At 40.7% G+C, this 72089-nt stretch overlaps 4 long non-coding RNA genes across 5 annotated transcripts; 1 reads left to right on the top strand and 3 right to left on the bottom strand.

Moving 5' to 3' along the window:
- Positions 1 to 23127: 23127 nt before the first annotated feature.
- On the bottom strand, positions 23128 to 34488 carry LOC122179847. Of its 2 annotated transcripts, XR_006178850.1 has the most exons (6): positions 33085 to 34488; positions 32457 to 32537; positions 30805 to 30959; positions 29160 to 29318; positions 28535 to 28687; positions 23128 to 23574 (listed from the first exon to the last, which is right to left on the bottom strand). It is a non-coding gene; the product is annotated as an uncharacterized LOC122179847 (long non-coding RNA). The 2 variants fall into 2 exon arrangements; XR_006178851.1 differs by lacking the exons at positions 30805 to 30959; positions 32457 to 32537.
- On the top strand, positions 25261 to 38067 carry LOC122179846. Its single transcript, XR_006178849.1, has 11 exons — positions 25261 to 25322; positions 25560 to 25771; positions 26000 to 26204; positions 26607 to 26664; positions 26817 to 26868; positions 27181 to 27431; positions 29384 to 29471; positions 30186 to 30359; positions 30440 to 30590; positions 33761 to 35117; positions 37205 to 38067. It is a non-coding gene; the product is annotated as an uncharacterized LOC122179846 (long non-coding RNA).
- A 4923-nt stretch (positions 38068 to 42990) lies between these two features.
- LOC122179848 lies at positions 42991 to 54400 on the bottom strand. Its single transcript, XR_006178852.1, has 5 exons — positions 54316 to 54400; positions 51587 to 51689; positions 46368 to 46507; positions 45939 to 46067; positions 42991 to 43217 (listed from the first exon to the last, which is right to left on the bottom strand). It is a non-coding gene; the product is annotated as an uncharacterized LOC122179848 (long non-coding RNA).
- Positions 54401 to 57626: 3226 nt separating this feature from the next.
- On the bottom strand, positions 57627 to 67053 carry LOC122179849. The gene is made up of 3 exons (XR_006178853.1): positions 67010 to 67053; positions 63775 to 63913; positions 57627 to 57731 (listed from the first exon to the last, which is right to left on the bottom strand). It is a non-coding gene; the product is annotated as an uncharacterized LOC122179849 (long non-coding RNA).
- Between the last annotated feature and the right edge of the window lie 5036 nt (positions 67054 to 72089).

The raw sequence follows: 72089 nt of genomic DNA, 5'->3' as shown, positions 1-72089 counted from the left end.
AGGGGGCAGTCAGCTGCAGTTAAGTTTATACTACAGTAATTACTTAATCTTGATATCTTTTGTCTAAGGACAGAAGTTCATGGGGGGAAAAACCAACAGTTTTTGAGATGGTCTGAAGAATTTTTACTTAACTGTATTAGAGAAGAAGCTCTAGGGAGTTCCCTGGAGTTACAGTGACTTGACAACAGTTTAAGTGCAGACGGAATATGATGCACTGTGTTTCAACTCTTAAAATTAGACAGTAAGTGCAGAATTCCATTTAACAGGAAAGCTGCAACATTCTGTCTTTTGATACGTACTTTCTGTGCCATGTTCATCCTGCCTTGTTGTGGCTCTTGGCTAATCCCAAGGGGAGCATCTACAAGCCTCCGATCCCATCTCTCTTGGTACAAACTAGACCTACCAGAAAGCAGCTCAGCACGGCCAAATTATGCCTCCACAGACATTTATCTCTCTCGCTAGCGGTATGAAAAAATCCTAACGCAACCAGTTACATGTGCATGGCTGGATAGGCTGTCTGCAGGGCTCAATAGGTGCAGGATGTAGTGTAGTGCAGTGGATAGACCCTTGAGGCGGGGACCTGCTAAGCCCAGGAAGGTGAAGAGCAGCACAACATAGCACCATGAAGATGTTACTGCTGTAGAGACTCCACTTCCATGTCCATGTCCATGATGCAGAGAACCAGGCCAGACTTTTCCATCTCTATTATGGCTGAGTCAACCTGTTGAAAAGAAAATATGTATGAATTTGCTTCTTGCAAACAGTCTCTTGCTAATAGAAAACAATGTGTGATGTCTTTGGCTCTAGAGAAGTGCCAGGCACGATTAATATTGTTCAACAGAGCATCTGGCTTGCCTCTGATGAATAAGAAAGGTCAGAGACTAGAGATTGATGTTGCAAGCTAATTGCTGAAATTATTTGTCTGGCTTGTGTTAGATGCTTGGCTCCTGCTATACAAGTCAGAAGTGCAGAGTGCACTCAGTGCAGTATTTTAAGTACTTACAGTACAAGAAACTATTCACTGATCATCTCATTAGAGGCTTAGCTGTTTACATCTGGATAGGTTTTCATCTTTGATCTCATAAGAAAAATGAATGGAAGTTTAGGACATGTTTATTTGCTTTTGTAAAGACCTGGATCCAAGCAAAACACACTTATATATGAGAAATAACAATGAGAAGTTCTAAATAAAAAAGACCTTTGACCATCTCAAGATATCAAAAGAGAGATGTCCATGGTTAAAGAATTCAAGAATGCTGACTCCCGGCTTCCATTTAACTCCCATTGCAAACCTAATTTCTATGCTACTAAACTAAACAATATACTTCTACCTGTGGACTCATGAGTTAGCTATATGCTCATTGTTTGGGTTGTGTTTTTTTTTTATTATCTTTTTCCTTCTAATCTTTCAAAGATCTACAAGCAGTGTAGCCTCAACATTTCACGAGCAGAGAAATGTCTGCTTCTGTCTATTGATGAGCAAGAGAAGAATGCTCCAAAAAATAGTCAGTCTGTTCAGTTGTTCCGCCAGATCACTGGATGGGCCTATAGTCCAGAAGTAGGGCCTCACTGGTACCATCTATTGCTTACCAAATAAATGGCCTTCTTTTTCTTTCACTCATCACTGCTGGAGTGGCATTCTGGGAGATGAATCATAGAATCACAGAATCGTTAGAGTTGGAAGGGACCTCTGAAGGCCATCTGGTCCAACTCCTCTGCAATGAACACGAACACCACAGCTAGATCAGGCTGCCCAGGGCCTTATCCAGCCTCTCCTTGAAAGTCTCCAGGGACAGGGCATCAACCACATCACCAGGTAACCTGTTCCAGTGCCTCATCACCTTCACTGTGATTTTTTCCTTGTATCTAAGCATATCAGTTGCAATTAAACGATTGACAAAGTCCTACCACTCTTCCTGGCCTCTTATTTTGGGAGGACTTCTGTGTAAGAGCTCTGGCAAAGGATTTTGCAAGTATATAGTGGAGAAATGTGATTGTGATGGGAGCTGAACAAAAGGAAGTTTTCTCACTCAAACCATTGGTAATAGCAGCAGAACTGAGATGTCTTCACTGAAAACTCCTTTACTAAGCCAGGAAACAAAAATTAAACCTTTAGATGGGGGCCTCAGGAAGAGAATTTAGAATACAACAGAATACTGAATAGTCTGCCTTATCAGGATTCACAGCTCTGGAACTGCTGTGTCCAAGTACTGCAAAACTATAGGGAAATTCAGAAGATAGGGAAGGGAAAATGATTCTCATAAGGAATGCGTGCCTACAGGAAATTCACAGCATCAACTGGCAACAGAATCAAGGGACAGTTGCCAAAGGAACTGAGTGAAATAGATGACTTTATTTATTCTGAATTGTTTCCCTGAAGTTAATGATATCTGTGCTTTGCCATTAATGAAGATCTCTTTCTTCAAAGTGTTTTCATGCTTGCAAGCAATGAACTCCTGCCTGAAGGTGCTTGGAAAACTTTGTGGGTTGGAAGTGAGACAATGCTGTACACTAGTTTTGAAGGAGGAGACACGGCCTCGTCGCTAGCAGGAGCTCTAGCTGGATATCCAGCAGTTATATGTGATGGCAACATCCCAAGTAGATGGAGCAGAAAACAGTCAAAAGAAAGTAAATTACTGGATTCATATGGGAAGGCTGAATTTCTGAGCTCATCAGCTTCTTCACTTGAATTTTCTCGGCATCTTAATCTTAAATGAAGCCTTGCTGCTTTTGTTAGAAACAACATTCAGTTCTTGCCATGCTCTCATCAGTGGTCATTGCTATTCTGAGATCATTAGGAAGAAGTGCAAGCATGGTAAGGAATGTAAAAGAGCTTTGTGGGGAAAAGATGCTGCTGAATAAATCAATACTGGGATGAATACAATTCTGAGACAGAATATTATTCAGCAGAATGGTTTATCACCAAAAAGTGGCGTGCTGCATTTGTACTAAGATTTTCTAAAGAAAAGTGCATCTGCAGACAGCTGACTGATGAGTTCACATTATAAAAGCCTGTTCAGGAGTTCATCCACTGAAAGGGCATTTATGGGCTTTACTTTCTCACGGTCCTCCTCTGGAAAGAGTTACTCTGCTTGTAGGACTTGCAGAGCCCATGCATATCCTCCCATTGTTTCAAGTTAAGAGAACATCAGCTGTTTTTTCTATTGTGAACAGGGGCAATGACGGAGGGCTAATTGGTTCTGTTTGGTTAAGTGTCTGTTTTATGAGGCCAGACTATTGCATGCACCCATGCTGGACAATGGGACAACAGTCTGAATCTGTGATCTCAGTTAGACAATGAGCATTTAGGTCTCTTCTGAGGGATTTAGTAAAAAAAAAAATCCTTGTTTATTTTTCCACACAATTAAAAAAATAATAATAATTAGGTAATTCGTAATGGATAATGTTAATCCATAGTTTGAAAGGAATTTCTGGCTGATGAAAATTCCTTTGCATCTTCAGTACAAACTGAGTTACTAAAAGCTTGCTGTCAGTCTGAGGATGAAAGTTTACAACAGAATTTTTTAGGGGTGTGAGGTATTTTAATTTGTCAGTGTTAGATACAGGCAGGGATACATACAGGCCATTGCTAGCAAATCAAAATTGCAGTCTTGCTAAAGAAAATTCATATATCTCTACCACTTGATGACATTGTTGTGTCCAAACACCTTGCTATTTTAATGAAGAAAACTGAAGTAGCCCAATGGTCATTATAGTCTGTACAAAAACCTACTCAGGGTAATATTGCCCATGGAAAAGAGAGAGTAGGAAGGTGGCTCAGGTCACCTCTGAGCTCCTGAGGTGGATGATTCTGAGGAAAGTCTTGCTCTTAATGAAAAGCCTTAGAAAGAATAACATAATTGTTTCAGAACAGTAAAAACAGAGGATACTTTACCAATACGCTGCCATGAGACAATCTTATTGGTTAATAGAAATTTTGTTTAGCTTGAAAGAGAAGAGGTCAGCAATCTACACAGCTGGGTGCTTGAAGACAGTGGTTTTTCATTTTTGCAAATGTAGGTCTCTGGGAGAATACATGCTCTTTTTGTTGTTGTTGTTCTGCAGGGGTAAAATTAAAAAAAAAAAACTTGGAAAAATGTTAGAAAACAAAGGACAGGGTTGGAGGATTATTTTACATAACACATTTCGTAAAGGCCGTTTTGTGGGAAGGAACTTAGTGCATCATGGCTCATTATGCAAGCTTCCTCTAATATATTACTTTTTTCTCCTCCTGTGCAGTACACAAATATGCTCATTTATTCACCAGAGAATTCACAATATTTGTCATGTAGTTTATCACTTCTGTTCACAAGTGCTTGTATCCCTCGTGGAAATGAAATGAACCTTAAAATCAGCTGAATATGTTCACTGGTAAATACATTGTTTTTTACCAGGTTCTTTCAATTCCTTGTGCCATGCTGTGCATAAGCATTTAAGTTGTTGCTAGGTATTTGGCTAAATCCAAAACAAGCTGGAAGTTTTGAGAGAAGATGGTTGTTTAGCTCTACTCGCAGTTGACATTAGAAAAAGAACTACATAAGTACAATAAGTGGTTTCATTTTACTAAATTCGACATGTGGCTATTTGATGAAAAATTGCATAGCAATTGTACACAAATACAGTGCAATGTGAAACACTGCTGCTTTCCAGAAATGCAGGACCCTTCTCTTCGCAAACTTGCATATGAACTCAAGCATAGATTTCTGCAGATTAACTGTAAGGATTCTCCATCCTTACGATTTTTGAAAGGGAAAAGTGGACAGCTGGTGCCTACTAACCAAATCATCTGAAAGCCATGCATCCATAATGCATGCAACCAGAGAAGCTAAGTATCTTTCTTCATAGAGAATCTGGGGATGAACAAAATGCACTGTGAGAAGATTATGAAGTACAAAGTAAGTATGAAAAAGTTCGTTGGCAGTATGGAAGATGACAGTAGGTAGAGGGAGGCAGAGAAGAGCTTGATTTTTATTTCAATTTGTAGCTTGAATTTACACCAAATCTAGTTCTACAAAAGCAACAGCATTGTTTAAAAGACACTATTTCCCTAAAGATCTCTGTCTTCTTCTCTTTGTAAATAACCTCTGTAAAAGCTTAAAAACATCAGATCAAAGGAAAAAAGTCTGGATTTAAAACTTGAGCCATGCAGATTGCACTGAGGCTTGATTTAGAATCAGCTTAAAAACGAACCGTATCGCTGCCGAAGTTTAATGTCTTTGGAGAAGAGAGTGCTTACAGCAATTAGGACAGTTGCTGAGATGACTGTTTTGGAGATTCCCAGAAGATATTAAAAAATATTAAAGAAGAAACAATAATCAGCATTTCAAAAGTGTGTGAATAGGATTGTATTAGGCACTCTAAATGCAATGGAAACAGTGTTACGTGAAGCCTAAATCACAGGAAAATCCTACCACAAGAATCTAAAAGCGGTGCTTGCAACTAGTCGTAATAACAAGTTATGCATGGGGATCTTCGACTTTCTTAAAGAATTTATCCATACAACCACTGCACCACATAATAATTTAAACAGTGGCTCACTCCAGACACTGCTATTTTGGAAAAAAAAAAAAAAAAAAAAGAGCGCATCAAACTGCTATGGATCACATTAATGTGGCAAAACAGAACTTTATCTATCAGCGGGGGGGTGGCTCAGCAATGGAAAACCAGTGATGCTTACTGGATTTATGTCAATATGTCCAGCTACCTAAAAGGCATCAGAGAGATGAGGGAAGGCAACCATCCCAGCAGTTGGGTGATCTATATAAAAAGATAGAATGCAGTTACAAGCCTGGAGGCCTTCTGCGTAATTGCACAAGTTACAGAATATGGAAAACATCCTAAAAAGAATGCCACAAAATCCACAGAAGATTGCTACATCTCACTTTCCATTTGGGAAAAGCAGGGACAGCAACAAAACAGAACTTCTTAGTGGACGATGAATAGATAATATTTACTTTTTTTGGCAGGTTATAGCCTCTAACATTACTCATCTGTTCCAAAGTAGTTAGGCTCCAGGTAGTCTAAACTGCGTATTTGCCATAAAACTATGTCCTGCTACCCCTTTAGACCATAGCAGAATTTGAAGTGTTGCCCATTTACAGACCATGTTGACAGAATTAGTGCATTATTTGGAGATGTATTGGAAAAAATATTTTTTTCCAGTGTTGCAGAAGTTTCAAACAGAAATGGTATTGCTTAGCAAATGTCACATTAACCACTGGCACATTCTAATAGGTTCCTCACTGAAAGTCAACCTAATTAGGTTGGAATGTCTAATTTGAAAAATGGTTCCCATGGGTGGCTTACAGATGGCTGATGGCTTCGACCCAACTTCATTCATTACATATATGTGAAAGCTAGTGTAAATAAACTATTCCAAATAGAGATGGCATAACTTGTTATTGGCTAAACAGAAAACCAAAAGCTAAAAATTATATTCAAAAAGTTCTTTGTGAACACAGAGTGCTGCAGGAACTAGCAAGCTTATCAAAGATCTCTGCGTTGCCTATAGTATCAAGTGTTATGTTCGCAGAGAGACCAGACAAACAAATTGGCAAGATATGTCAATATAGTGCAGACTGAAAAGGGTCCTGTGAGAAATTAATCTACAAATCTTTAATGTATCACATTTTATGTATTTTATCTACAGTAGTGCAGCTCTTCACATCTCTACTATAAGAAATACATTGTTAAAACTTGTTGAAAATAGAAAGAAATAAAAGGAATTCCTGTGGGTTTTTTTTTTTTTTTTAATCTAACTGCACACTTTCCCAAATGCAACTCAAAGCCCCATTCAGCAGTATAATTACATGTGTACCCATGTCATTCAGATTGCCCACACACTCCCTGTACTCACCAGAGTTCATCTGAAGCTTTTTAGGTGCTGAAGTGCTCCACTGTATCAATCATAAGTTAGACTTCATTTTTTTTGAGGTGAAGGATGAAGATCTAGCTGTTCCTCTTGGAATCAACAGGAGTTTGTAAGAAAGAAGATGTGGAGAACTTTGTTCCTCTCTTCTTCAGGCCACCAGACCTGATGCATCAAAAGTAGTCCAGATAGTGAGGTGCAACGTGGCAGGCAGCTTCTTCATCATTGCTAGCATCCTCAGATCACTGGCTTTGTATGCACACATTGAAAAGACATGCATGAAAGTGTCATGCATTGAATCAAATCCTTGTACGAAGGAAATGTCACGTCGCAAGAGAGGCTTTCTTCTTTTCCTTCATTCTTCTAAGGAAAACAGATAAAACCGTTTTGACCGAAGGGGATAGAACATAGATATTACAGATAGTTCTGAATTGTTTGCGTGCTGTGTACATTTGTGGAACATTCTTCATGTTGTACAAATATAGCTGCCATTGCATGTGCATCAAAAAGGGAAAAAAGCACAACCTCTGAAGAGATAATTAGTATTTCATTACTGAAAATAGGGTTATTTCTTGATTTTTTTTTCCCTTTCCTGGAGAAGCACATCAGATTGTTCTAGGAGGGATGCCTTATCTGTGACCCTCTGTGCATGCAAGGCACTCACCAGGGCGGAGTATCCTTTCATCAAAGCGTGGGCAGATGATTCTCAAACTGCAGAGATTTTGTACCACAGTAAAACATGTCATATTGAAGGAGTATGTATCATGCATCTATTCTTTCACTAGAGAATACAATCTCTATTGAATAGCAGTGGTAACATTATTTAAAACTCTGTGCAAGAGGAAAAACTCCTAAATACCTTGAATGTTGGCTCATCAAAGACTTGAAATTCATTATATTGCCCCAGTCCTAATCTTGCTGGTACTTTTTAGTCTTTTCCATAACTAGTGTATTGATTAAAGATAAACGTGAGATACAAAGAAATAAAATAGCATCATAAATAGGATCTTGCCAGCTCTGACATCCAAGTGCACTTTTTGTCTTTATATTTGCAGTCTGTCATTTCACTAGTCATGGCTCTCTACCTTTATGCTTTAGCTTCCTCCTGTGTCACTTCCATACCCAGTTATCTCCTGCCTCACCGTTGTCCCTGAGCTGTCCCATTTGTATCAAAGCGTTGTGGAAACAGTAGCCAGAACTAACAAGCCTGCCTGAGAGCGTGACAGGCGATATTTACCTGATAGCAAAACACTGTTTTAAAGTTGCATTTAAGGAGAAGAATTCTTAATAGACTTGTTTTCGCCATTCTTGTGAGTCGAAAGCAATGTTGGTGTTCTGCTGGCTTCTGCTGTGTCATTTCACTATGCAGTAATCTCTCCAAGTTGGCTAATTTGAAATCGCTGCACGCTTTGCAATTTCAGGATAATTTGATCTAAATAGCAGTTTCATGTAAATGTTTTGGCAGTAACAAAAATATCCTCAGCATTTCCACTTGCAGATTCAAACCCCAGTAAAGACTTTACACGCTGGCAATAAAAGAGTTTGATAGGCAGTTTAAAAATCATTAGTTCTCTGCTCTGAAATGGATATTTTCCCATTGAAAGATTTGAAAACAAACCGACTTCCAACAGGTTATGCCTATCTGAACGTGATACCGGCCGCATCTATGTGATGCCTCTTTTCTCCTGTGGGCAAAAGCTGCCCAAGGAAGTTCACAGAGACAGAGCCCTTGTTTGCTTCACCCCACAGCTGTGGGGTAAACACGCAGTACAATATCTGAAGTGTTGAATAATTGGAGGAAGAGAACGATAACAATAGCCGAAGTGCTCTGAAGAGGTTTTCTGGATGCTTGATTACGTACACACTGGATACCCACTCCTCTCTACTTGAATAATGCATGGGAAGCAAGAGTTGTTTACTTTAAAATATCAAAATGAGAAATGACCATGTTCTGAGAATAAAACCTGTGTTTCAACTCTGCCATTGCTAGCAAAGCCCAGTGGGAGGGATAGGATTGCCAAAGCCAGAGAGGCCTCCCTTTCCTTGTTATCATTTAACAAAATCTGAAGGCATCTTCCCTTGCAGAGAGCAGGAAATAATTCCCATGCTGCTCCAAGGCCACGCAGAGGTCATGGTGCCCATTTTGCTTGTAGTGTTAAACAGCACTGTGCTTCAGGATCCCTCTGGAGTTGCACTGAGTCACTCAACACCAGGCAAGGGAAACCAGAGAGCACATGTGGGTCCCTTCCAACACAGGATGTTCTCTAATTAAATGTAGAGTGGAGTGTTTCTGACCTATCAGCAGATGGAAATACAGTCCTCGTTAGCCACCCCCTCTCTCCAGCAGCCATGTCTGTTTTCTGCTATTGGGGAGGTTGCCTACAGGCTCATTTCAGGAGCATAAGGCAGTACACCAGAAGTTCCAGCCAAAGTGTTCCTGTTAATTGGTAATTGTTTTGGACACCTGAATATGAAAATTGTGAATCGAGGTTGTATTTCCAGCCTCTGCTCCATGCCTGCTTGAAATTAGTGGCCCAAAGTTTTATGGTGATAAATGACAGCATCCCATTGAGAAAGACTAGCATACATGTTGTCTGCATGTTAATAAATGTAACCAGGCTTCTCTTAAAAACAAGAACAGGGCACATGACATTTATGTAACGCACTGTTCAAATATCAACATCTGGGAGACAGATTATATCTGCCACTCCTGCCCTGGGACAAGGCAGTCTGGAGGTGTCAATAGCTGAGAGGTCTTTGCCTTATACTACAGATCTCAGCAGCAACATTCTCAAAGGCTTTTGTGCTTTCTCTAGGGTTCATCTTTATTCTCCATATAAGGAAGCAAATATTTTGAGATGTCAAGTGTGATTTTTGCTAATCAAAGGATATTTAATCACTTAAACAATTTATAACATTTAAAGAATGCACATCTCAGATTTATCTCGCACGCATCTTATTTTTCTATTCAAAGTTGATTGTTATGCATATTCTGAGGATTTAAATATTGCTTGAGCAACTTTTATACAGTATTATAAACAGTGAAAGGACTTTGGAATAGATCTGGCTACAACCTTAGGGCAAACCTCCCAAACTAATACAAGCCAGTAGGTCAGTACTGATATGGAAGAATTGCATTTCTTCATGGTAGCTTACTGCAATCAATGTGGTTTTCCTTTTTTGGATCCAGTTTCGTACTTTGAACTGCCGGGAGCTTTGGATCTTTTACCCTCCTCCATTTTCTCCCTTGCTTGTACAGAAGAAACATATGGCATATCAGATACCAAATGGCCAGTGTCACGTTGTTTGCTTTACTAAGTACAACTACAGCTAGAGTTATCAGCTAAACACCCTGCTCATTTCAACTCCCTTACCATCCACCCTTTGCAGAGATCCTGTCTTATGTTTGCAGGTTTGCAGTCTTTTCCCAGCTTGTTCTCTCCAGGTGTGCAGTAGCAACATTCTCAGTGCAAGAGAGATAGGAATTGGGTTGTGACACTAAGCTGAAGTCCCCAGCAGCCTTAAGCTCATCCATAGCCACTTCCACCCAGGTTTCTCATCCTTGCCTGGCTTTTAAGCATCAAGCAAAAAATGTGCTCTAGGACAGGTTTCACCTCACAAAGGATAAACAGAAAGGATGGGCACATCACTGCATTTCAGGGAGAACTGAACTGGTGGAAAAAAAACAGAAATTTCCAAAGCCTACTATATTGGTTTTTTTTTTTTTGCATCTTTGGCTTAACTCACACTGGGTCATATTCTTTGCCATTTTAAACTCTCTTGATCCATGCTTTTAATACAGCTGTTAGAGTCAACTGAGAAAGATAGACTTGTCCGAGCATGTTCAGAGGGCCACAAAAATGATCCAAGAGTTGGAACAGCTCTCCTATGAAGACAGGCTGAGAGAGCTGGGGCTCTTCAGCCTGCAGAAGAGAAGGCTCTGAGGTGACCTGATAGCCCAACTTTCAAAATCTAAAGGTTTGCTACAGGAAAGAAGGGGACAGGCTTTTGAGCAGAGTCTGTTGTGAACAAGGGGAAATGGTTTATAGGTTAAAGAGGGGAGGTTTAGGTTAAATATAAGGAAAAAATCTTTTACAGTGAGGGTGGTGAGGCACAGGTACAGGTTGCCAAGAGATACAATGGATGCCCCATCAGTGGAGACTTTCAAGGTGAGGCTGGATCCGGCCCTGGGCAGCCTGATTGAGCTGTGGATGTCCCTGTTCACTGAAGGAGAGTTGGACTAGGTGACTTTTGAAGATCCCTTCCAACTCTTAAGGATTCTATGATTCTATTCTATGATTCAAAGATGTTAGGAAATCATCTCTCCCACTGCCACATTACCAAGAATGTTCCAATGAAATCATAATCCTTTTGATCTTAGTTATTTGGGAGCTCTTCTACAGCTTGTATCTCAGCAAAAAACCTAGCAATCTGTTTGCGTTTACTGGAGGAAAAGAGATGTTGCCCTGCCAAAATAATTACATTGGTCAGTTAGGGAATAACAAGTGAGAACAGATGAAATATTTAGATATAAATAGTCTGTTTTCATGTGCTGTGATTGTCGCTAATAAGGCAAGAGCGTGTGGTTTGTGGTTTGGGGACAGGATGAGGAACCGTGACATCTGGGTTCCTTTCCTAGGCTTACCGCAGTGAATTGAAGGAGTCATCAAGCCTTTTTATACCTCACCGGTTGGAAGTGGATAACAACACTCTGGAGGCTAATTCTTTAAAGCTGTAGTTTACAGATGTGCAGAAGGGAAGAGCAGTGTGAGTGCTATGCAGAAAATCTGTCCATTTATAACTTTAGATATCCAGAGAGTCTCTCAAGAAACTTGTCTAGTCTTGACTTGGGGAATCGGATGAATTCATAGCAATGACAGAAAAATGAGAGAAAAATTAGAAACATGATAATTGTTTTTGAGCGAAATTCCATCTGAAAGTACTTGATCTTAAATTTTGTGATAAGTTTTGTGGGTTTTACATTCTTTCCCCCCCCCCCCCCCACACACACACATTTCAATTTACCATTTGCTTTAAAAGGTGATGAACATGAATTCGCATTCTTTGCTATATGAGGAACAGAACAAGCAGTGTAAATTTTAGTTGATTCTGGTTTACATCACCATTATATCTTTCACATTAATTTCCCTAAAAAGGCATCCTAACGCTCACCACACACACGCATCTCTCTGCATCAATGTATGTGGAGTCATTTAAATAACTGTATGGTGAGACAAAGCAGCTTGAACAACCGAAGATTTAGCAACAAAAATTCTTTTCCTATGGCATAAATCTCACTAGTAGTAATTTCAACTTGAAATGCAAAGCATAGCATTACAGTATTTGAGCACAAAGGCCAGATTTTCCTGGTTGCCATTTAGACCCATGATCGCACAAACACAGCGGGAGAAACCTAAAATGATTTTGTTTCCTAGCGATACTAATTCCATCGCTGCAGAAAATGTAATTATATTTATATTGACATTATAATGGTAACTTTGCAGGACAGATTCCGATCTGTCTGTTAGGCCACATAGAAACAAAGCACCAGCAGAGACCTCAGGAATTTCTGTTGCTCTGTGGTGGTGGGGCTGGCAGCCTAGCTAGTAATTTCAGCAGTAAAAAGAAAGTTCATTATGTGAAAAATTCACTTAAAATTTAATTTTGTTTTAACTATAAAATCTCTCAATTTTATTTTGGTCATAGCATCCTCAAATGAGCTCCATCTGGAGTTTGCAATTTGCAGCCTGAGGTTTTGTCCTTAGTATGTATAAAAACTGGTCAACATTGCTTTTACCATTCTTGAGCCAACCATTTATACTCCACTGTAATTCATGCGTGTTCTGCATGGCATTTTTTATGTGATCCACTGAAAACATTTTACATTGAAAAAAACTCAAATATGAGTATTAAGAAAAGAACAGTTTCCTACGTACAAAATTTTTAAAGCAAATAATTCTGTGTATATGTTCAGGGTATTATCTTCAATGTTTTCTTCAGCTCCTGAATTGAAGCAGTTTTCACTGCCTAAAATAATAACCTGAAGATATTTGAGTTTTTGGTTAAGATTGTTTCAGTGAACCTCAGTCTGGAAATTTGGACAATCCTCCCAATTCCTCCCCCCCCCCCCCCCCCTTTTTTTTTTTCTTTTATCAATCAGTACTGAAAAAGAAAGAAAAAATGGAAGAAAGAATGAACTGATTTTTTACTCTTAATGTTAGATCGGTACAGCTCCAGGAGTGAAAGAAAGGATATAGAAGTGAAGCGATGAGCAGTAGAAGTATTTAAGTTCTGTATAATACTTCCTATCAAACAAGTTCTCACAAAACCATAAACTAAAATCTGTCAGTGGGAGATTAAGATAGAGGAAAGTGCACATAACCTCAGAAACAATAAGTGCAGGTTTTTTAGAGGTTGAGCTTAAGGTTGGTTGGTCCTTTGCAGTTTTCTTTTGCTTAGGAGGGCTTTGCAGAGGGTAAACAGCAAAAAAACGCTCAGGCTGAAAATAAAGGGTAAGAAGTTGTAAGAGCTACTGATAAGAAGTAGCTTGTGGACTCTGTTTGGAACACTGGCGGTATTAATTGTCATTAAAAATATCAGAGAGAGGTAAGGAACGTCACCAGAAAACAACGAAACCAACACCCAGAAATAAATATATGAAATGCAACCTTTTAAACTAAGTGATTCCTCAGGGGAAAAACAATCAAACAATTTTAGATTTTGTATTTGGGTGTCAGCACTACACTCTGAATTGAGTACAGGCTTATTAATTCCTTCAAGAATAAACCCATAATAGTACGCAGTAGATGCAGAATAGATGGCCAAGTGGAGACCACAGTATCCCTTGAGGAAGAACAGATTATTTTCTTGCCTCCTGAAATCTGTGGCATCCATTGTAAATGTAGGCAGTACTTTTGGCTGTAAAATACTTCACCGATGGTAGTTCAAATGGTGCTTTTTATTTATTTTAACTGCTCAGGATCTCAACAGAAAATTTTGCAGTAAGTATGTGTGTTAACACATTGTCCCTCCTCATTCCCTGGTTTGTTTTGCCCAGCAGGAAGACAGTGACTACAGCACATTTCACTGACACAGATCAGGGGCACCAGAACTATTTGTTGTTCTTGTTATCGCCTCATCCCCCTCTCCGGTGGTGTACAACCTCTGTTCTTCTCTAGCAGGCTGCACTTGGGCCATGCTCTACACACATGCATGATACAGTGCAGATTGAAGAGAAGTATATTGTACAAAAGACAAAAGGATACTTATTATCAACGTAATAATAAAAAGGCCAACATTATGATTTTATTTTTTTTTCAGTGGAAAACGGCCATTTCATTGTAATAAACATTGTAACTATCTCTAGTGTGGTGTACACTAACATGTAGTCAGAGCACATTAACACATTACACGCTTAAGCATTTGTAAAAGCCAGCAACAAATATGTATGGATATGTATATTTGTGTGTATATGAAAGAAAAATTGTTACATGCTGCAAGAAATTTGCATGAGGTTCTTCATTTACTTCTGCTGTCTGATGGAAGAAGCCTTCCCTGTGCACGGTACATGTTATTAATGTGAAATGGCAAAAAACAGTTTCGGTGAGATGTGTTCTGCTCTCTGCAACTTTTGGCCCGGTGTTGCATTTCAGGGAAGCCAAACTAAATACAAAGTCCAGTTCAAGTGATTCACTTTTCAACATGGAGATGATACACATTCACACAGCAGTTTGAGGCTGTTGGGATTGCATACTGTATATTCAGACTAGAGTCTGACATCACCCGACTTGTGGATTTACTTCCTTGTTTATCAATATCAGTTGCCTCAATATTAAGAGAGAAGCCCTGCATGAATTGAAATTCAGGGATGGTGGAATTGCAGCCATTCACTGTTGATTAATTTAATGCACAGTGCCATTTTTAGATATTTACCTATCCTGACCATGTTAACTTAGTATGTTATGGGACAGGTGCCACACTATCCCACTGTTTTCATGAGACTCTTTATCCGTGTGAGATATTGCTAATTCTAAAGTTAAGGACATAGTTCTCTGGCATGAACTGGGGGCTTTTTCTTGTATAGTTCATTAGGAAAATAGCTCCAGATAGGAAGTTATTTGCAAGCTGGAACAGAACTAAGTTAAACAATTAAAAGATAAAAAGATCTAACAAGCCTTAAAATTTTGAAGATTGACTTTTGTTGACAAAGTTTTTCCCAGGCAGTCAGAATGTCTGTTTTATTTCAATGGTTTAAGAGGAAGAAGAAAAAATTGTTGTGGTCAAATGAATTTAATCTTCTCTGCAATTTTCTTTCACATTCTTCTACTAAGATAAACAAACAAACAAACAAACAAAAAAACAACAAGACACAGGTATGATATCTGTAATAAGGATACCAGCTTGAATTAGTCACTGCTCCGCTGCCCCTGTTAAGCTAAGAAAGTTAGCTAAGGTAAACTCATTTTTCCTAATTTAACCATGTGAAAGAGAGGCACCTCTTTTAACATACTATCCCACATCCCTCCTCTTTTAACGAGGTGAGAAAAGAAAGAAATTAAAATTTGTTCTGGAATCAGTCACTTGGTTGTGGCACCTCCTTCCCTACCCGGTAAGAAAGCGCTGCCATATTAGGAACTCAGATTTCTCTGTTAAACTGAAATTTCATCACTCCCATAACACACAGAGGACTGTGTGACATGATGACTGTGGGACGTTCAAATATTAGGGCAGGAAGAGGCACATAGGAGCCACTGAGAGACCGTGAACTTCATGAACTCTGCAGCCATTGCGGCTGAACACAGTGGCAGGAGTTCATCAGTCCAAGCGTGGAGCACAGATTTGGCCGAGCCTGCTTTTTCCATTTTCGTCAATATTGAAAATATGTCCTCTATATGGTACTTGTCTGGCATTTGCCACAGAAGGGCCTTTACAGACTGAGCTCAACACCATAACATTTTTATAAATGCTTCATAGAAGAGTACAGATTTCGCAGGCTTACGTTGGCTTAAATAGGAGGAATTTTATGTGCTTTACCAACATTACCTGAGGAAATATAGCTCCCAGATGGTGATTTTTTTCCAGAATACTGTTATAATATGGGAGTGGATAATATTGGCACTGTTAAATTATTTTAGATACGGAGCTTTCTCAACTTGCACGTTCTTAAAATTTTTACTTTTGCAGCACTTTTCAAACTTGATTAGATTTATTAATTGAATCTCTTGATGAGCGTGTCATTTTTAAAGTCCAGTTGCAGGGTGACGGTTGAGCAGCCAAATATCAAGTCAAGCGCAAAGTAAACGACAAACTAGACCTAACTCAATTTAGACTGTTTTTGTCCCTTACAGCTCCATTCTTCAGAATGGTGCCATATCAGATATACACCCTTCTTTTTAAACCAGAGAACTCATAGTCCATTCATATTATAAATCAAACTCACGAAAGAAAGTTTACGTAGCATTTTTCAAAGTCCTAGTAATTCTGAAATACATCTTCATATTCTGCAGCACCAGCTGTGAGTTTCTTCTTGTTCTCTTGAACTTTTTCAAATTATCTGGTTTGCATGAGCCATCTTATTAATTCAAGTACTGCTACGTCATTAAGACGTACAATCTAAGAGTAATTAAGCATAAAACAATGAATTATTGAACTAATATGTTCATGTTGCAGGCTCTGTCTGAACTAGAATCCCTTCCTTTTTCCTGAACACTGATATCTACCCTTAAAAAGATTTTCTGGGACAAGAATTTACCTTATATCAAGTCTGTATCCCCTTTAAGCCCTTTACTAGCTACATGACTATGTATACCTCCTCCAAATTACCATACAAATATTGAATGCTGGATGTGAATTGTGCGTTGGGATGTCCTTGATAAATTAGGCTGCTTGAAAAGCAATCAGGAAAAATGGAGAATGGCTTTAGAGAAGCCATCTCACAGCAAACTTTCTTACTATGAAGCTTGAGCTGTTCTTGACATTCGTGTACTTTGACCTCAGCCGCCTTGGGAAGTTCACCAGTTGTCCACTGTCTGAGTGGACCAGCGCACAAGAGGCCGAGTTAGCGTGGAGTGAAGAAACTTGAGAAGAGCTGAGCTTTCTTTGGGTTCCCTCCAAAGGCAGCCTGGACAGCCCCTTGGCTGCCAGCCGTCCCACAGAGCAGTGCCAGGAAGGGAAACAGATGCTGTCCCCTCAGCTCCTCACTCTGTATTTCTGCCCCTCAACCTCTCAACCCTCATCAGAGGCTGCAACTGAACAAACAGGTTAGAACAAGCAATTTCCACCACTCACAGCACGTGGCTGGGTGCTTTGTTACTCCACAGCAGCTTCTTCACCCTCTCTCTCTGGCTGGCCCAGCCAGATAGGGTGTTTCTAGCTGAATATAAATGAAGAAGTATGTATACTGCAAAAGCCATGTGGTATCTAGCAGGCACATAAAAACAAATGAAAACTTGGTTTTTGTGGAACTGCAGCAAACTGCGAGAGATCTGTAGTTCCCTTTTGGTGACCTTGGCCTGCAGAGATGGAGAATACCTGCGGTGCAGTGCTGTGTTTGTGCTGTGACTGCTAGGTCTCAGAAGCCACCAGGAGACTGGACCGGTTGTCTGTAGGCAAGTCCGCAAACTCGTACGCAGTAGTCCCATTATGCAGTTCCCTGTGTTATTCTGCCATTGCCTCAGTATCTCGTTATTTTCCACCGTGCCTTTACAGATGTAAAGTCTCCAAGATTTGAGGCTATACTCCCACAGTCTGTCCCAGGGACCTTTCTGGGAGCGTTAATGATTTAATGGGAAAGGCCACTTCAGAAAGGGTCACAAAAGCTGAGGTGTGAGAGGTCATTACTGTTTAAACATATTTGTTTTGCCGTCCTTCTCAGAAACTTCAAGTCAGAAGAGATTTCCTTAAGCAGACTGCCCAGACTGACATCTTTAAGATGGGTGAGAAAGACAGAGTTAATTTAGTGCAAGAGATAAGACATTTCCTTGGGGAAGTCCTAATTCCAGGCCTATTACCTCTCAGTGTCATTTCATGTCAGCACACTGCATGGAAAAGGGTGTTAAATCTTTTTAATCATAAAATATTTTTCTTTTGCTTGCTAAAATAAGGTTTTGCCTGGAGTTTACAGAGTTTTAAAATTATTTCTGAACTACATCCAATTTCTGGACAGTTCATCAATAAGTGCAAAATGAAGCTAGTCTGTCGCCTTGTCAATTTATAACAGACCAGAGAAAGGAGAAGGACTTTTCCTCGGTGTCCCAAATGGAATAATTATATATGTTAAAAAAAAAAAAGGTTGGAATTGCCAAGTGCAGCCACGTACAGCGTGTTAAGATTTGCCAGCTGTCACAGACGCATCTGTGGGTGTGAATACATGTGCATACATGTCCTAATTACGCATGCAAAGCAATGGGGTAACTAATCTTGGCGGTTGAAATTAACACAGATTCCCTCTCCCTTTTTTGTTACTGAAAGTTCTGAAAGTACCAAAACTACTGATTGTAATCTCTTTGGGTTTTTTATTCATCAGTCTCGAAGTGACGTCACAAAAAGAAGAAAATGGAAATATCTTTTAAACTTTAGCGCGTTCTGTGCAGAGACATCCGAAAGCAATGATCTTGCTTTACTCAGGCTTCCACCCATTACAAAAAGAATTGCAAACAGTCACAGACTTTTCCTGTTTTCCTCAAACTAAAGAATGAGGTTCGAAGTAACATCCTCACTTTCACCGGCGTAGGCACTAAGCTGAGAGAATGCAAGGAGAGTCCTGGAAGGCACAGTTCCCACCGGTATGCATGACATACTAGAAGTTTTGAAAATACTTAAAGGTATACACGTAGTATATTTAGATGACGTTCTAATTCACATTGTGCCGTGTTATTTGTTTTTGAGGTCTCAATACACAGGCTTAATTACATTCTGATTTGGGGAGCAACATATTTAAATTGGTACTCTGCAGGTTGACGTTTCTACAGAGACACCATCAGCACGCAATCTCCAGGTAACTGCACTACTTGCAGAACGCTTGTCTGTTGTTTTTTGTTTTGTTTTTCCTTGAAACTCCTTTGAACTGGCTGTACTCTTTCCACTTCTCATGCTTGCATAACGTCTCCTCTGATCTTTACTGAAGAAGCAATATTTTGCTTTTCTATTTCAGTCCTTACCATTGTTTTCCTAGCTTCGAGTTCTCAAGAAATAGGATGTCTTGATTAAAAAAAAAAAGTCTACTTAGGCTTTTACAAGTGGGTGGTGTGACAGATTAGCCCTATCTTCCACCAACAATCTGATGGATGGGAAAATAGAGATGCAGAGGCTGTTATTGTAGCTGGAAGCTCTCTACCACATCAATTTTGGCCCCAAGCCAGAAGATCCTAAGAAATGACGAGAACGACTGACGGGTTTATGAAGTGTATTCCTTGTGAGGCCTGACATCAAAGGAATGTGTCTTTACAAGCAAAATCTCTGTGCCTTCTGCAAAAACACTTCTTTTTGTCTTCAAACTGGTATGAGGCCTGGTGTTCTCATGTTGCAAGAGAAAGGTTATCTTCTTCTCCGGCCTGACTCTGAAAGTTTCAGCCTCCAGTTTAGTCAGCGTTGTGATGTAGTGGTCTGAGATGAGGGTTTGTCCGGATTCCAGGAAATACAGAAGGATCACCTCCTTCCAATCCTGAAAGGCAGCGCACATCACTTTACCTGCTGAGGGATGCAGCTTTTTCTTCGATTGGGAATTCACGCGTTGCCTCTTGCAGTTTGAGACTCTGGCTCATCGTGCTGACTCCACATCTCATCACCGGTAATGATGCAGTCCTGGAAACTGCTACCTTCAGCTTCGCCTTGGTTCAGTAGGTCCTGACAAACTTACTGTGAAACTTCACATGGAACTTCAAAATAAGGAATCAGAATTCTGGTTGAGAATCTAGTATGAACCTTGGAATGCCATAATAACTCAGCTTCCCTCTTCCTTTTAACACGTTTGACATCCTTAAGCACACATCCTTAAGTAAGCTCTTTCTTAGCTGTTGTTGATCGTAGGGCTAGTTATGAATCACATCATGTGGAGGTTTTTTTGCCATTCACTTGCAGCACTTCATACGAAGCTGTAAATAAAGATGACGCATGAAGTTGGCTGAAGTTTTCCACTCACGTGGTATTTTTCCAATAAAAATTAAGCAAAAGTTTACAGCAATACACAATTAAGTGTTCAATAATTACTGCTTCTGTCTCAGAAAGGCAAGTCCTTGACCAAATAGCATAAATCCAGTTTCACTGGCAATTAAATGTTATTCGGCGAAAGAGCAATACTGAAGTTGTCAAGGAACCAAATTGCTTACTTATAATTAGCAACATTATGGTCATTGTCTGGCTACCCAGATATACTGTAAATAAGCCTGTGCAGTCTGTATGATTTAAGATTATTTAGAAGACAGTCTCAAGAGAGAGGTAAACCAACTCCTTTCTCAGTCACTCAGTCAGCTTGCCTCAGCAGGGTAGTGCCTACAACTCTGTCCAATTTAACCCTTTTTAGCAGACTAAAGGAAGGTCTTTTCCTTTCTCTAAATATTGCTCCAATTCCTCTATCTCGCAAGATCATTTAGAACCGCATTTGTCAGATTTTTCAGTTTCCTGGATTTCTCAAACTGTTTTGCAAGAAGCGTTAAGAGATGTTGCTCCGTAATTTACACTTTTCACTGCAGTTCCACGGGGAGCTTTAGCCAGCATTGGAATCCAGAAGAAGTAAGAGCCGTAGATCTGTTATACTCTATGCTTGGTTGCCAGACGACTGTTTTTTTTCACTCCGTACTGTACTTTTTCATGTTCTAGTTTAGCCTTTCAGGTTCAGCTTGGCTAATGTCTAGGAAGAAATTTTCAAAAGCAAACACTTCTTCTCAGTGCCAATTCACATTTAAGAGAAAATGTGAATAATTTACTGTGAGTGCTCACAGTCCTTAACCAGCAGTTTGCAGTCCAAATGACTTTCAAACAAACAAACAAACAAACAAAAATTGCTTTAGGTTGATTCAGCGGGTGGATCGGACCAGGTGTCTTCCGAAAGATCCCTTCCAACCTCAACTGTCCTCTGACCTTTTTTTCACAACTCCACTGCAACACTGTGAGTCCATGCACTTACAGTTTCTGTCTAAAAGCACAGATTTCAGCAGTTAACCCTGAGTCAGAGTATAAATTAAGTCCTCCTTTATTTCTACTTGGACATGTTATTTCGTCAGTCAGGGCTGAAGAATACACAGCCAAAGTTTGCCATTAAATGCTGCTGAGTAGGTTTTGCAGGAAATAACAAGTTTAGTAGGACAAAACTGAAAATAGAAAGATAAGGCATAACTCTGATATTAAAGATAGACACAAGCATACAGAATTAACCTTGGAAGAGCTTGTACTGTTCCGTTCTATCCGCACAAGTGAAATTGAGCTCTAGAGAGTGAGTCAGAGTCTACAGATCGTGATCAGCCACAGCAAAGGAAGTAGAGATTCAAGCCACAGTAGAGGTTATTTTTGTCTTGATTTGTCCTCTTCTTAATCATGGAAGTATTATGTATGTTTTCATCTTAAATTAATTTTAGTCTCTCGCATCAGGAACAGTTTCTGATTTTAGGAAGGCTTTCACGGGAGTATTAAGATGGAGATTTTGCTCGCTGAATGACACATGAAGAGGATAACGATTTCAGAGCTGCATGTCCTATTTTAGCAATTTTAACTATCAGGAGAAGATGGGCTGACCTACTTTCAAGTAACAAAAATAGCCAGGGATCTTTAAACAAAATCAATCTCATTGAGTTGAACAGAAATGGAGAAATATAATTGTTCCATTTGCAGGTTATGCACTGCTCACAGTGTAACCTGGGGACGTGTACATCGAGGCTCTGGAAGCATTAAAACAGAGCAGCCCGACTGCGTATACTGCCAGCAGAGATCGGGGATCATTGAAAATTTCAACAGATTGCTTTTCATAGGATTAGTGAATTACCAAGGTTGGAAAAGACCTCTTAGATCATCCAGTCCAACCGTCCACCTATCACCACTAGTTCCCACTAAACCACATCCTTCAGTACAACGTCTAGACGTTTCTTGAACCCCTCCAGGCCTTAGCAGTCACATTCCCACCCCATCCAATTAAGGATGGAGATTCTCCTTAGCCCTCCTCTTACTGTTAATACATTTACGAAAAAGGTTTTTGTTCTCTTTGACTGCAGAAGCCAAGCTGAGTTCAAGCTGGGCTTTCGCCTTTCCGATTTTCTCCCTGCACATCCTAACAACTTGTCTGTACTCTCCTCTAGTTGCCCATCCCTTCTTCCACTGCAGCTAGATTCTCTTTTTCTCCTGGAGCGTCAGGATAAGGTCCCCGTTCATCCGTGCAAGGCTTCTTCCCCGTCAACTCATCTTTTGGCACAGGGGAAACATAGATGTTTTTTCACATATTATTTAAATTGTAGGCCGAGGAACTTCAGTGAGGATTTTGATAAAGGTCACTCTGTGGACACGAGGATACAAACTCGCCACTGAAGATGCAGGCTGACAAATGAGACAAGAAAAGTGGATCGGGAAAGATCAGAGGCTGAAAAGATTCTTGGTCGACTGCATCTTTGAAGAGATGGAACGGAGTAATTATGAGCTCGATTTGGTGCAGAGCAATGCGTAAAGAACTTCCGAGGTCCCTTTCAGACCTGAATAAAGGGATGATCTGTCTGAAGATAAACCGTCCGCAAGTTTCCAGAAGTAACAGCAACTAAATCCGAAGTTTGAAATCTGTTAGGACGGTTTACAAAACAGAAAGCGCACAGTTGTCAGGAGAGATACGTTTCTAATTCTGAACTTACTTTGTTTTCATCCCCAGGAAACCTGTTTTCTTTCTGCAAAGAAAGAATAGCCTGAATTTAAATCATTGCCAGCCTGCAGACGTTTGGTCCCTGCTTTATTCAAAACCCTTCTGAGTGTCTTTATAGTCATAATCGTTGTTAGAACTCCACAATTCAACTTAATCTACCTAGTTTATTTTGTTCCTTTTGCTATTATCCTAAGGATATTACCCACGTTACACTCAAACTCCATTTCCTGCACAAAGTCTCATAGGCCACTAAGATACGGTTAGCTGTTTTAAAGCTCAGCTGAGACTGTCAAAGCCTTAATTTATGCAGCATGATAACTTCACTAGATGGCAGTGGAGAGAAATAGTGGTTCACATAATTTCCTTGTTCTTTTTAATTTATTTATTATTATTTTGTTTATTTATTTATTTATTTATTTTTGTTTTTTTAAATAGGCCAGGGAAACACCCCTGTAGGGACTGCAGTTTATGAGTGTCATCCGTGTTAGGTCCAGATCACAAGACCACACAAGAGCGTAGGGGCTTCTGCCCTCCGGTTCAGTCTGGATGCAAACTTTTGCAGGAGCACCGTCACATACTCTTCTGACCCTAACACGGAGGTGCAGAGAGCAATGCTTATCTTTGAACTTTGGTGTTGCAACCACTCTTTCCTTACCTTCTCATCTTCAAGGCAGAACTTCTTTAACGTGAGAGTGACGGGGCACTGAAACAGAGGTGCTGAGGTTACGGAGTCTCCTACTCCGGGTATATTCAAGACCCATCTGGCCACCTACCTGTGCGGTTGGCTGTAGGGAACCTGCTTTTGCAGGGACTCAGACACCGTGATTTTCAGAGGTCCCTTCCAGCCCCTACGAATCTGTGATCGTGGGTGAATCTACATTTGAAAAAATATCACGTTTTCATTGGTAGAGTGACTAAAACAAAACCAGGGGAAGAATCGATGCCGTTGTGCACCGACCACTCCCAGGACCGGGAGAAGGGCAAGAGGCAAAACTCAAGGACCAAATACTTCAGGAACAAAGTTCTGTAGCTTCTAAGTTTCAAAACCCATAAAAATTGGACCGGTCTTTTGAATATGGAGAATTGAACAGAGCGGATGATTTCCCCCAGAATCACGACATCCGTCTGTCAGTGAAATTCTCCAAGAAGTCCCTCTTGGCATTCATTCTGTGAGATTTCCCTTACTTTTCCTTTTTTGTAGCCTTTGGAAAGCAGAAATACGTGCACATACCAAGCCCTGGGGTTTAGTTAGTGACACAGCAGGTTGGAATCTCTGCTCTGCAACGAGCGCGTCGGTTTACTCAGATATACATAAATAATAGATACGTCAGTCGTAGCGCACAACTCGTTGCATAAACCAGTCTGTTGAAAATAAGTCACTGCTCTCGAGCATCAAGATGTGGATGAAAATAAGTAGTGGGTTACACAGATTCATAGAAAAATACACTTCAGATTAGCTTGTTGGGTTTCCCAAAGTGGATGTATTTTTTGTAGACGGTTAGAATTCAGTGTCTGTGGAACTAAGTACACTCAGCAGTAACGGAAAACAGAAGACCAACATTGACAAAACAGATGATGCAACGTGTCCTCACTCCAGCCGCAGTCACGGGGAAGCTATTATATTGTCTCATCGCTATTAGCGTCGTGCTATATTTCCCAAGCTAACTGCAATACACGGTGAAATGGTTTGGTACTGTGATCCTATAGGTCTTTTCCAACTGTAACGATTCTATGGTTCTATGAAGCTGTCCTGGTTGTCAGTGTTTTTGACCCATACTCAGGCACAGCCACTCCCTCTTAATGGTTATCCCACGCTACACAGTTTGCATGAGATGGACAGCACCACCCCAAATCCTTCACCCTCCCTTTGCCTGCAGCTTCATCCTGCACCCTTTACTCTTTATCGTCGATCCTTCATCTCACCCCTGCCACTGCATCCTGCATAGCGATGTGATATCTACGGCCATCTGGGCTTGCAGTGGGACATCACCGGGGACATTACTGTATGGGTGAGTTAAGTCCCAAGGCCTTGGGGTAGCTGTCAAACGCTACGGCTTGCCTTAACGAAGCTAGGCTGTGCTAACAAAGCAGTGATCTCCACATGATGCGATGCAGCTGGGGCTGCCCGGGCACAGCTGCGCTTTGTTTGGAGCTCAGGGCAGGGCCAGCCCCCAAAGCCTCTTAAACCCACCGGAGGCTGCTGGGAGCTATTGAGGGCTGCTGGGAGTTTGAACTACTCCTGGGGCTCGCTCCTTGCAGTAGGAGGCTGCTGGGTTTGCGGTCATGATTTTTGGGGGGCTAGCCTCGGGGTGGTATTGGTTTCTCTCTCTCTGTATTTCTAGAAGCAGATTTCTGCTGGGCTCCCTGGTGTTTTTTTTTGTTGTTTTTTTTTTTGGGGGGGGGGGGGGGAACCAGCACAGTGCTGCTGCTGCTGGGCTTTGAGTTTATTTTTGTGGGGTTTGTTTTTTGGGTACCTGAAAGAATTGCTGCTGCATCGCTCCTCTGGCTCCTCTGATTTGTGGGGTTGTTACAGAGGCTGCTGCTGGGCTCCTGTTGAGCTGCTTTTTCTTGGGGCCCAGAGGGTTCTGAAGGTGCTGCAACCCCCTGTGCTCAGAGCGACAGGTAAGCAAGATGGAGCTATGCCCTTTAGCCCAGCTCTGGTGCTGGTAAGTAAGAAGTTGTAAGGAAGGAGTTCAGGGGCTGCTGCTGGGGAGTGCCTTGCACTGAAGGGCTCCTGGTGCTTCCTTGACCGTGGCAGCAGGTTGCATGGCTCCCACACAGCTTTTTCTGGGCCCAGTATAGGGCTGCAGCTGGGTTTTTCCCCTCCTCTCTTTTTTGTCTCCCCTGTTTCTCTCGTAGGGGAACTAGTACATCATCACCTGAAGTGATGACTGAGGACATTAAAGAAGATGTGGCCAGCAGGAAGAGAGAGGTGATTGTCTCCCTCTGCTCAGCTCTCATGAGTGCCCATCTGGAGTACTGCATCCAGCACAAGATAGGCACAGAGCTCATGGAACATGTCTGGAGGAGGACCACCTCTCTTGTAAAGAAAGGTTGTGGGAACTGAGAAGGTAAGGGCTTTGGGGAGACCTCATTGTGGCCTTCCAGTACTTGAAAGGAAGGTATAAATGGAAGGGGATTGACTGTTTACAAGGGTGGATAGCGATAGACATGGGGGAATGGTTTTAAGCTATAATGGCAAGGTTTAGGTGAGAGATCAGGAGGAATTTTTTTTTGGCTCAGAGGGTGGGGACACACCGGAACTGGCCGGATGATCTTTTGCTCTTTTTTCCACCCAGGCCATTCAATGATTCTGTGATGAGGGGAGCGGCTGGCCCAGGAAGCACAGGTGAAAGTAATTCACCTGCGCTTCCCACGTGACTCAGGGTCTGCCCCTTCCTGAGCTCATTTAAGGGCTAGCCTCTGCAGGGAGAACATCTCCTGGATGAAGGCTGCTTTCTGAGAAGGGATGTTCTATAGCTGGAGACCCTCATTACTTCTCAGGTGAGTTGGCTTTTCCTATGTAGTTGTTGTTCCTACTGATAGTTTACTTGGTATTGCAAAGAACTTAGCAGATGCAGTTTCAGTGCTTCTGAGGACCAATGCGTGGCCAGTCCTGTAGCTGCTGGGAGTAAGAAGCAATGCAAGGGTAGGTTTGAAAAGAAACACTGCTTGCAGTTCGTTTTTTTTTTTTTTTTTTTTTTTTTTTTCTTCCTTGTGCAGGGTCCTCTTGTAAACCCAGTTAGCAGTTTCACTGGAGGCTCTCTGCTTTTGGTTAGATGGTGCTGGACTCCCTCTTTTATTTTCTTGGGGCTGGTGCACCAAGGTTTCCTCTGTCTGCCATTTGGGTGACACAGCCAAGTAGGATGGGGGTGAGAAGGGCTTTATTTTTGTTTCCTTTGGCAGGGTCAGGGCTGTATGAGAGTCACTTTTAAGCCTGGACCTGTGAGGAGTTCCACTGTTGGTGAGTGTGTGACTGGAGGCTCCCTGCTTTTGGTTGGAAGGTGCTGGGTTGTTGTCTCGTTCTTGTTAGGGCTGGTGCACTGTGCTCCTCTGGCCTGGTTGCTGCTGGGGGTGAGAAGAGCTTTATTTCTCTTTTTTTGTCTCCTGTGGCAGGGCTGTGTCTGAGCATGTTCTAAGCCTGGACCTGTGAGGAGTTCCACTGTTGGTGAGTGTGTGGGGGTGACTGGAGGCTCCCTGCTTTTGGTTGGAAGGTGCTGGGTTGTTGTCTTGGTCTTGTTAGGGCTAGTGCTCCTTGGGGTGAGAAGAGCTTTATTTCTCTCTTTTTTTTTTTTTTTTTGTCTCCTGGGGCAGGGCTGCATGAGGAGTTCCACTGTTGGCTTCCTGTTTTGGTTAAAAGGTGCTGGGTTGTTGTCTTGGTTTTGTTAAGGCTGGTGCACTGTGTGGCAAAAGGGAAGTGAAATAAAAGCACTGCCTGAGTTGGGCTTTATTTCTTTTTTTTTCTTGTCTCTTGTTGCAGGGTGGATGCTGCTTTGGATCAGCTCAGCCTGTGAGCAGTCCTGGTAGTCCCATTGCTACTAGGACTGCTTGTGGATCCCAGAATTGTGAAGGTGTTTTTGCTGCAGGTCTGGGACTTCTGTGGTGAGTAGTTCTTTTCCAGGGGTTCCTGTCCTGAAGGTTTTTTTTTTTTTTCTCTTTAGGTTTTTGTGCAGCTCTTAAATGGGAAGAAGAGAGTTATGTGCCCTTCTGTGATGGATCTCTTTATTTTTGGTGAGTGCTATAAGCATGCTTTTGTTGGTATTTTATTGCTGAGGATAAACTTTAGTTGTGTTTTTTTTATCTTTTTCTTGTGGGTGGTTTTGGATTTTTAGTGGGGTTGGCTGTTTTTTTTTTTTCTTGGGGGGGGTTTGAAAAAAAATTTTGTTTGCTAGGGAGTGTGTGTTGCACTATCTCTAAAGAGATATATTTTTTTTTTTTTTTGGTGGGAGGGTGGGTTCTGTTGTCTTTTTGTGTCTTTTGGCCCCTTGCTGGGGCCCTCCCCTGGGTGGGGGGGTGTGGAGGGGGGAAAGATGTGTTCTATTGCTTGTGGTGCTCCTACTGCTGCTGGGCTTGGGGTGACCTTCCTTGCAGAACTGTGTTCCTTCTTGGCTGGTGAGGGTGCCCTGGCTCTTCTTTCTCTAGGGCTAATTGACTGAGGGTGGAAGGCCTTGTTCTGGAAGGAGAACCCACTGCCTTACTTCCTTTAAGGTGCCTGGATGTCTTGGAGAGCTTGTAGGTCCTATCTTAAGATTAGATTGTATGTGATCTCTGGCAGCTTTAGTGAAGTTGGGTATATCTTCTACAGCTAGGGTTCTGCCCTTAAGCACCAGTGAATGAGAACTGTATAAGGCAAGAAGAGGTGGTGTGGTGACTTATTTTCTGACTTTTATTTTTCCCTTCTTTCTAAGAGGTGAAGGACGTGGAGTGGTGTGGGTGTGCAATTGTAGCTGCCCAGTATAAGAGCTGACTTAGTCAGGAAAACATGAAGTGTGAAGGAGAGCTTTCACCCTTCTAGCTTTTCACCCTATATATTCTGATAATACATGCAAGTGGAGTGGCTGCTGAGCCTTGGTCTGGTTCAAGTTTAAGTAACAATGACCTGAAGCTGAATACTGAGTGCCAGTCTGCAAGCTAAACTGCAGTTCCATACGTAGGAATCCCCTCTAATAAAATTGGTTGCTGCTTAAGATTGTGATACTTAACTACACCATAAGCAGTAGAATAATGAAGATGCTTCATGAATACAGAGCAAATTGTCTTAGAGGTATACTTTTTATTTTTGCATCCAGCTGATGTTTTAAAAAGACATTTGGGTTTGAGTAAAAGTAGCTTACCTGACTTTAAGTTTCTCTTCCTCAACAAGCAAAGCTAAGTTCCGGTGCTATCTTACTTGCTGTGGATGTGAGTTTAGAGCTTGCGCTGTCAGGCTCAACCTGCTTACTAGGCAAAGCAACTGTGACACTAGGCAGGAATGAAAAGCCATCAGCCTAGAGGGGAATGGAATGAATTGAGTGAACTTTACTTATGGCTTGCTCTGGAAACTTGAAGCTCTTACAGGATTAAGAAACTCTGATGTCTTTCCAGACTGTGTCTTTGCATTTGCCACTTTTTTTTGGCCACTTTTTTTTTTTTGCACACTATTGTTTTCCATCTGGTTTTACTTACAATTGTGACACTACATAGCTTGGTTTCTGTTGTCTCAAATGTAGGTCACAGCCAAGAGACGTACAGAAAATGAACAAGATGCAGCACCTCTCCAGCAATCCCCAATGATTGCTGTGGTAGCTTAATTTTGTGGCATCGATGTTGATTAGGTACCAGCATCAAGCTGTCAAAAACAGCAAGTGGCTTTAATTAGTTCCTTCCTGATGTAGTAATAGCCATTACTAGTTTTATAGCAAAAGCTGGAGTGCAGTTGCGTGGGCGGCTTCTTAGAACATGTAAGTGAATACAGCTTACCTGTGCTCACCAGCCCCAAAGCCTTGCTCTCAGCTGGTGGGAAGGTAGACTGGAGCTGTTGCTTCTGTGAGAGTTATGTCGCCTGGAGACTGGCTTTATGATCTTTGTTGTTTTCCATGGCTGCTGAAGACTAACGTTACTGTTCTGCTTCAATAAGACCTGAAAATAGAACAAAAGTTAGTAAAGTCTTAAATAACAGTACTAGAAAAATCTTCTCTGCACAGAATTAAAAGAAGCTATGGGAAGCTTGACTGGAAGCCCCATTTAGAAGGAAGGAAGAGCTGTCTCACTTGCTGCTAATTTTGCTATGAGGTATGGTTTTGGTACAAGATATGGTTTAGTAGTTTAGTGGGTAATAATAGCTATGGGAGGTCAGTTGGACTAGACGATCTTGTCCTTTCCAGTCTTGCGATTCTATTCGAAGCTCTTTTTCCTGTAGGTTACCAGTTTCTTCTGTTGTAGATAGTCAATGGTACCTGTAAGTGGGCAGAGCCCTTTCATGTCTATGGCCTAGTCTTTAAAATAAGAAGTGGGATGGCTTGTTTTCTGTCCTATTGTTCTGACAAAGAACAGTTATTCTGGCACATATTATACAAACATTATTGCTACATTCTGTTAAACTAGTAGCTTAAAAATAAATGAAGAGCAGATCCAAATTGTTCCTGTTTCACAGAAGCCTTAACTTTGTTCTGTCTTGCTAGAAATGTGACATATTGCTGTTAGCGTGAATACTTCCATGAGAGCCTGCAACTTCTTTTAGCTTAGCTCTCAAAAGAGTAATTAAGAGCCCTTAAAAATAGCTAGGGGTCTAGGGTATCTTTTCCATTTTTTTCCATGCAGTTCCACTTTGGGCACTAATGGTAGTGTGATTCTATTGCAGACTGTGACTGCTACTGAACAAGAGATGACACTGGTTAGCAAGCACAAAGCTATTATTACTATTGATTAAAACCTTGCTACTATTCTTCTGGGTTAGCTATGAGTTTAATAGTAAGTTATGAAATACTTGCTACTGTTCCTGCACAGGGTCAAGCAGTTTTGATTACAGCAGCGCTTGTGGCGTATCCCAACTAGGAAACTAATACTGAAGAACAGAGCTTGGTGTCATCAGTGCCTAACTTGCAGCTGAAACTTTTCTGGAGTCTTGTTAAGAACAGTGCCAGCTGATGAATGGAGGCTTAATGATTACAAAATCGTGGTGTAAGTAAATAAGCAAGTCCATGCACAATCTGGCAGCAAATAATTAAATCTTCAACCGTATTTATTTTTGTTCCCAGCAGCTGCTCTTCCTAAGGAAATTTCAGAAACCTACTTGATGGTGGGAGAATTCCACAGCTGAAAGAACTATGGGTTGTTAACCAATGACTTGGGCTGAACCATCTCAGTGGGCAGACTCTCGAAACCCCTGTCTCTAATTACTCCAGAAAATAAGTACGTACTTATTTCTACCCTATTTTATGTGCACGGGGGGGCTGAGATGGTGGATATGATGCATTTCCAGGTGGACCAGGATAAGGTCTAAGGAATGCTTAGAAATGCACAGAAGTAAACAAAACCTGCAGTGAGAATTTCAGTAAAAAATGATGCCTAGAACTTCCAGCAAGACATGACAGATAAATTGTTTTCTAGATGACAAAGTCCTTACCCTGGATGCAGAAAGCAGTGAGGTCTATTCTCCTGTCAGGGCTGAGGTCAGATCTGGTATTGCCTCTTCAAAGAATGAAATGCTGCAATGGATGTCACCGAGGCTCTGTTCTGCTACCCGTAACAGCAGCGGTAGTATTAAAGGGCTTCGTGACCCTTAGAAAAATATTCCTCCTCAATATCACCAACAAAAGAGGTGTGAAAATTGTTTTGTGTACATACAAGCACTACTTAGCAGCAAGGTCGCTATTCACTTAACTACCCCTTGTTCTGAACAGCACATAAAAATTCAACTTATCCTGGACTGTATGCATGAAACATGCCTGAAAGCAGAATGAGAGGAGGAGAGATTTGGTAAAGCACTTTTTACAATCTGCACAAATATACAGAAATCACTCTGAAACTCATTAAAGACTTAATTATAGTCTGTGCAGTGATCTATGGAACCAGGCCTTGATAATTTTTGTAAAATATGCTATGTTAACTTACGTAGGGCAGAGCTGTAGATTTAAATAGCTCTACAGTATTATGATTAAAGTTGAATAACCGTCAACAACATTAATGAATGACACTTTCTGGTTCATATCCCCAGCTTTTACGAACTCTATTGACTTGCTGAGTAGTTTGTTGAAAGCACTCATTTTCTATCATGCAATCATAACTCTGAATGGCTGCATTTGTTGATATAATTCTGCTCAGAAGAGAAGTGGTAGAAGATCAAAGTAAATATGTGCGTTTCCAGAAACACAGGTCCTAAGCTGAAATAATAATAGAGTAATAATAACTTTGACAGTGAGTGTTTTGACAGTGTAGGATGTAGACATGTTGACAGCTACCTCACTGCTTGCGGGATGCCAAAAATCCCTCACAGAAGTTTGCATCTTCCCAAAATCTATCTGTAGAACCCTTTAACAGAGCTGTTTAACATCCTTGTGTGGCCTGGTTTTTATTCTGTGGCAAGACGTTACTGGGATTACCATTTGTGTAACTAGTGTTAAAGAACATGGTTTTGAAAAATTAACCTTGTTTCAAGTATGGTTTTCAGTAAGCAGAGAAAATAAAGGCACAGCAGAAATATCATCTTCTGCTTCCCTGGGAAATTCATCTTTCTTAGGCACCATATTTAATCACAATGTGCAACATCTCTTTTGACGTGAATTTATTATTGTCACTCTATTTTGACACGCTTCAGTAATTACCAGTGATCATCACTGTCTCACCTGTCACATACAGCATTTGTCACAAAACGCTTCCAACTTCTACATTGATTTCTTACTTTGAAATAAAGACTGCATTTGGCATTACGTGTATGGAGATATATATATATAAGACAAAAGTTCAGTGATATTGGACCAAAACAGTACAGTAATGCTCATTTTGAGGATACAGTCTTCGCACAAGCTGAACTGTAATAACCAGCCACACACAACTGCTTGAAGCGCATCCTCCTTTCCCATTCTTACAACCTCCCTGACCACAAGGGTGAAAACTAAAACAACTTTCCTCTATTTTGTGATGGACAAATCAGGAAAGTTTTTCTTAAGATCGGGTGAGCAGCTATGGCACATTCCAGTAACAGCTTACTTTAGGGTATTTTTCCCCTTAAGTGGATAAGTAAAAATAAATGTACATCATGATAAACTTAATTCCCACCTGAAGCTTTTACCCACTCTGGTCTACAGGGAAATAGGTTTCCAGCACATCCTCAGCTGCAGAAGGAGAGACAGGTGCAGGCTAAAAAAAAAAAAAAAGCCTGCCATAATCACTCCTCTTCAACACAGCTGGTTTAACAAGAGCACAGAGGTTTATTTGGACCACATTTGGGAAATGGGAATTTCCATCTTTTTGTTCTGTTCTTAATGTACTGTGCAAAAAGATCACTTGCTCTGGCAGCGGCTAATACATGACATCCGAGCAGACCCTTAACCAGGCTAAATAGCCATAGTTCAGTGGTATAAATAAGCGGCAGAGCACTCAGTGGTCAAGGAGCCACTCTAAAATGCTTTTGATTAATTTCCTGTTTCTGAGTCGGTCTCCAAAAGCCTCTAGATAACTTCCTGGCAATGCAATAAACCCAATTTGCAGAGCAGCGCTTCCAAACATTTTCCTTTTATTCACAAGCCAGAACATGATGCTTCCTATTTATCTGCCGGTGGCCTTGGCAGGGGGCTGACTGGAGAACTACACCGGCGCGGTGCAATTGATGTTGACGCAGCACAGATAAACAGCAGCACTAAAGCCTTCCACCCACCGCCCAGGGGTTTTCCCATCTTGTACTTACCCCCCTGCAAAGACCCCATTTTGTGTAGGAGGACTTCTTGCCCTTCTTCCTCTGACACAATCCTGGATGACACCGATGTCTCACTCCTTCACCTTCCAGAATGAATTTATGAGTCGTCACTCTTTTTCAGTTACTTTTTCAGTTACAGTGGCCACTTTTTATTTATTTTTGCATGACCACCTGCATGAATGAGGTAGAAAGGAACTGTTACTCCACAGTGCAAGAAAAGCTCAAGAAAATCTTAGCAGCTTGAGGGCAGAAGGGAGGAGAAGTTCCCTCAAGTCCCAGTGCAGTCCCAGTGAGCATCCCAATGGAGCTGGACCAGATATAGAGCCACAAAAAGCAGTTTATGGGCAGTTCCTGTAGCTCCCGTTTCCTGGCTGTTACTTCCAGCCAACATACTGAAGAAGTACCTGAAAAACACTGAGGAAAAGGAGAAAAAGGAAAATACAGCGCTCTTTTTGTCAGTTATGTGGCTACACAGCAATAGTGGGGAGAGAGAGAGCATTCACATCTCAACCTGCCTTCACACCATCTGTTCGCAACAACATACTTAGTCCCCATGTAAGCAGAAGGAAAAAAAGATAGGTTACTTTATTGCGCATTCGCTTAGATTTTTGAAAGGAGGAAACCACGCAAGCTAAAATTAAGTATAATTTTCTCTTTTTCCCCATAGACTCAGTCTGGATGAATGCCAAACCGCATTCCTGAGGGGTGAGAAAGGCCCCACATCTGCTTCTGGTATAACTGTTTGTATCTTCACTCCAGGAAAATTAGGTTTGAAATAATCTCAAATTGTCTGACACCTGTATCCTATTAGAAGTGACACATGGAAACACCTTCAGCATACTGAATTTAGCACCATGTCAACAGCTTAAAGTTCACGGGAAAAAATGGCAAAAATCATTGCTTCCCACTTTTGGTTGAAACAGACCCGGTGTCTTTTCACAGGATGATACTGCAAGCTTGGTCCATAACTGCAGTGGGCTTTGAGCCCATAATTACAACATAGTCTGTGCCCCAGCCATGGCTGGAATTAAATCCCGTGAGCACCTTGTGGTGACTGGAGTCATGCAATAGACCAAGGCTTGTTGAGACACACCTAAGGGCTGAGTGCCAGCCAGCAGCCAGCACGTGGACACACAGAAGCTTCAGGGGCAAAGCAATGCTATAATGTGGTGCAAAGTACAACAAAAATAGCAGGTAGGCAAAGTAAGCCTTTGGCTGCAGCAAACAAGGATGAGCCCAAATGCAGCAGCCACAGATACTGTAGATACAAAAAGGAAAAAAGGAAGGAAAGCTGCTTACCTTTAGAAGGCCTCAAGCACACAAGGATCTCCAACAAGATCCTCTCGCCTCCGCTGCCAGCCCTTAAATGAGATCCAGGAAGGGGTGTATCCTGGCTCCACCCCTTCCACTCACTCCGGTTCATTGCATGCACCTGAGCTCCCCTAGGTTGGCCCTCCCTTCCTACCAGGTGCTCAATCAGGCTGTGATTTAGCAAATCTGTTACAGAGAGCTTCTCTGAAGTTTGGCTGTGAATCTTGATTTTCGCAACTCACAGCTTCTTTTTATGGTGAACAGACAATATATCACTTGTCTCAAGCAGAGGAGTCAGATTGGCGCTACAAAAGATAAATTCTGCCACGGCATAAAGGTTTGGTCATGTTCAGACACAGAGAAGAACCAAATGACTTCAGAAGCTGTGCATCTAGTTTTGCTATGATGGCCTGCGCCTCCCTCAGCGCAGACTGCGACACACTTGTAGTGCTTTACTTGAAGCTCCGTGTGGAGCCTCCCATTTGCAAATTCCTCTATTAGGATAAATCTGATGACCTCTCTGCCGGATAACTCACTGATAAGAAAACACTAGTTCTGCTGAGTTAGGAGAAAGTGCTTGCTTTCTTTTCAGATAGCACTGTTTTGCAGCAGTTCCGCTGAAAAATCACGAGTACTCCCCAGAGTCAAGAAAACCAGAAAAATGCTGTTCTTGATCATTTTTCCCTCACATTCCGGCCCTTCGCTGACACCGTGTAAGCAATCACTTTCTCATCACAGTAGTTGTGACAGGCAAAAGGGATATTTACAGAAACACAGGCAGGTCACAGAGGTTGTTAAGAGCTCAAAAATTGCAACTTAACTTTTGGAAGAGTAAGCAGAAGGCCCACAGCAGGGTTTGTATTTTGTTAGGCGTGGCGCAGTACAGAAGGGGGGGGGTCCAGTTCCGACAGCACTGAGGCTATGGATGGTCAGAGAGGGGCGAAGGATAACATGTAATTTCAGCACACCACTGCAATTACCTTGATAAAATGATCAAGGAAAATCTTACAATGCAACCTACAATACAATACAACCTAGCTGAGGTGGTGTTTATTCTGAGAAAACATCTTCAGTGGCACAAGACCCGTTTTGGATCCCAAAGCCTTTCTCAGAATTATAACCTTCAGCTTACAAGAGAAAACTGTGACTAGATCCCTGCAAGTTTCCCAAGAAAGAAAATGAGAAATTGCTGTAAGTGAAACGTGTGTGTGTGCACTGGAGGAATAGACTCACGGCAGTCTTTTGGAAACAGCCTTCCAAAAAGGATGTTAGATAGTAGGATGCTTTCCCAAAAAGGATGCTACAAATCACATGCTTGAGTTAAGAAATGACAGCAACAGTCCAAAGGGAACATACGGGACAGGCAGTAATACTTCATTATGTATGCCGATTAGATGATTTCTCTTTCTAAACTATTTTTGCCTCTTATGAATAAATGAGAGAAAACAAGGGTGCCTTGTAAACAGCTGCTTCGGGCCCTTGCAAACCTTCAAAATGACGAGGTGCCAACGTGAATTTAATAAGCCCGCTCTTCCTGTATTCTGGTCAGTTCCCAGCTGAGGCTCAACTGGGATACGGATGCAGTGTTGCTATTTGTGACTGCAAATACTGATCCCATCCAGATATCTGGATAAGCCGTCCTCTTCCCTATGGGCAGCTTGGCTTCTGAGACAGACTTTAGCTGCACACCCTGCTATCCCTTTATCCAGACCGAGGGCTCCACAAAGAGCAGAATTGACAGATACGCATTGTGACGGTAAACATGGGCTGTTGAACTCCAAGCCAAAATGCCAGCACAGTCGTCCCATGTGTATCAGCTACCGCCTTTATCATTATTTCACATACCTTAAAGACAAGAGACTCTTGCTTCATATAGACTTCAGGGAAAAAGAGCTGCCTGCTGGCCTCTAAGCAGCCCAATTCTTTGTGAAGTGACACTGGCCAAAACATCTGGGGCACACAGCAGTGTCATCCTTGGCTGCATGGGCAGATTGCAGCAAAGACATATGTACAGCAGTGATAGGTGGTATCAGAACATCCTCTGCTTGAAACTTCTCTGAAGGTCAGTGTGATACTATTGAATACAATAACATGGAAGAAGCCTCAATGCTCTTCCCAAGATGAATCCCTTTCTCCTGTTTCTAAAGATTTGCACTTTTGTGTCATCAGTTGTAGTTGTTCGGCTACACAGTCATTAACAGCAAGGACTAGAGGTAATGGCCTTAAGTTGTGACAGGGGAGGTTCGAGTTGGATATCAGGAAATACTTTTTCTGAGCAAGAGTGGTGACAAACTGGAACAGGCTGCCCAGAGAGATGGTGGAGTCACCATCCCTGGAGTGTTCAAGAAACGTGGAGATGTGGCCCTGAGAAACATGGTCTAGTGCAGTCACAGGCATGAATTGGTGACTGGACTAGATGATCTGAGCGGTCTTTGCAACCTTAATGACTCTATCGTGCTGTAACTAGAGGAACATGGTGACAAGCAAAAAACAATGAGCTTCAAGGTAGACAGATACAACAGACAGACTGTTACACTAGTAGTCCAGTGTCCACGTGTACCTAATTGCAGCGTGGGACTCAAAATCTTAATGAGAAGTAGAAGGATGCCAAAATAATCTTTTAAGCCATAAACAGAACTTCGCAGTTAGGTAGACTTCCCCAAAGAAAGGAATCTGTTTCCTTTGAAAATACTTGCTAATAGCAAGTCCTATGAAGTTATATGTATCTACAGTTTCTACAGCATATGTATTATGAATTTTTTTTTTCTTTTTTTTTTTTTCCACCCCCACTCTTGGATAGCTACAGAAGAAAGCTGTGAATTTGCCTGATTTGTTGACTAACAGTGTTGCATTTCTCAAGCCTGGCAGCTGCTCAGGAAACAACAATGATGAGCCAGGGTCTTGATAGCAGTCACTTCAGTCCTCAGAAGACTCATGACAAAGCAGAAGAAGAGAAATACTATCTTCACCATGTCTGAACCTTTCTTTGTTTTTGGCTCAAAGTTAGCTTTCTGAGGCATTTCTTGCAATAACGCTCTGACTTACCTAGGAGATGAGAGGGAGGTGTTGGCGTATGACAATCAACATCATTTTGTGGACAATTTCACATTTGAAAGCATTTCTTTGGAGCTGATTGCCTTGGGAATACTGTGCTCAGGAATGTTTACTGGCAGAAAATCTGGCCTGTGACCAAATAACTCCAGCTTGGTATGGGAGATTGGAGAATGATAGCATCGTATCCTGTGAAAAACAGGATGCAGGTGGGCACCTCCCTGCTCCCTCTTATCTGATGGCAAGGCCCAGAAGATGGGAACAGAGGAGTTTCTGCTGAGATCCCAAAGCCAGAAGCTGCCAGTCCAAAGAGAGAGGACTTGACCGCTTTGTATTTGAGCTGTTACTCCAAAGGGAGCTGACTCGACCACTTTGGACTTATTTATAAGTTTGTACAGTCGCCGTCGTTATTGTCAGCCAAACAACAACTCCCATTGCTACTGAAGATCAACGTCTGAACTATGAGCAATGCTGGAATATGTGATGGTGACTATCTCCCTCTTGCTTCGTACAAGAACTCCCTGCTTTTATTTCCTATCGCTTTTCTATCGTCCGCCTTCCATTCCCCATCCCCTTAAGCAACTTGGATTTGTAATAAACTGGTCGGGCTAACATTTGACCCTTTGTATCTTCGTCTCACCGTCGGGTATACATGTATCAAAGAACCTCTTCTCTCTCCTATAAATTGGGACAAGAGATTTTTTATGGCATAGTCTGCAAGATACTTGTCATGAGAGTGTTGTCCTTCCAGACGTAGTTTGAACCTCTTCTCTGTGTGCCTCCTGGAGCTGCAAGGAGCAATATTTTTCCTCTCCAGGAAAATCACTCCACATACTGGAACTTAATTGCATTTTTGGAGCTTTTTATGTGTATACCTCTCTGGGACATGTGAATTAATTTTGAGTATTTGCATTTGTTTAATACGCGTGTGCCTCTCCAGGAGGACCACTCCACATTTTGTGATTTTAGTATCTTATGACTTAAGTGTGATTTGAATCTTTTTTCTGTGTGCGCCTTTTGGAGTTGAGAGGAATGATTTTTTTTTTCACTTAAACGTGTCCTCCTCCCCCCCCCCCAAAAAAGATCACTCCATATATTGAAATCTAAAAAGTGTTGTTTGAGCCTCTTTGTCTTCTGTGTGTTCCCCTCAAAGAAAGGAAGGAGTGATTTGAGCACTTACATTTGTCTCATAGGCGTGTGCCTCCCGGGGGAGGTAAGAAGTTACTTGAGCTTCTGAATACCTGTACCCCCATCTCCTTCAGTGTAGATCTTTCTGTGTATTGAGAAATGAGTGACAATGTAGTCACTATGAAAAGCAAAAATGTGTTGTTTGACCTTTTAGAAAGGAGTGGTGTTTGGCCCTCATTATCAAGGGTGGACTGGGCATGACAGAACAGGCATAACTTGTGGAGTGTTTCAGACCATATTAGTGTCCTACAAAATGAGGCTCGTACCTGAGCCAGAAAAGGAAAACCATTTATCTGTGCACTCGGGGCTGCTTTAAAAGCTTCCGTGGAGCTCTGAATTGAAGAGCATTTGGCAGAAACCCCAATGATACAAGCATTGCAGGAATCAATTAAAGTAACACAGGAATTGGTTAAGACTCTGCAGAATCATATAGTAAACCTTGAGAGACAATTAGAAAGTGAGAGACATGGTACAGCTTTGTTGCAAATAGCCTTAAAGGAACAGTTAAGGTGTAAGGGTACCAGTGACACTGTCATCCATAGTGCACCTCAGGAAAAAACTTATCTTCAGGAGGAATTGAAAGAATAAAGGCAAGGGTGGAAAAATCGGAGGTCTCCCCAGCGCACTTGCATCCTTTGATAAAAACTGAATATACATTTGATAACAGTGATGATCTAGACTCTCAAATGAATGTGAAACAAATTCCCTTCTCAGCCACTGAATTAGCAAAATTAAAAAAAGATTTTGTCCGCTCTGCAAAGGAATCAGAAACAGAATATGTATGGAGGGGTAGCCCCACTGATGAAGTCCAAATACTATTAACTGAAAAGGAAGCTGAAGGGTACTGGGGACCAGGAGTATTTTTAACTACTGGCAACAGTCGTGCTCCCTGGTCCTTAACACAGAAGGCTGCCTGTTGGGCAGGTGTTCTCAACCCTTTAGAAAGGGGAGACCCTCTTGCTGTTACTGGAATGGTTGATCAATTAGTAGAAAGTGTTCAAAAGACCGCTTGTCTCCAAAGGATGTATGCTAGAAAGCTGCAGCCGCACCATGAATCGTCTGTGATGATGCCTGCTGATCCTGAGAGGATAACCCCTTTAATTAGGGAGGCTTCCAGAATCGTTAAAACCTATCAGTATACAACTACAAGGAAAAATACAGGCTATGCCTCAGGGAGAAGGAGCCTGGGCAGCCTCTAACCATCTGCAGTCAGGATAGAAAGCCTGGACGTGGGGGGAGGTTGCCCAAGAGTTAATAAACTATGGGAGAAAATATGGGCTGGTGGTTTCTTCCACCAGTAAATTCAAGACAAGGGAAGTGAGGCTTGCCCCCAGACCACCTAGCCTCAATAGAACAGAAAGAGCCTCACTCCCAGTAAAAACGGGTAGGCGAAACATTGATCATAAACGCAATGGACTTTGGTTGCTCTGGGCTAGCAAAAGGGTATTCCGTGAGATTTGATGGATGGACTAACAACAGTTAGACTCAAGAAGTTGGTGACTGGATGGCTGACTGCGCTTGAGGAAAGCAAAGCCCCAGGTTCTAGTGCCTCTCCTGAGGAACCTGAATGACTATCCAAACCACTGGAAAACTGATGCCTTCGCACCTCCCACGTGAGTGGGGAGAGTGAAGAGGGGATGCATTAGAAAGCTCTCAACAAAGGAAAACAGTCCTTGATTTAACACCTTCTGTCCCGAGGCCCCACCGCTCTTGCCCATTACCCCTGTGTGTCACGATCCACTCACTGACAATCTGGGGAAACTCTCTCATCTCCCTGGACGGCCTGTGTCGGTTGACTCAGCTAGCGTGAGGCCAGTTCCCTTAACCTTCCTGGAACCTCTTAACAAATATCCTTGAAAGGCTAAGGACACCCAGAAAAAGAAATATAAAATCAACACTCACTGGATCGTTCCCTCATTTTTAGTCATATTAACAAAGCCCAAAAAGGGCAAGACGATGTCTTGTTTTATTTTACAGAAAATCCCCGTGGGACCTTGACTCAACACAGGAAAGCTGATAGCTGACTTTAACCGTTCATGTTTTATGAGAGAAAAATTGAAGATTTGATCATGCTGCAACGCTGAATACTCTTGATCATATATTTTGATTACATATTTTGGTTGCAATAGTATTATGTTTTGGGTTGCTGTGGTTGTGGGTGGTGACTGATACCAGTATTTGGATCTGTTAAACTTCACACTTGGGTTCAGAGTTTTCACGCGTTATCCTGGCTTACTGGCAACTCCCTGTAGAGTGATATCATTCCTTCTGACTCCTTCTTTCATCCCTTTTTATCATGACTTGCATGTACCTGCTCTATGGTGTTTCCAACTTCCTATCAAACTGGGAAATGAAGCAAGGGACCCATCTAATATCTGTCAGATGTGGTCTGAAAAGAAACCCATCATAAAGCCCTTTGCAATATGGTGTCCAGTGTCAGAAAGTTGTTGATTTAACACCAGTAGAGGAGTTCCATCCAAAACATGGCTGTTGGAAAGTGTCTAAGTTTTGGTAAGAGATGTGTGTGTTTCTGGGGTTACTGGGATTTCTGATGGCTTATACTGGGGGGTATCCTACACACACTATCCTCTGAAAATTCTATAGACTATAATGATACTTGAACTTGTCCGACTAGTAACATATATCTCTCAGCACTTGAATTGCTTTGGAGATTCTCAAATGGAAAATTCTGTTCATATTTAACCTTACAGCAACGTGCAGTGTTGCAGTGTGGTGCAGTGATACCTTCACTCTGCCTAAATAGAGTGTTAAGTTTTGTTAGCCGCAGGACTGATAATCTCTGTGATATTAGAAAACATATTTGCTCCATCTACTGCCCTGGCAAAACACCAAGTCGTCTTTGAAAACGTTACCAGGCAAGTCGACGTATTGCCAGGCTGGACTAGATATGCTTTTTGAGAATTAAACTTGCAAGAGCAACGAGTGCTGAAAATGGCATTGCAAAACCAGTTAGAGCTTGATATGTTGTTACTTAAAGACTTGGGTGTCTGCGGCAAATTGAATGACTCTAATTAATTGTTTCCTAAAAAAAAAAAAAAAAAAAAAAAAGGAAGGAATGAAAATAGTACTTGTTAAATAAATTGCCCACAGGTGAAATGTGTCCTACTATATTTGTTGCAACTCTTGTGTTGGTACCTTGTATGATTGCATGTTTTACTCAACTTATACAATGTGTTGTACTTTGTAATCACTTGTTCTGATGAACAAGTCCAGCAGATCATGGCAACATTTGCAACCAAGCCCACAAAAAACTTTTGTAGTGATTGTGTAGCACTTAACTCCTCCTTCGCCCCCTCTTTCCCTTATGCTTTTTTTTTTTTTTTTTCCTTCTTTTTTTCTTTCCACCATCCTGGATGGTCACTTATGCATCAGTTTCATGCAATCTTCAAGCCACGTGGTGGTGTCTGAAACCTTTTCTGTTTTTGGCCCAAAGTTTGCTTTCCGAGGCATTTCTTGTGAGAAGACTCTTTCATAAGACGTATTGAAGAACCTCCTCTCCCTCCTATAAATTGGAGCAAGACACACCACAAACAGAGTAGGAGACAAAAGCCCAACTTAGATGCAATATAAATTTTATGTTGTTGAAGAACAAACTGCCTGCTGTCTCAGTGAAGCCCAGCGTTACTTAAAATTGTTTATTAATGTTTTGGCATAAGCGGCGAAGAAGGCTGGCCTGCAGGATGACCTGCTTTTAATGCTTGTAGAGTAGCCCTGAGGGACAGAAGAAATTTCACAAATATTCAGTGTGTACACAAAAGCATCACTGCCTTTAGCAAGTTATCTACAGCAACTTAATTCTTAATTTAGAGCCTGTGGTACATATGTTGCTTTTATCACCACAAAGTCCGTTTATTGCCTTGTTTAATCTAAAGATTATAACACACTTAAGAAAACAACCTCCCTCAGAAAAACAACCAAAGAACCAACTGACAGGGAGACTGCCATGTGGTGTCATGGCTGACAAATGGGAGAAATCAGCTCGTGCCAATTGCTCTGTTGCCACACCGGTGTCAGGCTTGAATGAGTTGCTGGGGGTTGCTTGTTGGCACCGTGTGCGTTTTTTCATGCAAGGCTGTGTTGTAAACCTCACTGCTCGTCAAAACGTGATACAAACTGCTCTTTATAAAGCTTCTGAATAAAGCTGTTCTTTCATATCGTGCAAGAAGTGACCCAAAGCCTGTTCCAGCAGGAAAACCACGGGCTTGCTGCTTGGAACCTGCCGCCCTTTTTGAAGGGCCCTTCACACAACCAGGTGATGTGAGACTGCAGCCACAAAAAACTGCTCAGATGCCCACCCCAGCTTACCCTTCCCCAGTGATCCTGCTACTGCTGCCCTTTGTACCTGAGAGTGCATCTCACTCATGAGCATGCCACAGCCGCGGACCAGATGCATGTGGCTGTGCTGTCCCAACTGCTGCCATGCGTCTCCCATTCCCTGGTGACCACAAAAATCAGCTGCCCTCCATGGCAAAGGAGCAGGATGTGCTGCTGCTGACGATGTGGGGCTGATGCTGCTGATGGATGTGGGACTGGAGTGCAGGATCTCCCCTGGCCTGAGTTAGACAAATTGGTTACACAAGTAAGTCCTGCACAAAAAATCCACGCCACATCTTTTCCCTAAAAGGGGATCCATTGCAAATACAGTTGTGTGCTACAGGCATATGTTATGCTTATCTCATACTTCCAGCAGGCTCCTTAGGATGTGGTATTGAGTGTTAATTCTTAGCCAAACGCATGTTTTCGAATACATTTCCAGAGGACTGGAAATGTCTGTTTAAATAGAAATCCTTTCTTATTTGGAAAAATACAAGTGAGAGTATTGCAGCTATCTTTCACCGAGATGCATAGTGAATCATCTGAATGTGCATTCTGCAGACATTTAAACCTACTTATATTTTGTATTAATACAAAGTAGACTGTCACTTCTAATTTATTGTTTTAGCAAGAAGTAGACTGCAAAGGTCAAAATCATCTTAACTGCTTTAAAATCAATTATTGACGATTTTTCTCTCCTCTACCATATTAACTACCTCATACATCAAAACTGCTTTCAACTGCTTTCACAGATGGTCCAAATGCACAAAACCACAATTTAGAAAAAGAACTTTCTACAAGAGTAAAATCTGCCAAACCAAAGCAAGTTTCCTCATCACTGGTGCCATCTTTCTTTCTGATTTATGGAAATGCTATGCAGTTAATCTCGCTCAAAATTCATCAAATTGGAAAAATAAAAGGGTTGTTCTCTCTATAAAATGTTTATGACCACAAAGCAAAGTGCAAGCAGACCAAAGTGCAGCAATAAAGGATGTTTTCAACAGCATTGAATAATTTTGTGTAATTTGCTTTCTGAAAAGCTCGAAAATAAAACAACTGGTCCTGCTCAGTAACCCAGTAAATGCTGTTATGCGCAGAGCAGTGGCAGTTTGAACTCACTGAGTTGGAATTTCGAGAGCCGTTCCCTTCTGGAGAATAAGCGTGTCTGAGTACGGTTATGCTTTACCAGCCAAACACATGCTGAGATTTCATACAGTATGTTCAGCATGTCTGGCATAAGTTACTCAGCAATCTAAAAAACCTGACCACAACACATTATTGCCAGAGGAAGTTTTTCTCCACTGCACATGCAAATGCAAACTTTTTTTTTTTTTTCCCTGAGAAAATATGGTTTTGTTGCTTTCAGACACAATTTGAGGACAGATTGCTTATATGCCAACTACGCGGCCAAATATTGATTCTCATGTTATTTGGATAGCAATCCCCTAACATACTGCATCTATCACACAATTACCTTGTCACTAGCTCTTGAAAGTCTCAAAATACATATATGCACAAGCAGCTTTGTTGATGAGCGTCATTCCCTATACAAATAACACGCAGTTGGGAAAATAACCTAGTTTGTACCTTTTGGGTCAACAAGATGCTCTGACAGCTCTTCGTGCAGATGAAATTAGGAGTTCAGAAGTGTATTTTTGCTTATTCTCTGTGTTTCTTAGCAAACCAAAGATAGCGTTCCTGAACCGATGATGTTGAAAGCGCTGTGAATTCTGCTATTGTCGGCAGATGAAACAGGACTGAGCTTAAATTCAGCATGCAACTAGCTGCTTAAGAATGTATTCAGCTCCAGCTGGTTGAAATCCTAGATAAAGTCCTCTCTTTGCTCTGGCCCTGCTATTTCTAAACTGCATGGACTCTACTACACTCTACTACAGCATTCAAAAAGCACTCAGGAAAAAGACTTGCACATTTTACAATAAACAGGCTTTTTCAGTTTCTGAAGAAGTCAGGGCAAAAAGAAGGTGCATTTTTTTTCTTTTCTCTTCTTTTCTAGAATACGTTTTGAACCAACCATTTCAAGTATAGTACAATCACCGTTTTTCATGTGCATACCTGCATTCCCAGCAGACTACAATCAAATCTCACAAGATTTGTTTCTAGGACAGACCAAAATATCTCAAAAATGAAATGAAGGAAAATTATCCTCTGAAAAGCTAACATCCCTAAATTTCTCACTTTAAGACCTGACATAACCACTCACCTAAACTGTGAACAGAGCCCAAAACTGCGCTATGGGAGACAGCAAGTCAAGGACTGATGCTACCTTGCACATGGTGGTCAAATAGTGGCATGGAGACTTTTGGAAACACCTCAGACAGAATTTAATCAGTTCCATTTACAAATAGAATCATAGAATCATTTAGTTTGAAAAAGACCACTCAGGTTGTCTAGTCCAATTGTAACCTTGCTCTTGGCTCAAAGTGCTCAACCATGTGCTTAAGTCCACTTGTGCGCCTTAAAAACTCTATACAATTACTGAAGAAAAAAATCCAGTGTGAGATTCATCTCCCATATCTCTGTATCTTTCTCTTTATTTTCTGTAGCCTAAAAGGTCTTAGACACCTTATTTGTTCTGAAATAGAAGGGCTCATTTTTAACTATGGTCATATAGAAAATTGTAAATAATGTCATGGCAATAAAAAAAAATTAATATCTGAGCAAGATAAATCCATCAATGACATGAAACATTCCTTCACTTCTACTCTTTCCTTTCTTAACTGATAATGTTTGGAACAAGGATTGTACTTCTCGGTAGCCTGTGAATTAGCCAACATTCATGTGTTATTGTTTTCAAGCAGTTAAAAACTGCTCCAGAGCCTCCGATCTGCAAGCCTGTCTCCAGTAGCTTGTTGGATTGCGCTGGGAGATAATGGATTGACATCATTCCTGGTCTTGGCCAAGTGCTGTTGCTACAGTGCTCAAGGTCATTCACGGCTTACCTCTGTGTGTGCTGGGTGATCTACAGCAGTGCTCAGCCGTGCTGATGTGTTCATCGTTCTCTGAAGGCAGTGACCAATGTTGAGCAGCTGGCTGTTTGATCTTCCCACTGCTTTGCAGGCAGTACCATGCTGCTCAGAAAATTAAAGGGGAAAAAACACCATTGAAAACATTTATCAGCTAACGTCATAGAACCACGCTTGACCTCCATATCTTCTCTTGTTCCCCAAAGGCAACACGTGTAAAGCGTTTCCTGTCTTTCATGTTAACTGGAATGCATCATGAGGTCCAAATGTACAACCTGCTGTCTGTTTTAGTCATTAGGCATAATTTTCTTTGTCTCTTGATTAGAGCTTCAGCCAACTGTTCACTGTTGTAATGCATAACTCTTTTATTATTCCCTCCCTCCCCTGAACAAACGACTAACTAACCAGTCAGGTTGAAAGTTGAAATTCACTCAAGGCTGCTGTGTCTTACACTGTCTTTTTTTTCCACATCAGCACATCCTCCTTTGCTCAGGACCACCAAAACAGAGTAAATAACGTCCACCTTTCCACCTTTTATTGAAAGGCTGAAAAACAGATGGTAGTTAAAAACAATTAAAAGGAACTCCTAGATTTCAAGATATGTTCTGCCCCCACATCCGTCTGCTTGAGCATGATAGTTGTAGTTTACTTGCTGCAACTTGGCTCTATATTTGCGGATTTCAGTAACACTGAAGGAGTATTTTTCTAGAATGATGTCCAGTTTGCAGATACATGCTAGAAATTAAGAAATGAAGCTGTTGTGTTATCTTCTCCATCTGCAGTATGCTGGAAGATTGCTCACAAAATTGTTACTTGGTATTTTCACTTCTGACCGTCTTCAAACTCAGCTGACAGCAGCTTAGAAGGGTCGTAAAACATACACAAAGACAGCAAAATACCAGCCTGGCTATCTTTTGATCCCAACAGGCGATACGCATGTACTGGTTATGCCCTCATTCCACTAACATTATGTATATACATGCAGCAAATGTCCTTAACATGAAAGAAAACCTTGGAATCCCTGATCATACTTACGATAATAAATCTTCATCAGTGATCTTAGGTCAGAAAAAAAACAAAACTGAAAATTGTGTACAGGCTGAACTGTTATCGACTTTGAAAACTAGATCAGCTAGAAGAATCTTGCCCTGGAAGTGATGAAGCAAATACAAATATGTATATGTGCATATAAATGAATAAATATAAATAAATAAATACATACATACATATATAAATAAGCAAACAAATAAATAAATAAAGCTATCCATGAGGCTATCCCCTAATTCCTATGATAAGAGTCTGTACCACAAGGAGCAAAGTTAGCAAAACTTGAGTTCCTTTGTCCCCAATATCTCCACCCAGTGCAATAACCTGACCATCTGCTCCCTTTGCTACAGCCCTGGCTGCAGATACCTGCAGTGGCCAGTCTGGAGATGGAGACGTGGGCTGGCCCCGCAGCTCCCATCAAACCCTTGTAACTGATGGTTTCTGACAGTGCTTCTGTGTGCAAGAGCACTACCATTAATTTTTTTCCTTCTAACCAGTTTTCAATTCTCATAGACCTCATAGGAAATTAAGGTGATTAAAACCTATCTCAACTTCAGCTGGAACTGCTCATCCACCTCCAAGGCTGATGAAGGAGAGGCTGGCCAGCCGGTTGGATGCAGAGGGCTGGTTGTGAAGTTACAAGCAGCCCATTCCTCTCATTCAGCACAAACAGCCAAACTCTGAGCATTAGAAGTATAACAATCTGTGACCACGTTACATCAACAGTTCAACAGCTATTTTGTAACTTATAAGGCAGTTTCATATTTTCTTGTTTGCTGCTTGACATCAGCCTTTGAAAGCAAGCTGAAAGACTCCAGCTTACCTCACCCGCTCTTCTGCAGACACAGTGGTGTCACTCCTCTGTGTCCCATCTTATATCTCAAGGACTGGTCTCATTTTGTTTAGAATTACAAGGCAGAAAACAGACAAAAAATACATTTCAAATGCTAGGAACATCTGCCAGTTTTTCACTTAAAAACCCTGTCCTGAAAGGAGGGAAAATATTGAATTGAATTATTCCACAGCAGCAGAAGTTTCAGCCTTTCCAAGAAAAGTTGCAGGATCCCAGGCATACATCACTTCTTTGGAAGTATGGGATACTACAGCTATTTTTGCTCAAGGACTTCAACCAGAGGTAGCAGTCTTTAACAGAAAGTGCCTGCTCAAGCCAAACGCCTCTCAGACTCCCTTTTCCCAGGCCTCGCCTGACCATACCTATTTACTTGAAAGGTGTGAGCTCTGGTGGAGTACAGGTGTAAGTTATTCCATTGGCAGTTACTTTCCTTAGGGACGCCTACCTGCGCGACCTGGTGTAGGGAACCTGCTTTGGCGGGGAGGTTGGACTCGATGATCTCTGGAGGTCCCTTCCAGCCCCTGCAATTCTGTGATTCTTATAGCTCAGATAAATTAATTGACTCTCACTATCCACTTAGGCCCTGGATTTTCTTGTTAATTTTAAACAGATACTACACAGGTCATTCTGGGAAAGCTGTCATAGAAAGAATTACAAACATCTTTAAAGCAGGAAGATTCTGCCTACAAGACAAATATCTCTAATTCAATCCATCAAAAATTGTCTGAATAAATCAATAGAGCAATAAGATCTGCTTGCCTGATAGATGGTATCTCTACTCATAGAAATTACTTAGTTACTTCATCATTCATGGAAATTTGCATCACCATCAGTCACGTTTGTTATTCACAAAGCTTTGTAGAAGATTAAAACAAAAGAAAAAGCAAATAAGCATAAAAGTCCATCTCCAATACTTCAGACTATGGCAAATTATCATCCTCTTCCAACAGCAAAAAGGCTATGGCAGGTTGGAGACACGGTGTTTGACGCTGGCATTACCATCAGGTATATTCATACTGTCCCTTAAACAAAGTTTATTTACTAATTTATTTACTTAGTCTTGCAAAGTCCAATCAAATCATGTGTCCTTTTCTTCAATACCGGTTTTATTTTCTGTGAACTCATAGTTGGCTCCAAATAACAAGTTTGATATCACATCCAAATGGGATCAGAAATACTGCACAAGATATGTATTTAATACTTCACACGACCACATCTAATTTCAGTAAGCGTAGTCCCAATACTGCATTACGTAGTCCCATATATATACGTAGCATACATACATATATATATATATATATATGTAGTCCCAATACTGCATTCAAGCAACAGCAAGTCTTCACTTGCTGCTCACTGAGGCAGGAAATATAGCTTTTCCATATTTTGAGGTTGATTTGCCACAATGTCACATGTTCAGCCTCATGCACAGACATTAGTCTTTTTTTTTTTTTTGTGGTCAGTTTAGATAAATTGACTGTGCCATCCATAGCTCTACAGATCATAGTATGCAACCCAATATATAGTTTGGAGTCACAGTATAAAAAACACAAACCCTTAACTACTTCCACAACATTCTTAAGTCACAAACAGACTTATTGAGAAAGGGTAGACATTGCGGTTCAACTCAGTCTGTCCATTTTGACCATTTACATATACCTTTATATACCTACATATACCTTACATATACCTGCAAACAAATTTCATGATCACTCATAAGTTACAGCCCCAAATTTACAATTGCTACCTAACTGTCATGGTTTTATGATTTTTGGTTATCGATATTCCACATCATAACATCATGTAGTACGCTAGGAGTTTAACTGTTAATGCTCCTGTTCTGGGCACTGTCCGGAAGAGAAGAAGAGCTACATACCCCAGGGGGCGGTCAGAGAGGAGATATAACCCCTGGCAAGGTCATCTGATGTTCTCTTCTTTGCCTCCCTGCTGCTCAACCAGACTGCACATCTCACCTCAGCGCTATGGTGAGGCCTATCCACCTTTTGGACACTCTCATTATATTTGATTTACTACCTTTAATTCTAGCTATATTGTAGTGTGTTATCTTGCATTCTGATACTATATTTAGTAAATTAGTTTATTCTCCTCAGATCGTTGCCACTGTTTTTCACTATTTTGGGGTCCCCTGTTTCCTTTTTCCAGAGGTGCGGCTTATGCAAAATCCTTCTGCCCCGTTAGTCACAGAAGCGGGCTGACCAGCCCGTAAACCATTGACAGTAACAGATATCCAAAAAAGCAAACCTAGGAATGCAACTTAACCCAGCAGTGTTCAGGCCTCTTTAAAAATAGACAGTCTGACAAAAAACCATGCATCTAAATGACTTTGCTAATAAATGGGTAAGCAGTTGTCACCCCAGATAAACAACATCTGACGGGCAAGATGGATGGCTGTGAAAAGTAACCAAGAGCATTTTGAGAAGACAAAATTGATACTGACCAAATCAGGCAGAAGTCAGAGCAGTGGCTCAACAGAAGAGAAAATCTGTGGAGGATAACCAATAGTGCTGGCTTATTTTAAGCACGTCTTACAGAGCCTGTGGGCTACATTTCACTGTAGCTTTGTCCAAAATCAAGCTAAGTTTAAAAATATGTATAATTGAAAGTGATTTATAAGTGCTTGGGTGGCAGCGACAGGGCAGACTGAAAGACATTAACATTAATGTGTATTTTGGGGAACTTGGAACAAAAGTAATGCCTTATCTTCTATGAACTGCATAACTTGTATGAATTACTCAGTGCCCACAGACTAAAAAATTTTGCTAAAGGAAAAAAGGTAGCCCTGTATTTCTTTTGATCATTGAAAGAAACGGGACCGTGCTAAGGGGAAAGTGAGTCTGGCACATTAAAAATCATTGCTAAGGAAAGCACTAGTGGCCAGACCACACTCGTGATTCAGTCAACTGCCTGCAACTAGGCAATAGGAATGGTTTAAATTCTCAGCTTTTCTGAAGGATGAAGCTTTCTCCCTGCTCATCTTTGCCACCATATGAAGAACTGAGAGAGCGTCTGGCAATGAAGAACACGTTAATCATGTTATTGTGACAACCACAACTGTTATGAAACAGATATTCTTACAGCACATACTAACCTCCCCTGACACTTTTTTTTTCCTCATTCAAAACCTGTTCAACATTCACTTCAAACACACTGAGACACATCTCTAGAAAATCACCGATGCCAGGAAGAAATCTGTTTCAGGTATGTGCAACAGAAGCTGCCTGTAATACGCTAGTGGTATTTATTGTCTGGATGTACCTTTGTTCCCGAATCTGAAGTCATGCAAATATTTCTCAGAAAAGATGTCTTTGAACAGTCTTCAGGAACAACCAACTGTGAGACAAAATGTCTGACTGAAACATATATATCTTTGATTTAGCTCTATAATTTATTCTTACCTGAATATTTACTCTTTACAGTGGAAAGCGATACGGAAATTTTTGAACAAAGCTGAGCTCAAACACACACAGTGTGAAATTATTGTCAAAGCTAATATTTAAAGTTTTCAAATGTGCTTAACAAATATTACAGAAGCAATGTCTGTAGAATAATGTGGATGGACAAAAATAGGATTGCTTTTGGAACACTTTGGTCTAGGAAGAATTCCTAGCAGACTGACTCTTCTCCTAGAAGAGACACCTTACTGGACATTGTGAAGTGTTATAACATTATCTGAAAAGGCATTAATGGAAGCAGGGTCAGTCATTACCTTCCATGGCCCTACAGAGTGCACGAGAGGGCTTGCTGCTGAACATCCAACGCGGCCTACAATCTCCACTCTGGGATGATGAATGGCGTTTCTGCTCCATCACCTGCAAAATTTCCAGCCTTTTCATACTGCTATTATACTGCATTTCTGTTAGGTTAAATGGAAAATAGCTGTGCTACTTACACATGTTGCACATTCAAACATATAAATGTTGGTAATTTAGTCCTGACTGCTATAGTTGGTCATTTTGAAAATATCTTCTACAGCCACCGTACAATTATGTAATTATTTGCCTGCTCAGTCATCACAGGCAGGAAAGTATAAAAAATATAAATTTTGGCAGTGAGAAATCAAAGTCAGTATAGAAAACCAAGTGCTGTTCATTGGGCTCATAAAGCTAAATCACATCTGCATCTTCACTAGCACTGCATTGCATGGCCTGACAGAAGAGTACCAGGAAAGTGTCAGGGATCCAGACTCCTAACTATTCTTCCTCCACTCTGCTCATGAAGTTGCTGAACCCCTTTTACAGCTGAAGATGGAGCCTGGCTAGATTTTGTCATGCACTTAAAAGGTCCATAGTGAGGCAGTCCTAATCATAATGTGCAAGGACAGTAACGATGTTACTCTGCCATTTGCTCCTTTACAGCAAGTGGGACAACTCCATTTTATGTATTAGCGGATTTGCTGAACACTCAAATAGGGATAACACAGTATTACTGGAGCAAAATGATCTTTGTAGCTTTGATGAAGACTCAAAGGGATGGGAACAACTGATGACAAGATGGTGCAGAGAAGAATCTCTTCGTAAGTCCATTAATAGGCTCTATGACAGGGACTACAGTAAATTCAATTTTTTCCAACAGTATTAGTCTAAGTGTAACTTTCAGGCAAACTTTCTACAAAAGAGAGAAATAAAAGAGAGATACAGGAATGAATAAAGAAGAAAAAAAGAAAGAAAGAAGAAGAGAAAAGAAAAACAGAAAAAGAAAGCTTAACGAAGCAAGGACTCTCTTCCAAATTTTTGTAGAAATGCCTTGCTGCTGAAGATACTAGAGAGGACTCAGTCTAGCAGCCAGAATGTTGGAAAGCAGCTTAGTGTTGAAGCAAGGCAACTGAAGAAAACCTGCTCTAAATGTTAAAATCTAATAATTCTGTCTTACAGGGAGAAAGAGTCAGGAACCCAAAGTAAATATCCACTTGTCATAGCAGCAAATCGCTAGGTGTCTGCTAACTACAAGTTTGAAAGATGCCATGGAGCAAGCAAGGCAGTTCTAGGTGTATTTGATTAGTTTAATAACTGAAGAGCTTGAGTTCTTTCCTAGAGTCAACAAATTCAGCAAAGAGCCTCTACATTAATTGCAACCACATCATGTTCTTTTAGAATATGAGAAACACAACAATCCCTATAAAGACTGTAAAACAGCCATTGTCATTTGGGGATGCTATTAATCAATGCTTTCTCGTGTATTTTGCCTTCACAGCTCCCTTGCCTAGATTTCAGTGAAACAGCTCACTGGGTTTTAACTAAAAGCAGAATGGCCATGTACAGCCATGCAAGAGGCTCAGTGTTTTCATTCCAGCACTCTGAATGTTTACCTCTGACCCCTCCTGCCAAGGGAGACCCTGACATGTCCACAGGCATTACGAGCACTACAATGAGCAGTCCCACAAAAAGGATTGGAAATACCTCCTTCATTCTGAGAGTACCTTCCACATTTAGACACTCCCCACATTGTTGCTTTTTTCTCCACTCCTAGAAAATCAAGAGATGCTACAAGAGGAGAGAGGCTAAACTCTTCTTGCACTAACTCAAATAGGCTGTTTTTCTATAAAGAACAAGGCTAGGCTCCCAGGCAATAGAAAACAGGTAGAAAGAGGGAGAGATGACTAGTGTCTCGCAGTGCTGGTACAAGCTAAACTACTTTGTACTTCAGTTCCTTAGAAATTGATACACAGGTTATAGCGGACCACAGACAGGACAGGCGTGAACAATATCGCTTTGCAAAAAGCTTCAGATACCATGCTGAGCTGTATAAGTGGGAACACAACTTTCAAGGGAAGCTATCTCCTCACTTATCTGAGCAGCCACGGTAGAAGCCCTCAGCTGCCGTACTGTGTCTACTTTCATGCACCATACTGCAAAGATCACAGACTATCCTGAATTGGAAGGGGCCTGTAAGAATCATCAAGTCCAACTCCTGGCTCCACATAGGACCAAAGATGTGGTTTAATGGGGGGAAGAAGCCAGAAGACAGAAAAAAATATCATTGAACAATACAAACTTTGAGGAAAAGCTGACTATATCAGAGATTTTCAGCCTGAAGAAGAGTGGACAAGTGAGTGCAGATAAGTCTTGATGGATCTAAAATGCTGCTCCAAAAAAAGGAACATGTTTATGTTCTCCATACGCACCAGGGAGTAAGACCAGAAATTATGTAAAAGACAGCCTGGAATACTTAAACTCAATATTAAGGCAAATCTTTTGTCATTAAGAGCAAGCATTTGCCTAAAAAAGCTGCACTCTTGTCTTCACTCCTTAAACAATTAGGGTTGTTTTTTGTTGTGGTAGGTTTTTTGTTGTTGTTGTTGTTGTTTGTTTTTGTTTATTTGTTTAGTACAGATCTCATGCTTTAGGGCAGGAAATCAGATTTAAGGCCATCTCAAGATCCATTCTGGTTGTCTGACTGTACAGCTCAGCAACCTTCACTCCCAAATTTCCCACTCACCATTTTAATAGTCTTCTGTATCAGCTTAAACTCCTGCACAAACCTCCCAGGAATGCTGAGCAGATATATTTGCACTCCCAAGACATTCCCTGGGAAAGACAGGAATATTACTCATTTAAGTTGAAAAAAAGGAAAATAATAATAATAATAATAATAATAATAATAAAATACAAACAAACACAGAACAGAAACCAACAGTGATCAAACAGGATTGTTATCTCATTGAGAAGTAAAACATGAGACAGAAAACACACTTGATAAAATAAGGTAGTGGCAGGCACTCCAGTAAAAAAAAAAAAAAAAAAAAAAAAAGTTACAACGGGTATAGATGTTCTGTTAGCAAGCTGGAAGAAAGCAGACATGTTCCATTTCTCCATAAAGCTACTATATACCCTTGCTGGAGCAGAGAAGTAGAACTCATTCTACCAGCTTGAGTCACAGCCAGCATAGCGGGGGCTGCTGTTTGGTCCGTGCTGGATATCTTCACACTGCACTGGCTGATTTAGTGCCACTGTGCTTTGCAGCATCAGTAGCTGAAGCATTTTTCCAGACACCCAGAAAGCAACTTTGTACGTTAGAGGATACCTTTGGAGTGCCTTCTATATCCCTCCCTTTTTGTTTCTTTCCTTTTCCTGATAAGTAAAGTAGGAATTATTTAGTTCAGATTTACTTCTTACGACCAATCTGTTAAAGAAGTCCTCCGAGCCTAGCAGCCCATAGCTGGGCTCCAGTGCTCTTATCACAGAAACATGAAGAAGAGGACGAAAAGGATCTCAGTTAGCCATTCCCCACCCATAAATCAGGCAGGCAGAAAGAAGACAGCTGGGTAAGACAAGCCTGCAATAGAGTTGTTCTTCCATGTGGCTTTATGGAGCAGTTAACTTTTATTACCTGGTAATTACTATGTGAGATTTCAGACAAGCTGACTCTACAGCCCACATGACAATGGGGTTGCGTGGGCAGCTGGCTTGCGAAGATCCTGCTGCAAGACTGATGCTGCAAAGGGGGAAGCTGGTCCATTGGGAAAACTGAGTCCAAGAATATAGCTTGGCTATACATCGATACAGTTAGTACAAATACCAGCTCTCAAGGCAAAAATAGAAAATTAAAATGGAACCTGCAAAAAGAATACAGTGAATAGGAAGAAGGTATCAGATGCAGACTTAAAGCACAGAACAATAAACATAAGAACAATAAGGCCTGGATAGCAGGTGAGCAGGGATTGCGGGACAAAAATGTGCCCATGAACAGAAATGCAAAGAGCCTCAGAGCTGAGATGGGAAGGCTAAGATCCGTGCTGCAGAACAGACACTTGCTTATAATGAGACCACTGTAGCTGGTCCAACAGGGAGCAAGAGAAGTGAGTTAGAAGAGGAGAAATGACACAGGGAATATGCACAATTCTAAGCAGAAGCAGTATACTCCATCATACAACAGCTGTTGCTTTAAAACTTTGGGTACTACTAGCGAGAAAATTGTTTGATATATTTTTCTTCATTGTTCATTACTACAATACTACTTCTTCATGTAGGCAGTAATGCAGAATATTTGTGAACAGAACCTGATAATACTTGAAGGATCAGTAATAGCCTCTGTGGAGGCATGGATTTTTCTGAAACGTGAGCATTTTGGGGGACCTCAGAGTACTTTCAGTGAACAGATGCCAGTTGATTACTTAGTCGACCGACAGAGATGTTTTGATCCTGTGTACCTGTTCTAAACTACATTTAAACCTTAAAGATAAAAAGATATCAAACAATCCTAACCCATGTGATAAACAGATGCCAAAGTTTCCTAGCTCTTCTGTTCATTCTCTGCAATAAAAAGCAAAAGCTATGGTTGATTTACTGTGCACTCAAATGTTGGGAGAATCCAGGAACATGTGGGATCAATTTAGGTCGGGATCAAAACCCCATAATTTAGCAAGAGAGCAGCTTCCAAACTAAGCTCATGTTTTTTCAGCCTGTACTTTTTGTGCAGTTACTATGTGCCAGTACCTCGTAAATGTCCTAAGAACTGAAACAACCCTATTCTTCATTGGTAGCAGCTTTTGCTCCCCTAACTTAGAAATACCCATTCTAGCATAATTCCACATCGGCAGTCCTTGCAGCTATTCAGTTGCAATCTGACCTCCAGGTCTGATGGCAGCTGAGCTGTTAACAGAGTTTTCTCATTGCCAGTAAGAGAACAGAATCTTCTGTTTTTCGTTTTTGTCTAACATCTATCTCAGTTCAGCTAAGACCTCTGCTCCCCTGTAGAGTTGGCCAAAGAGTGGGAGATCTCAGGGATAAGAGCGAGACTCTAGTTCCAGCAGAAGTATGTGAGAGAGAGGAGTAAGCTACAAAAGCAGCTAAAAGACTCTCTCTCATGAGCTGCTTCGTCTGTGTAACACAGATAATAATGCACATTTGAAACGTTTTGGTTTCTGTACTGTGTGCTCATCCACATGGCGTTGTTAAAGTCTGGTTATTTCCGATCCCACTGCATTAAAACAGCAAGCTCAGAAGAGTGTTGTGCAGCAGACAAATTGGACACGCATCAGAGACCCAACTTGAACATATTTGTTAGAGGAATGGTGCTTTTTGATGAGAGCCAAAAACTTGTCTTTATCACAGAAGTTGCTGTCTGCAGGGGGAGTCATGGCTGAGAGCAGTGCTGGGGGAAGAGCAGCCAAACAACTGGTATCTCACTCAAACAACACAGGGACATGCTGCGCTCAGGAAGTGGTGGAAGAATGAGCAAAATCACACCACAGACTAAATCAAGAGAGACCTCTGCTCTGCTTTGTACAGTCTACAGCTGTTGCGACACCCACAGACTTATTTGAAACGTAAAACATGAGCTGAAAATGAGCTGTTGGAATATTTTTTGTTGTTGTTTTCTTTCTTTTTACCATTTGAATGTGTGCAGAAGATATACTCTGTGTATTGAATGGTTTCCTAAGAAGAAAATTACAGAGGCAGGAAAAGTACCCTGGGATTTATGCAGACAGTGCAATTTCAGTTTCAGGAAGGAAACTTTGGCAAGTTGTTATACGCGTTCACAAAATGGTCTCTGAAAACATCTGAGTGGGGAGCGCCATGATATTTGTGGGATGCACTGAAAGGCAGCCAACATGGCAAGTATCCTGGGTGCTTCTCTGACAATAATGAGCTCTATCAAACTTTGGCTAGTGATGTCAAAATATTTTCAGCTTGTAGTCACGAAATGGGCAACAAGCACACAAGCTCACTGCTTCGTGCTAACATATGTTAAGTCTCAAGAGATTAAGTCCTCATCTGCTTCCAAACTATGTAAAAAACATACCTTTTCTTCCTGCCCATGCTTTTGAAGTGCAGCAGCCCAGACACAAGTTACAGCTTCACAGGACTTCTATTCTCAGATATTTCTCCTTACATAACAGCTTCAGTGTAGACCTGTAGAGGAAATCATAGGCAGTTTTCAGCGTGTGTAGCAAAACCAAGCCTTCGTTGAACATGGATTTGTTGACATGAGCAAAAATGCTTTGACAGACTGATAACTGAGAAGTTCAGAGTGTTGTAACAGGGACAGCACAGAACCTGTAACTAAAGCAGTTTGTGCTTCCCTGAAATAAGCTGGGCAGAAAAATACCAGATTTGACCTAAACTTTCCAAGACTGTCTTTGGACCTGGTACAATCGATTACAATGTAAATTATTCACTGATGATGGACAAAGTTGAAATAAAGCACACTTGCTGGTACTGATTTAAAGAAGGAGCAGCGCAACACTTCTGATAGCCTACTGCAGTCCTAGTGACATTCCCAGCATTGTCAGGTATTTTGTGAATGTGGCTTTTCAACTTCAGAACTGAGACAATCTATAAATTGAACAAGCTGGATCTACCAGTGATCCTACAGCACTTCTGCCTGCTTTAAGTAAATAAAAAACAAAACAACATCCTGAATCACTCAACCCTCAATCACTTCTCTAATGAGCTATAACGTATTAAATCATAGGTATGAGTCAACAATATCATACTGCTGGGAAAAAAATGGAAGACCATTCCGGGAAAAATAAACGAATAAACAGCAATATCATCTGTAGAGCACATGGCACACCACCGGCACTCAGCTCAGTGATGGGAAGCATGTGACTTGGCTGCAGGCACCAGAAATTCAGGAGGATATGATACAGACAGGGTAGAAAAGAACAGAAATAAGGATGTTGAGGAGTCGTGGAAAGGTGGCTTATTAGAAAAGGCTGAAGGACAAGGGCTGTTCACTCTGGGATATGAAAAGCAACCCTCGAGGTATTTTACAGAGGTCTGCAGATGTGTGGAGCAGTTAAGAAGAAAGGAGTAGTTTGTTTTACACACTTTGGCCCCTTAAACAACATTAAGCTCAATGAAGACCGACCAGTGCCAGAGACACAAGTGAGCCAGCATCCCTGCTGTGACTTTTACTGTATCAGGAATTATGAATTTCTACAATATTATTTAGCTACTTTCCTCTCAATCTGATAGTCATAAAAAATCCTCTCAATCTGATAGTCATACATTCCTCGTATTCATGTAAGTATTTGCTCTGAAGTTGCCTTCCCTCATGGCCAAAGCAAGAGAGTGCTCAGTACTTCCTCTTCTGGTGCCCACCTGGCCCTCAGCTTCAAGCTGCTTCACTCTGATCTTCCTCTTTTCTGTTTGCTGTTATGAGTTCATTAGTGGTTTGCATATCTTTGTCTCAGCCTGCTCCTCCAGCTGTTGGGAAATACGCTGGGTCCCCATCCTTGACCCAGAAATGTTCTCTGCTCAGCACAGCTAAAATAAGAGAGACTTGATTGTTTCCATGGACTGATCAGCTCTCACGTTAGAATCATACAATCATTAAGGTTGGAAAGAGCACTAAAATAATCCAGTCAAACCGTGAACCCCCTGTCAAAGCTCTAAATCACGTCTTTCATCGCCACATCCACCCTTTTCTTGAATACCTTTAGGAACTGTGACTCTGACTCCACCATCTCTCTGAGCAGCCTGTTCCAGTGCATCACCTCCCTTTCTGAGAAAAAATTCTTCCTGATATCCAACCTGAATCTCCTCTGGTGCAGCTTAAAGCCATTGCCTCTCATCCTATCACTGACCTTGGATAGATCACTTGCTCTGGAAACACAGGTGAAATACACTGTATAGGAATGTAAAGTACCTAGAGTTTACATAAACATGGAGCAGCAAAATGCAAAATACAAGGCATCCAGTTCGCGTTCTAGTGGGAAACACAATAACACTGTTAGAGATAAAAGCAAAGGAACAAAGAGAAAGAAAAGAAATAAAGGAATTTGTGCAAGTATCTAGGACATTTCTCTAAGGTTAGACCTACAGCTGTACAGACCAACACAGGCACCCACGAATTGGACACAACCACATTCCCATTAGTAGAACACACACAGGAGTCTGCACACACACTGTGTGTCTGCAAGCACAGCAGGAGCTTAATCTGGAGGGCAAGTGAAAAACAAGTGAATTACACTTTTTAAAAGTACTAAGTCAATCACCCTGGAGAGTGGAGGTTCAGATCTATAGAGATCATTGTAAATCCTTTCAGATGAAGTAAATTTGTTCTAACCTACATAAAATTAAACTGTGAAATAATCTAGGAGAAATTACAAATCTGAGCACGGTTTATTCTTGGTGTCCTCAATTCAGCATCTACTCTGAGGCTCCACGTCCTGGCAGACATTCGTGCAGTCCCCGCCACTTCCAGTTCTTTCCCCACCACCACAGCCCTTTTAAAGAATGAGGCACAGAATGCTCCCATACACAGAAACAGCACAGATGTTGGAGCTAAATGGAAACAAGTGATTCAGAAAGGTCCTGGCACTCCTCCTTCTGTTACCCAAATGCAGTCCTTGTGCATGTTTACAGTACAACTGAACCATCTTAAACAGCTTAACATGTATTCCTGCTATGTGGCATGGTTCAGTGTTGGCTGTGCAGGGACAAATAACTCCTAAGGAGATTATCTTGAGCAGACAAACATAGATGACAGCCAAAAATTAAAGAAATTCTGTCTTTCATTTCTACTTAACATTTTGATTGATTTATTGTAAAATACATTTCCTTTTTCTTCAATCAACATCCCTATCAACAGCACTTAAATAAATATATGTACAATTCACAGAATTGTAGCATCGTAAAGCTTGGAAAGGACCGCTAAGATCACCCAGTCCTACTGTCAACCCATCTCCACCATGCCCACTAAGCCATGTCCCTCAGTGCCACATCTCTGCATTTCTTGAACACCTCCAGGGACAGTGACTCCACCATCTCCCTGGGAAGCTTGTGCCACTGCATCACCACTCTTTCTGAGAAGAAATTTTTCCTAATACCTGACTCCTGGCATAAGCTTAAGGTCATTCCCTCTTGTCCTCTCACTGTTACCTAGGAGGCCAATTCCACCTCACCACAACCTCCTTTCCGGTAGTTGCGGAGCCATAAGGTCTTCCCTGAGCCTCCTCTTCCCCAGACTCCCAGCTCCCTTAGCCACTCCCCATAAGACTTGTGCTCCAGATCTTTCACAGTTTCCTTGCCCTTCTCTGGATGTGCTCCAGGGCCTGAATGTCTTTCTCACAGTGAGGAGTAATTCTTGCTGTAGTAAAACAGTTTTAAATGATTCAAAAAACTATTGGCTGGCACACAAAGCCTCACGTTGGCTGCAGTTTCAACCAACCATCTGAGGCTGTCTGTGCAGTAAGCATATGTGTGTTCCAGCAGGTCCCATGGATATCACCCTCAATAATGAGAAAGGGCCCCGAGGAAATGCTCATCCATGAGCAAATGTGTCCCAACTGATCTGCTCCTGACACCAGTTCTAGCAAGCTGTTTCTCAAGGGTGTTTTTTTTTTTTTTTTTTTTTGCATGATGCAGAAGAAGTATGCCAAGAAAATATCCTTAACCGAGCAAAAGCTTCCTACAGATTGGGAACAGCAGGACAGGAGGGACTCAAAGAGAACTACACCCGTGGGAGGTTGCTCTCATCCTATGGTAGTTGAAAAGACCTGGAGCAGCAGCCTGAGCAAGCTGTTCAGCTAAAAAGACAGCTAATACCTTTGGTTTCACACTCACTGGTATTTTGAACATCTATAATAATACAAAAAAACCTCCCAACTTTCTAGCTGTAATAAGCCAAGAGAATCGTTGCCAGTTGTTAAAGTTTTCCTCTGATCATAATGCATTTATTTTTCCTGTCTGAGTTTTCTCACCATCATTTTTTTTTCAGAAAGAGACTGTCTTTCTTTTTGCAAACCCAAATCATAATTCTTTCATAAACTGTCCCCCAGAAAGCTATTGGCAGCAACTGAAAGGATTTTATTCTTGTGTAAAGGCAGAGCAGTGTTATTTCTAAAGGAGTATTTTTTAAAATTTATTTTTAGAGGTAACATTTTTGCATTTAAATGTCCTTCTACCAAGTTAAAATGATTCCAAGCATCTCCACTCACCTGAGTATTCCATTTTAAATTTGGGGAAAACAGAGAAAGGGAGCAGGTAAGGAGAGAAACAATTGAAAAAAGAGAAATCTTGTTCAGAATCATGTGTTGATAAACAAATAATGGAAAAATATTTCAAATTTTCAGTGCGCAAGTACCTCAAGTTCCCAGCAAATCTGTCAGTGACAGAATGGACAAGGAGCTGAGAACTTTCTTGGAGTCCATTCATAACCCTATGTTTGCATTTGGCAAACTGTCTCACTGTTACATCTCTTCCCCTTTAACATGAGTATTATTCTTGTATTACACAAAAAGTATTGGTTTTTAACTGCTAATCTTCCAGCATTTTCTGTATCATTGGAACAGACATAAAAGTTCAGGTATTTTCCTGAAATGAAAACATTTTATGTAGTCTGAGTTTCTTCTGTATTTTAAATGACTCGCACTACTTTTAATAGCATGAATTTAATAGTTTTCATTATCTAGAGCCCCTTATTTTAAACAAAAAACATAGGTGATAACATTCTTGTATTCATACCAGGCTGCTCACGGAGGCGACAGAGTCTTTGTCCTTGGAGGTTTTCCAGAAAGTGGTGGATGAAGCATGAAGGAACAAGCTCTAGAGCTGGTCGTGAAATAGGCGTGGCTTGAGAGTAGAACTAGACAATCGTCTTTCCAATTTTAATGATTCTATGATAACAACATATATTACTTTTCCTCTGTGTATTTTCATTTTATACACCAACTATGTGTTGATTCTTGAAGTGTATCCACAATTTCTCGTAAGGGGGGCACATTATTCAAGTTTATTCTAACTGATGCAGTTGTGACTTTTTAACACAATGGAGCTATTCATACTGGGGAACCACACTCTATGCTGGATCTCAAATAAATACACCAACTCAGGTAATGTGAATGCTAGTATTTCGCTGAAACTTTTTATTAGAATTTCGTCTGGGTAAATCCTTCATCACAGCTTCATCAGCCTTCTGGGGAGAGCAGAGATTCCTGTGGGATGCTTAAACCCGCCCAGGTAAGTCAGAATCCATCTCTTCCCAAAGAGAAGAGATGGATTCATCTGCAAAATTTTTCACTACCTATCCCTACATGTCTTTCCCCACTAATGACAACTTGAGCTGAAATGAAAAACACAGACCATGATAGTCTTGTCTTGGAACCTTTAGAAATAAAAGCAGCTTTCAAAATGCAAAGAAGCAAAAAGTAGGTTTCAGTGGAACTTCTAATAGGCTGTGAATTACACTTGCGCTTAATTAAATTACTGTACTGAATCCGGTTCTGAATTAAAGTGAGATACTCTTCTGTGTTTATTTTGTTTGGATAATTAAAGACAGTAACAAAACAGGTCTTTAGAGCTAAGGTAATCTGAAACTTTAGCAATTAAATTTTTGTGTGTTTAAGCACCCAGCACCAGCAAACGCAGGTATAGGTGAATGTTGTTCTTCAGCTGCTCCCCTCTACTATGAAAACAAAAGCAGAAAATTATTGAGAACCTATCTTACTCATCCGGAATAATCTGGGAATACTTTCTTTCAGGCCATTAAATGGTCTGTGTTCCCCCTGGCACTCGTTTTCTGGGCCCTCTGAAGGCAACAAGCAGGAGTATAAGCTATTTGCTTATTTAACTCAAGAAATAGGAAGATACGTTGAAGAGGTTGCTTTTTCTTGAGAGAGGGATAAAATTTTATATGGACTTTTATCAAACCCAGTTCTCATCTCTTAGGCTCTTCCTTACTGTCTCAGTCAGTTTTGAAGCTTTTCTATACCAAGTTTTTTCTAATGTGCCTTTGCTAATACCTATATTTATCATCCACTACGTCTATCTATTTTTCCGACCCTCCTCTGCACAACAGCACCTTGCACGTTATTTCTGGTTTCATGGGAGGAACCCCATGAAGACTGGTTTTAATGAAGCAGCCTCTGCTCTCCCACAGGACACACAGAGGAATCACAAACCATTTAAAGGAAATGTTGCAGCAGCAAATCCTGAAAGGAAAACATACCTGGCTGGTTGAAAGGCTTCATAACGTTTCCTGCATGATGTTATCAGGGAGTTCATCCATCCCCTGGAGGAACTGTTTCTTGCGCTACCACAGTCATACAGCCTTCTTGTGAGTACCAGTTGAAGTGGCAGTAAATAAACTATAGAAACGGAAAAATACAGGGCTCTTTCAAACTAGCATCCCCTCAAGATCAGGGAGGAGAATAATCACCACAGAGGAATCGTTGTTTATTGTCCCTTAGCCTTACAAAAATTTATTGGAAAAACACAGACGTTGAAGGGATGGTTGAGAGGAAAAAAACTTGGTTCCAAAGACTGCTTTCTGTGGCTTGATATTTCTAGTACTTTCTGGTCAAATTTCTTACTAGTGTCCCCTAGTTTTCTAAAACTGTGGAGTGACCCAACACCTCCTGATTATTGCACATACAGTGCACAGTCTCAGGATTATCGTTCTCTACAGGTGCATTAATTTCCTTCCTTTTCCCATATATAGACAAAGGCACTCCCTTTTCCCCAAGTGAGGAGTGCTGATTAGCAATGAGCAATTATAAAATGAGATTCAATTTATCTATAGGAGAATACAGTGCTTTTAAGAGAGCGATATTTCATCCAGATTATTTCACTTCAATAACTCTTCAGAACTGCTTGGGTGTTAACCCAAGATAAGCAGTAGTCATTACGTTACCGTGGAATCTATGTTTACTACTTTATCAAAAAAATGCTTGTTTTTGCATCCACGGTGATGAACATACTTTCCACATCTATCATTTTATTGGTAGCAATTTTAAAATGTGCATTTATCCAGTTATCAATTTTCCTCACATCATAACTTTTGGAAGTCTTGGTCTCTTTTTTCAACATCAGCTATAGAGACATTCAGAGTAGTTCAAGGGCAGAAGGTGCAGAAATGAGTGCCTATAACATACTGTTCTTTCTGAATGTTTTTCTAGAAATAACATGCCTGTTCTAATATACTGGGAAAATACTACGCTGACTAATAAGCCTTGCTGTTACAAGGCTATATGAGCTTATTACTTTAAAAAACCTCTTCAAACACGTTTTATATTTGCTGTCCACTTTAAGAGTGTGAATTACCTGAGATCAGATAGAAGTAGATCAGATGGTCAAGATATGTTGTTTTGTCCCACAGCTACTGGAGAAAACACATTTTTGTCAAAGAAACCATGCTGCCTGAGGTCAGTGTCAGAGAAATATATTCAGGACTCTTTACCTGAACCCAAGACTACCAAGCTTGACTATTCATTAGGAGGCACTGTAAATTATTCAAATTAATATGGGTCACAAATCTGCCAAAACCTTACTAAATTCTATTTATATGCATTATAAAATCTTTCCAATGTCTTGTGGAAAAAATTACTTTTCCTGTTAAAAACATATTTGTAACATGGAAATGTTTTGTGAATCATATTTGTCAGCTACACGAAAGGCCACCAATTATATTGCTCTCACGACAAAAATTATGCCTTTTAGTGTTGGTATCCTAACAAAACTCATACAAGAATAAATCGCTCCATCTAGAGAAAAAAAAACAAACATTTGCAAATTGGATTGAAGCTCTTTTGCTTTGAAATGTACAATAAGATGCCTTTATGTCATTTCATTGCACATGAAAATAAAACACTGCTTTTACCAATTTAGTAGTCAGTTCTGTTCAGTAGGTCCACAATATAACACAAAGCTGCATTTTTCTATTTCTTTCCCTAGAATACGTATCTTTAGTGGTAGCATGATTAGAAGGTCTAAAAGTCTTTTACTGAAAGAGTCAGCATTGCTCTTTTAGATGGCCAGTGTTGTTTCTGTTTGCACTATATAAATATTGCCCATGAGTAGGGGCCCAAAACTTGAAAGAATCTCTTAAACTGCTGATTGTAGTCTTCTGCTACCACAGGTAGACAATCTGCTTTTCACTAGTATCACCAAAAAAAAAAGCAAATGAATATATAGAAAACAAATAGGAGCATAGGATCTTTTGCTGTAGCACCTATCTTGCCATTTTTTGGACAGAACCTTCTCATTTTAGCCAAGGGCTAAAACTGTTAGTTTTTATATGGTTGGTTAAGCATGTTATCTACCATCCTACCTGTTTCAGAAGATTCTCCTTTCATTCTCCTCATCTTCCCTGTTCACTTCTCAGAATACATTCTAGCTTGAATGAATCTTTCTTGCAAGTCGACAAGAAAAATGGCACAGCCATCCAAGCATGCACTTCCCAAAGGCTGCTATGTTGTATGCAAGGGGGTGTTTCTGCATAACACACACCAGTATCACTCAAGCATTTCACCTGCTGCAAGGAAGTCACCTTTTTCTTCTTGTACTCCAAGAAGAGGATGTTCTATTATTTTTAGACCAAACCTCACAACATTAAGTCATTATTTCACCAGTGCAAGGGCAATTCCCAGGATGCTCTGCTATTCAAAATGATCCCAGTTGCAGTATACAATTGTGGCTGGTAAAATACAAGAAAATCTTCTTTCAATGACTATCTTTTTCACAACCTTCCTGTAAAGTCTGCTAATTCTTGCTACAAGGATTACCAATCTACTACAGTTAATGAGAGAGAATACAACTACCTCAGTATGGGACTTTCTGTGAGTTGTTTCATATATTGTGAATCTGATTCTAGGTGCTTGATTTGAAGCACCTGAAGTCTTATTTTTCCATGTTAATAAGCACCACTACTCATAGGTGGCTGCTGGAAAGTAGCAGCAAACATCCTGGTGAGAGGATGAGTGCCTGGATCACGAGCTGCCACCCTGGCTAGCAGCACTGACATCTGCACTGTGCAAATCTCTGTTTACTGTATTTCAAACTTACAAAGACAAGCTCATTTTTGGCTTGAGACCAAACCCAACCATTTAGACTAAAAGCTGAATTTTTTTCAAGAAATGAGATTCACTGGCCACTTTGCTCTTTTGTTATCATCAATCATTTATTTTTTGCCAACCTTTTTCCCTATTTCAACCTCCATTAAGAGTAGCTAGTAGAGGTGGAATGCGACTTACCCACCGAGACCACTGAGACTCTTCCCTCAGTATGTTCTTCAGTGTTTTAGAGCTTGTCATATATTAGAGAATTAATAAACTCTCATCTTCCCCTATTTCCTTTGTAAAATTACTACACTGGCTAATATAGTTCTGAGGCTTCCATAAACTTATAAATGCTGCAGTAATTTCAAGTGTTTGTGTGGTTTGCTCAGCTGTTTCAACATTTCTCACCTCAGCCATCTTTTCTCCCTGTGAACTCACATCCCAGAATAGCTCTGCATCAGAGAAAAACAACCATGTGATTGAAAGCATTTATACCTTTCATAATTAATGAAAAGGCTTGGGAACTTCTGTTCATCTTAAGACTAGAGGGAACTATGTCACTGTTGTCAGAGGCTGAGAGCTGGGGGAGTTTGGTGTATAATGTGCTGTATGTAAATTTACCACAGAATCATAGAATCATTAAGGTTGGAAAAAACTTCCAAGATCATCTAGTCCAATCGTCTACCTACCACCAATATTTGCCCACTAACTCCTGTCCCTCAGTGCCATATCTCCATGTTTCATGAACATCTCCAGGGAGGGTGACTCCATCACCTCCCTGAGCAGCCTGTGCCAATGCATCACCACTTCAACTCCCAGGGATTTACTCTTGCCAGCTGTACAACAGAAATAACACCTATCCTGAGGTGTCTTCAGACTTCCCAGCAGAAATGCCACCTAAAGGCACACCGCCGTTACTCACTGCAACCTGCCAAATATCACAGTCACCTGGTACTACTCACAGCACAAATGTTCTTTCTGGTAGGGAGCACGTGTCCCTTAACATGAGTGTGGAGGTGCTATGTGGGAAACCTATCTCAGCGCTGTGCTGCCCTGAGAACTGTGGCATGATTGTCACTTTTCTCCAAGAAATCTGCTTTGGGATAGCAGGACTCTAACAGTTAGACCTGAAGAAAAAGACTTTTTCCCATCAGTTCTGAGTAACTTGGTGCTATAGGGTAAACAAATATCAGCAAAGGAAATGTGATATTCAGGTTATTTCTCAACACCACACTTCCGTTTCATGACACAAAATATTTTAAAAGTGCCTCTTTGAGGAAGATCCTATCATCTAAGTATTATTTAATTTGGCATTCGATGTTTTCTAAATTAATATCCACAAACCATTTTACTCATAGCTAACTAATTAAATCTACTGACAACCCTATCTTATTTCCACCTGCAAAAAAGGTAAAATTCATCAAGTATTTTCAAGAACATTGCAGATGAGCTCTGCAACAATTTCAGCAGGGACCTGCAGAATAGTAAAAAACAAACAAACAAAAAAACAAGCAAACAAACAACAAAGAAAAAAAAAAAGAATAAACAAAACAAAAAAACAAACCAAGTCTTAATAAATATTTCTAACAAAACAGCAAATTAGTTCTTGTAATAGCCTGAATCATTCATCCTTCTTCATCTGACAATATCTGAGAAAATTGCCTGAAATTATGGCTGCTATAAGTGAGCTACAAGTGAGTGCTTTCAAGCATCATCCTGGGATCTTTCAGATAGAATTTTGTCCATGAGATGACAATGCATCCCTTGAAAAATTAGTTCAATACATTCAGATTTCTCAGAAAGATACATTTTTAATTTCATGAATATTTCCTTAACCAGTGTGAACCTTTTACCTAGCACTATGCATTTCTGAAATACTGGACTGGTTTCAGTACTACACATAGTGGAGAAAAGTGCATCTAAATTGATGCAAGTCCAAAAAAAAAAAAGAAATTCATTCTCACTGATACATGGTATTTCTGAATGCTAGAAAACACATCAATTAACAGCATGTGTAGAGACTTAAGCTTGAAAGTATCTGGAATGCCAACTAAACATGTTCAGCTGCACCACTTACCTAATATCTAATCCTGACATATATTGTCCAATATTTCCCCTGGCATTTTGTCTCCAGGCAAAACTTTCTTCCTTCTTCTTTTAAATCAGAATTTAAAATAAATAAAGAAATAAAATAATAAGAACACCCTCAAATCCACAATCTCTATTATTACTTCTTCTTATAATAAAAATAATAAGAAGAAATGCCATTAACTCCTTTAGTGGTTCTCACCATCATGTATACTTCAACTTGTGGAAGACACTGCAGACAGCTATCAGAAGTATGCCTCTGTAGTGCATCCAACCTTTCCATCCATGTGAGTTGGCTACAATAGGGACATTTGTCATATGGATTCTAAAAAGGAGAGGAAAAAATGAATTTCGACAACTAAACAATTATTTCTTCAATATGACAGATTTTACAAAGTATTTTAAGCATTTCTAATCATTATAACCCCATTATCCATGCTTTGTACAGCTGTATTCCCATTTACACACTGCACTCCTAATGTAATTTCTGAGTAATTGTGCACAGTGCATTGAATCATAGAAAGTTTTATACTATCTCAAGAGAAACCAGAGTATTGAATCTAACCATGGCTCTACCTTCCTGTAGCTGGAATATGGCAGCAACAACATGGCATGCAAGCTTTTCTGAGATCTGGGGAAGTTCTGGAAAGCAGCAGTCTCTTATGATACTGGATGGGATCAGCTTGCATCATTACACAGTAGAGAAGTGTAGCAGAAATAACTTTCTTTTAAAGGATTACTGCTGGATATGGAGAGGTCTATTATTTTTGGCAGGTTTCAGGTGGGCTGTGCATAGGGAAAAGGCACCCTCCTTCTACCCAGCCTTGGAAGACAGGTCAGAATGTGTGTCTTCATGAAGAAGCACAGATGTGTCCTGTAGGAACTTAGAGATTGAGAGAAAAAAGAAACAACATTTTCCTCCGCCAATATATTGGCATAAATATAACTATAATGCAATCTACTATCCTAGGTATAAAATGAAATCATTTAAAAAAGACTGAATCCTCTGTGGATTTTCTCAGTGTATCAGCATGAAGCTATTCAGGCCAGATGTTCTAATAATTCTGATGCATTAGGAGATGCACAGCACTGTAGCCAAGTGTTAGCACACTGAACTATAATGCAAAACATGTAAAGACACTGACTTCCAAAGTTATTAGAAGTTTTCATTCTAACCACTTTGCTCCCTTAGTAGCTATGTTTTCTTTACAATATGCACTTATGCTTTAGAGCACATAGAACAGCTAACAACCCCTCCCATCCCATCAAAATCTCTGCATTCCCTGGAAGAACATAGAGGGGCCAACTTAGGACTGATATAGGAGCCTTGCAGGAATGGAAATCTCATATCTGAACAACAATAGCATACTCAAGGCGGACAAGAGGCCAACGAGCCACAGCTGGGTACCACATGAGCAGGTGAAATAGCGATGTTGAGATTTTTGAGAACACCAAGACAGATTGTTTCACTCCTTAGTAATCAAGTGCATCTGCAATGGATTTAAGTATTTGCAGAGGTAGTTTTAAAGATATTTAAGCAGGTGCAATTTCTACATTGGAACGGTCTAATAAAGAGAAGTAACAGTAAAGAAAATATCATAGAATCATAGGATGGCTTAGCTTGGAGGAGACCTCAAAGATTACTGAGTCGCAACTCTCTGCCAAGGACAGGGCTGCCAACCACCAGATCAGGGGTCCCAGGGCCTCATCTAACCTGGCCTTGAGCTTCTTCAGGGATGGGGCATCCACAGCCTCTCTTCGTCACACACAAAAAAAGGCAAGAGCATGTCCTTAGAAGGATGCAAGAAACAGAGCATGAAGAAATAGATAGGCACTATATAGAAGGATAATGGGGGGGATACCTTGCCCCGAGAGCCCATTCAGAAAAATCCCTGTCACTATAAATTAATTACTCAGGAGCTGAATATATTTCAGAGCTCATTTCTGCACTGTCTACTTGCCAGGGTGTTAGCTGAGAGGTCTGTGACTCTTCAAGACCTTGTCAGCCTTAGAGGACAAAATGTGATCCAAAATTAACATAAAAAAATTACTGGGATTTAGAACTTGCCATCACAACTCTTAATGCATTTTTTTCCTAGAACACACCTTACACTTCAGACAGGAAACCAGAACTGAGAGTTGCAGTAACTTCCATTGCTTCAAGTGGGGTTTAATCTATTTTCTTTCTTTTTTTTTTTTTTTTCCCTCCTTAGTAAAATATGCTGAAGTTTCAGTTACATCCGAGCTTTCTCATGCTTTTTAAAAGGTAAGCAAATGTTTCCGGATTTACATATCAGGGCCATATACAGTGCACTAATGCAATCTCCCATAAGGTATCACTTCAACTGTTGATACTCTGATTATCCTCTATGGTAAATGGAGGGTTTGTTTCACTTCCACAAGACAAATGTCTGGTAATCAAATTTCCTGCATGCCACTTGCCAACTATTCTGTTCCTTTTTTTCCCTCATGACTACACAAAAATTTGTCATTAAACTGTATTAGGCATAATTACTTCAATTCACATTTCCACCTGCTACTTTTACTCAGACATAATATGGGGGTTTAAATTATTCAGATGAGAAACCTGTATTTAAAAAAAAAAGAAAAAGAAAAAAAAAAAAAGAGTTTGTAAAGATAAAGCAGGTGTCAGAATTAGTCCTCCAGTGTTACAGAGCTAATCCCAAACCTTGCATTATTCACAGATAATTTAAACCACTCTATCCTTTTTAAGTTGGATACAGTCCTGGATAGCTGTTGGACAAAAGCTGATGACATCTGTAACTCCTAGATAGTTCTCCTCTCTTTAACAACCAAAAAAGCAAGCATTTAGCATGCTCTGGATTGTTCTATATTGTTTCTAAATTGCTGCTCTACAATTTTAAGTCTGGTTCTTGCATCATCCATTTCATCCTTATCTACTTGGCAGCTCAAAGGTTAAATGAAGCAACGATCTTACAACATTCTTTAAATCACAGTAACATAGGTGGTAATGAAAAACCTTAGTCTTGAATTCTCAAACTATGAAAATATTATCAAATAGCTATTACTGTCATGCTTACTCATGAATCACAGACTTGCAGACAATTAACGACTCGTGTATTGTAACAACTCTGAAATGCTTTTGAAAGCTTTGACAAAAAGAATGAGAAAGATTAATAATAAAAATGCATATTTGCCAGGGGTTACTCATTTCCTTCCTTATCACTTCTTGTCTTGTATGAGCTCTAATACAGAAGTACCTAACTGACTCTTTAAGAAACAGAAAGCTCCACTGGGAAGCATGCCAAAAATCATGGCCAGAGGCAGGCTTCTGTTGAGAATCCCATATTAATGTGCAGAAAAAAAACAGCTCCACCTGCAAAGGCTACCTAATCTCAGTTCTTAAAATCCTGTTCAT

Source organism: Lagopus leucura, unplaced genomic scaffold (genome assembly GCF_019238085.1).
Source record: "Lagopus leucura isolate 7727_CA_CO unplaced genomic scaffold, USGS_WTPT01 Super-Scaffold_100004, whole genome shotgun sequence".
In the NCBI taxonomy this organism is placed as follows: Eukaryota; Metazoa; Chordata; class Aves; order Galliformes; family Phasianidae; genus Lagopus; species Lagopus leucura.
Note: the sequence above shows the minus strand (reverse complement) of the source record. Positions and strands in the feature narration are given on the sequence as shown.